Source organism: Phasianus colchicus, chromosome 3 (assembly GCF_987193195.1).
Source record: "Phasianus colchicus chromosome 3, bPhaCol1.hap1.1, whole genome shotgun sequence".
Lineage (NCBI taxonomy): Eukaryota > Metazoa > Chordata > Aves > Galliformes > Phasianidae > Phasianus > Phasianus colchicus.
The window spans coordinates 93378537-93439484 of NC_143438.1; the positions used below are offsets into that span (position 1 = coordinate 93378537).

At 41.5% G+C, this 60948-nt stretch overlaps 3 protein-coding genes across 5 annotated transcripts; 2 read left to right on the forward strand and 1 right to left on the reverse strand.

Moving 5' to 3' along the window:
- Positions 1–1362: 1362 nt before the first annotated feature.
- PSCA (prostate stem cell antigen) lies at positions 1363–4920 on the forward strand. Its single transcript, XM_031590892.2, has 3 exons — positions 1363–1679; positions 3571–3675; positions 4480–4920. Exons 1-3 carry the CDS (start codon positions 1628–1630, stop codon positions 4689–4691), a joined length of 369 nt encoding a protein of 122 aa, XP_031446752.2. The 5' UTR covers positions 1363–1627; the 3' UTR covers positions 4692–4920.
- Positions 4921–25654: 20734 nt separating this feature from the next.
- On the forward strand, positions 25655–31597 carry LOC116227530 (ly6/PLAUR domain-containing protein 2-like). The gene is made up of 3 exons (XM_031590893.2): positions 25655–25745; positions 29060–29179; positions 30064–31597. The coding sequence occupies exons 1-3, from the start codon at positions 25694–25696 to the stop codon at positions 30267–30269; spliced, it is 378 nt and encodes a 125-aa protein (XP_031446753.1). The 5' UTR covers positions 25655–25693; the 3' UTR covers positions 30270–31597.
- Positions 31598–46920: 15323 nt separating this feature from the next.
- Positions 46921–59943, reverse strand: LOC116227790 (ly6/PLAUR domain-containing protein 2-like). Of its 3 annotated transcripts, XM_090138365.1 has the most exons (5): positions 59526–59943; positions 59138–59243; positions 57019–57129; positions 48852–48971; positions 46921–48057 (listed from the first exon to the last, which is right to left on the reverse strand). In XM_090138365.1, the coding sequence occupies exons 3-5, from the start codon at positions 57068–57070 to the stop codon at positions 47846–47848; spliced, it is 384 nt and encodes a 127-aa protein (XP_089994491.1). In that variant the 5' UTR covers positions 57071–57129; positions 59138–59243; positions 59526–59943; the 3' UTR covers positions 46921–47845. The 3 variants fall into 3 exon arrangements, with proteins under 3 accessions (XP_089994491.1, XP_031447149.2, XP_031447150.1); XM_031591289.2 differs by lacking the exon at positions 59526–59943 and having other exon boundaries at positions 59138–59317; XM_031591290.2 differs by lacking the exons at positions 57019–57129; positions 59138–59243; positions 59526–59943 and adding an exon at positions 53960–54677.
- Positions 59944–60948: the final 1005 nt, after the last annotated feature.

Below are 60948 nucleotides of genomic sequence, written 5' to 3' on the forward strand. Positions count from 1 at the left end.
ACAGGGGCAACCATAAGTAGTTAAAATAAAAATTAGCCTTACATATCTCTAAGTCAGGTACACCAGAGCCTGAAAGCATATTACTCATTTGTTATCAAGTCATTCCATAGAAGTGTATGTATAAATAAATAAAAATACAATGAAACAAAAGGCAATAGGCACAAAAAGAATGTTAAGGGATCTTTTAAATGTTTGGTTGGTTGGTTGGTTGATGTTTGTTTGGTTGGCTTGTTTGGTATATTTGTTCATTTGTTTGCTTTCGAGTTCACGGAGGAGCACTCAAGATCTGCAAAATCATCCCCTGCATTGAATTCAAAACTGGTGTAACTCAGAGTGGTGCCACTAACATTAGTAGAGTTATGTTGGTTGATCTGATCTTCCATTGCAGCCTTTGATGGAGATCACATATTCACCAACACAAAAACACACCTTCTTTTCTCTTTGAAGAAGTGTCTTGTGTGCATAAGAGCTGCATTGTGTGCAATAAAGACAGGTTGGATGGGGCTTTGAGCAACTTGATCTGATTTAGAGGTTGGCAACCATGCCAGCAGCAGGGACTGGAACTAGATGATATTAGAGGTACCTTCCAACCCAAGCCACTCTATGTTTCTAAGAAGTCTCTGAAAGCTGTTGCTACAAAACCTATGCTACTGAGATTTAAAAAGTAAAGCAAGAAATGACAGAATACTGAGCTAAACAGAAGGGATTTTTTTTCTTTTATGCTCTTCTACACTGAGCAGTGGACAAAGAATATGACGGATGGAAGAGAACTCTCATCAACTCACCAAAGAAAACAGTCATGTTTCAGGTTGGAATGTGGCTGAACTCACCTTGCTCTGTGGTGGGAAATGCCATTTCTATAACAAGCCAGGATTATTTACAGTACACTTGGGTCAGCTGTACCCAACCACTACTTGACAAAGGCATGCCATAGTGCTTATGATGTCAAGATAAGTATGATACTAGAGAAAGTTATCAGAAGGTCTCTTTGATTTCAGAACACATTTGAAAAAATGAATTGGGCATTGTTCTCTTACTAGATCATAAACTGTGCACCCGAATAAATTTATGTGAGCACGCAGTTATGTGGAAGAGGCTTATGTGTTGTGATTTACCCAAATACCTTGCTACCACATGCCGATGGTGTCACATAGAGACACTAATACAAATAAATAGCTGGAGGTGTTTATTAAAAAAAACGACAATTTGTGCTTGGTTTGAACACAATGGCTCCACTCAGGGTAGTAATGGGGGTGGAGAGCCCTGTTCACAGGGCGTAACCACAGCCTTGTTCACCCCTGGGAGATGCATAAGGCCAGTCTTGTTCTAAAGAATTTGAGGGTTTTTTCCGCTCATGAACATTTTATCCAAGGGTGGGAGGGAAGGAAAGTGCATAGTAGTGGAGCGGAGCTGTTTGTTGGTAGCTAGGAAGGTTACAGTCAGATAGGAGAGGCACCTAAAGCAAATATCACCACCACAACCCAACCCCTCCCCTGGGTCCAACATATGACCTTGCTCAGGTGCCTTCACATGGTAATCTGGGCATGCACAATTGCTGCCTCCCACAGCATATAAAGTGCCCCACGAGGAAACGACTCGTATTCAGCACAAGGGAGGCAATCCCAAAATGAAGATTTTCTTCGTCCTCCTGCTGGCAGCTGTCCTGTGTACTGACCCAGGTAAGATAGATCTCTATCATCTCCAGCAGATCATCAACTGGAAGAAAAGACGTGTTATGGGTTTTGATAGTGAGGAGGAAAATACTGGTCCAGTTGTCATAAGATGTTTGCTTTTCGATGGGGTGTCTCATGTGTTGCAGGGGAAAATACAGTTCCTCCCTGGTACTGGTGTGATCCTAGTATGGGTAGATCGGCATCTAGGCAAGACACATCTTATAAAATTTGGAGTTTAACTGGAAAAAAAAAAAAAAAACTTTGAATTTAACTGGAATCAAAATTACTAAAGTTAGACCACATTGTTTGATATTGTTGTTTTATTTTGCTTTGCTCTGCTTTTGGGATTCTTCTTCCCATCCTGTTCAAATGGACCACCGCAATATTTCTGCAGTGTTTTTGTTCCCACTTGTTTTCTTACTCATTTTAAAAGTAGCTTCTGATACTACACAGGTTGTAGGTGAGAAAGGAGGAGAGAAAAGAGGAGAAAACCACAGAATGTCATTTTCTAGACTGAATGGGTGGGATATAAGCAGAGCAGATTTGACACTTTTCTGGTCTGACCTGGGAAAATATGTGATTTAAAAACAGCTCTTCCCTATTAGTAGAGAAGAGAAGAAGCAGATTGAACAGAAGCTTGTCTCAAAAAGCAAAGGGTGGTTAAGAAATAGACTGAGTACAGACCCTCTCCTCTGCCACCTTCCATAAAGTTGCTCTGAAACGTGACTTTTTGCTGCATTAACAGATAAATGTGACAGAAAATTGTAGCACTAGAATTAAGCTGGGATTTGACTACTTGCTGAATCAGACATTTGTGTCAGAACAACTTGGACATGAGACCAAGTACAACAAATCTCTTCTTGTTTCAAATCTGTTCTGCTCTGAATAGCACTCATTTCTAATTATGGCTTGTCTGCATCTTAAAAGAATATTTCAGGCATTAGGGTGTTGAAGAAATCATGAAACAAGCCTGGCAGTCAAGGAGTTAAGGTACATATAAACATTCACAGCACACATTTGCAAATCTGCAAAGCTTCAGTTGTGCCTTGGGGCATGGGTGTGTAATAGGAATGGGTAATTGCACCATGCTCTCACTCCTTGGGGGATTACTTTTCATTAGGGCTAGGCATTTGTAAACTGCAATGCTTATTCTGCCTTTGCTTGACCTCTGTCTCCACACATTAGCAATGTTGATTCAGGTCACACAGAGATGGACATGTCCATGAGGGGATGGGAACATGTGGCAATGTGGTTGTGAGATTCTGTTTCCTAAAAGGGATTATTGGATAATAAGTATCATAAATTGATCAAACTGAGCAAAAGAGCTGAAAGAAATCCTTAAAATCCCCTGCTCTGTTCCTTCCTTACCTCCTCTTTCTTTGAGCTTTCTCCATTTGTCCCAATCCTGGACACAATGCCTCACCTAAAGCTTTCGTGTACAACACTCCTGTCTATAGAGGAAGATAAACAACACTGACCAATCCTTCTGGGAACTTCATCCTTCCATCTCTGCTCAAGTTCACAAGGTGGGAGTATCACAATAATCCCATTCCTGAGAGGAACTGTGCTGGGCATCTCAAATGCTGAGGAAGGAATAGTCTCCTTCCCATTGACTGATGACTGAGTCTCCTTCCCACTGACCAACTGCTTTCTTGCACCCTCAGTGCACTACCTACATCTGAAACCACTCCACTATCTACTAGATTTTCCTCTCATCTCAAGCAAGTGTAACATCCTCAAGAAAAAATGTAAAAAATGCTGTTTTCCCAGTAACAGAGGTAGTATCTTCCTTTGAGCATCCACAGAGATGATCCTGTTTCCCAGTGCACGCATTAGATTTGGTTACCTGGAGAGCTTCAAATGGATTTGTGTTATAACCTCTCTTGGTCTTTTGCAGGTTCTTCTTTGCAGTGTTACAGCTGCAAGTCAAAACTCAGCAACAGCAACTGTCAGGAATCAGTGAACTGCAAGGAAAATGAAGTGTGCAAGACAGATGTAATCAGTAAGGCAAAGTGGGGGTCGACAACATGGGGAAGGGATTGTTGACCTGGCATGGTCTCAGTCTCAGGTGTCCATGTCAGCCCCACCAATTCTAGATACATCAGATGGTGAGGGCCAGCAAAGCTCAGCATCCATCCCCAAAAATTATCTGGTGAGAAAGGGGTGATGTAAAGCTTTCATAAAAGTTCTAGTTTAAGTAAAAATGACAGAAAAATAATCTTTGTCCCTTGGTGATAGCTACTGCTGTCATCGATTTTAAGTGCCTTAGTAGTAGTGCTGGCCTATATCCCCTTCCCACTGAAAGAAAAGTGTTATTATGCCTCTGGCTGAAACAAGTTTAGAGACACGATTTATTGGGCATGGTGTTGATGGTATGACAGTTGAACTTGATGATCTTAGTGGTCTTCCAACCTTAATGATTCTATGATCCTAAGTTCAAACCTTCTCCTCTCACTGGCTGTAAGGGTGTGATTCAAAAGGCACATGCTTGTTGTATCTCCTAAATTCCTCAGTGTTTGCCAACAGATCATGTGAAATAATAAGCACTATGTTCAGTGCAGTGCCAGAGTCTGGAAAAAATCTCAAGACAGCAAAACTGCTTTGTTTAGCACATAGCAGAGCAGGGCACTAGCCATTAAGCACATGATATTATGAATAACATATACAAATGTCCCTCTTTATTTTTCTTCCTTAATACCAAGAAGTTTTGCTTACAAGGGAAATCGTTAAGTTTATAGCTTCACAAACCTTGGCTGGGATAATATTTCTTTGAATCCTTGAAGTAATGGTCCTGTCTTCTTTTCAGGGGTCATAGGGTTCTTCAGCATCATCAGCAAGGGCTGTGAGGCATCATGTCAAGAAGACTATCAAGATTTCAAAGTGGGCAATAGGAATGTCTCCTGCTGCACCAGCAACCTCTGCAATGTCAATGCAGCAGGAAGTGTGAGGAGCAGCTATGGAATGGCAACAGGTATAACAGCCAGTGTGCTCTGGACCTTCCTGAACAACAGACTGTGACGAGGAAAGAGAGCTCCTGTGACCACAGAAAGTCTTGAAGCACCCTGTTATGATGGGAATTGTAGCCAGATGCAATTTGGTGTGTTGGGCATACAGCATCTTTGGAGCTGATGGCAGATCTTTGCCTTATGATAGCTTCTTTATTACTGTTATTGTACTGCTGTATTGCTGCTAGATGAGAAAACATGTGTAATGTGCAATCCACCTAAAATAAAATATACTAATTTCTGAATCCAGTGTGACTGCATTGCCTGTATATCATTTACCCACGTATTCCTGCACACAACAGTTGGGTGTGTTGTATATCTGGCGATTGTTCAACCTTGTTAATTGCTATGTAATGATGTATGTTGAGAGATGCCGACAGATTAGGGACATGGTTTAGTGGGCATGGCGAGGGGTTGGCAGTTGGACTAGATGATCTTCTTCTTAATCATTCTATGATTCTATTCTATGATTCCACGCCATTACACATCAGAATAGAGTTGGCAACCATAGCTCCAAATCTTGAGAGGTTCTGATTTACGACAAACTCTGAATGGTATATAACCTTAGAAAACCCACAAAGAACAGATACCTGAAGAGAAACTTGTTTCCAGCCAAGAGATCCCACAATCCTGCACCTTGTTGGTTACCACACAAGACAAAAGCAGTGTTCACCTTCCCTGCTCCATGTGCATATGCTCACTCATACACTTTCCCACAGCTGTAGGATCCTTGGGATGGTGGGTAGGACTGCACAGTCAGGTAACCAGATCATCACAGTGGGCACTAACTGTTGGAGTGAAAAATATGTCCTCAGTGCGTCTGGTCAATCCATGTGTGATCTAAGATTGCCTGCAAATTCTGCAGTTGCCTGCACATCTTCATGATGGCCAAATGTATCATGGTTGGCAGTGGCATCCTCTAAAAGCCTTCATCTCCCAACAAAAAATTCTCAAGCTTTCTTCTCTAAGTTCCACTCTGATCCATTTGAAACGCCAAAGCCTGGCACACAGGTTCTGCCACAAGGTTGAAAAAGTGCTGATTTCAAAGCCTAGCTTTGAAGGATGGGTGGAGAAATAGAACATTAGAGGTTTCCTTTTCCCCTCTAAGCATCTTGATTTTGTAATTCAGCCTAACATTTGGGTCACATAACCAGATGCACCCCTATGTTAGATATGGTTGGTTATAATGAGGAGGATACAAGTGTGGTGAAAATATGAAAATATTGGCCCATCCCTGGAGGTCTTCAAGGCCAGATTGGATGGGGTCCTGGGCAGCCTGGTCTAGTATTAAATGGGGAGGTTGGTGGCCCTGCATGTGGCAGGTGAGTTGGAGATTCACGACCCTTGAGGTCCCTTCCAACCCATTCTGTGGTTCTGTGATTCTGTGATTCTGTAATATGAAGGAAAAGAAGAGCAATGGAGATAAATAAAGGAATGAAGCTGTTTCCTCTTCTCCTGAGATACAGGGGTGCAGAAAATTAGGATAGGAATGGTGTTCCCTGAAAGTTTGTTGAGGCCGTGAGGATATCAACAGAGTCTACTTCCTTTTTTACAAAGGTGATTTTACTTCCTCACAAAAGATTCAACATGCAAGACCCAAATATATAGAAAATCATTTCAAACTCTCTCAGTCAGTGGTAGCAGTAAGGTGTCTGCATGCAAGGCAGGCTGTGCAGTTTTATCTTCACTCATATACAGTTCTAGCCTCTCTCCGTAGTTATGGATTCTAGATTATACAGCTTGCCCTCACCATGTAGTTTATTTTATAAACTCAAGTGTTCCCACCTTGCACTGGGACAACCTCTACATCATTAGGCAAAATTGTCTGCAAGAAACTCTCCAAGCAACATATATGTAGAGAGATCTGAAAAACAAGGTAGAAAGCATAGAATCATAGAATCTTTAGAGTTGGAGGGAACCTTTAAAGGTCATCTAGTCCAACTCCCTTGCAATGAACAAGGACATCTACAGCTAGATCTGGGTGTTCAGAAGCCCACCCTTCCTTACCTTGAATGAATTTTGGAGAATGTAACACATGTGCCTCTTCCCAATATACAACAAAGGAAGACAAGAATTCCTGGAACTGATGTGCAGAGCCACAGAATGAAATAAGAAAGAAACATTAACCTGGTAGAGGTGAGTCATCGGGGGTTGACCAGATCACCTATAGCCTTGGGATAAGGGTCAGCATCAAATTTTGGATGAGGTCAGAGGGATGTCAGAAGATAATGACGCTGTCTGCTGTTGTGAAAGAGAAAAACACATAAATCTTCGGGTTATAAGGTGTTGACAAACTGCTAATTGTAGGAAGCAGGGAAGGGGTTTCCCCAAAATAAACTCTGGAACGAACCATTTTCCCCCTAAGATGCCAGTCTCATTATCAGCAGAGCAAGGATATGGAGCAGGTGCTGTGTCTTGGTTTGGGTTTTTTTTTTGGTATTTTTTTGTCTTTTTCCAAACCTCCAGAGTCTAAGACTGGAAAGCAGGCTTATCCATCTATACAGACCCCAGCCAGACTGCTTTCTGTATGGACAACCAGCTCCATGATCTCTCTAGCCCAGAGGCTCATCTTCATGTAAAAGGATCCTGAACACATTACTGCCTCATGCCCACTTTCTCAAACAGGTAGTCAGAAATGTCTACATCCAAGGACTATTCCCAGGAGTCTGTATGACTATAACAGCAATTTATGAAGACTGGGATTTCAGCTCTATGGAAATGGTCAGAATACGTTAGCCAGAAGATTCTCAAGTGATGTTTGGTGAGCCTCTTGGATCAAATTGCAGTTATTGGAGAAGTCAAAAACTGAATGAATAAAATATTCTCAGGTATTTATTTTCTCTGTGTCAAAATCTATGAGGGAGTGTGGTTTATCTGCGTTATAGCATACTGAGTGGTTTGATTGGACTGGTTGGTTGGACTCGATGACCTTTAAGGGCTTTTCCAACCTGAGTGATTCTATGATCCCACGTAGCACTGATATCTACTTGTGGAGGCACAGGGAAGCTTAGGAGTTTCTTGATGGAGCCAAGAGGGAATTTTCCCCTCTTTTAGTGGTTGAAACCTAATGTCTGTATTTTACAGGCTGAGAGAACTATTCTTCCTCCCAGTTTTCTCTTTGTACATATTCTGGAAAAGAGTACACGATTGACAACTGAGTGATTTTTCTCTCTAGGGATATACCTGGAGTTTTTATATGTTAACACAGAATAACAGAACTATAGAATCATTAAGGTTGGAAAGGACCACCAAGATCATCAAGTCCAATCATCAGCCTATCCCCACCATGCCCACTAAACCACATCACTCACTGTGACACATACTCTTTTCTTGAAAACCACATGGGACAGTGACTCCACCATCTTCCCGGGCAGCCTATTCCAGTGCATTACAGTTCTTTTAGAGACAAATTTTTTCCTAATATCTAATCTAGCATAGGGGTAGGGATTAGGTAGCTTAATGTAAAGAAGGTGCAAATGCGATAGGCTGTGCCTGGGATGGATGCAGTAAACAGAAGGGGAAGCACCTACAGAAATAATGTAGTGTACTGGTAGACTTCCCTGCTGCTTGATACGTCCTGGAACAGCGCTTGCAATAACGCACTTCCTTTTCCATTCAGGTCACCAACAGACAGTCTTAAAAACAACCTGCTAAATTCTGGGAAGGACTAGGAGGTGGCACAGTAAAGTGAAAAAATGACTCACCCACAAGTCAAAAGCTGGGCTGGGTCAAGGGCAGGACCAGGAAGAGGTCTGGTTTTTTAGGTCCCATGAATGCAGGTTGGCAGAAAGGCTAGCCTCCCCTTCTTCCTTGTAAACCCCTAATAAACACAAACAGGACTTGTTCCCTCCTGCAGCCTCTTCCAGCCCTGTGCTTAGTTCATGGCATCTTACAACTCCACAAGTCTTTGGCTGAAGGTCGATTTACACTGAGAAAATGGGTTGAGAGCTGTTTGCTGGATCAAGAATAACATTTACTTGAAAAACAAGGTTATTTTTTATTTGCCCATAAAAGTTGTTTCTTGGCATTGCTGGCTAAGCAGTGCTATCAGTTTTTCTCCTATCTTTTACACACTTACCAAGAGGCCTGAAGCTGACAGTCTCTTTAAGCAACTTAATCTATCATGGATGCAGGAGATTCCTAAACTTCCAGGATCACTTGCTTAAATAACAAGCAGTTGCACAATAAACTGGATTGTTTCTTGTCTCTTAAATATAGGAAATGTCAAGCAAATCTGACCCAGAGTGACTGTTTTGGCATATCTTTTATGGTAGGAAGCATTACAAATGTGCATTTTGAGCAAAATAAAAGTGTTTCTTGGATTATTGCTATGGAGTTGTATTTCTGCTAGCAGTCTTATGTAGTCCTCATTATCTCTGTGGATAGGGATTAGAACATACAGCATTTCCTATGGCCCAGCAGCATTAACACCCAGTGTATGTACCTGATTCTAGAAGTGTCACCAAGGCCCCTTGAATTCAGTCTAATTTACAGCAGCTGCTTAAAAACATGTGATGATATTAAAAAATATCCCTGGTGAAGAGAGCTAGTGTTTAAGGACCAGTAGTTCCTTGCAATGCTCCACATTTCTTTCGTGGCCCAGGGCAAGATACACAGCTTCTCCATACCTCTATCTTCTACAGATGTTATCAGGTCCAATCTATCAAGAAATGCACAGAGAGTGATTTTAATGGGGCCAGAAGAGAGAAGTAAGCTAAAAATAAGCCAGAACAGAGTCAGCTAGCTAACAGAGCCAGAGAACTACCCGCTACCCACCCACCCTGCACAGCCACATTCCTGTTCCCAATTATGCACAAATTGTTGTGCAAGCAAGCTCTTCATGGTTTAAAAAGACTGAGGGAGAGTCTGCAGTTAACCCTGCTCTTGCAGTCATAAAAACAATCAAAAGACCAACCCTTTAATTGCAGAACATCCCTCAAGTAACTGCACCTGTCACTCACCCTGGGCAAGGCTGGCTGGGCAAGGCTGGTGGAGCCACGCTGATGCCATGCCATGCCATCTTGACTCATCCCAAATCCCACCCTGTCACATAACAACTGTGTGGCAGAAAGATCTCTCAGTAGCTCAGTTCTGATCTTACTTTCAGCTCTGCTGATGCCTTTCCAAGTTAAATAACAAAACTCTTTGCAAACTTGCTGCACTCATGCGTCCTCTCAACCCACATCTTCGCTCACTGATATTCACACAACTCCTGTTGCAGCCCTGACTTGCTCTTTATAGAATTTCTCTGATTTGCATCTACAAGCCCATATTATGTAGGCATCACATTACAAAGTTAGCAGTTCATTAAAACACCTCTTGCTATGTGGGAGGTGAGGCACTTGAACAAGTTACCTAGTGCTGTGGTTATTACCCCATCCCTGGAGACTTTCAAGGTGAGGCTGGATAAGGCCCTGGGCAACCTGATCTAGATGTGGTGTCCCTGTTCATTACAGGGGAGTTGGACTAGATGGCCTCAGAGGTCTCTTCCAACTTTAAGGATTCTATTATTTTATGATTCTGTGTAATCCAGTTTGGATGAGAACCTGGGCAACCTGATCTAGTGCTTGATTTAGAGGTTGGCATCCCTGCCCATGGTGTTGAGATGGGAACTAGATGGTCTTCAAGATTCCTTTCATCCTAAGCCATTCTGTGATTCTACGATTCTATGTGCCTGTAACAGATTCTGAATATCCCATCTGTGTTTACCACCCACACTGAAACAGCCTTAGGGGCACACGTTCACCTCTCCCAGTGTTTCTCCATGTGAATCAGAGACACCGTGGCCTGGCTCTCCATACTCAGATTAATTTGAGTGCTTCTTAGAATCAAAGAATCATTAAGATTGGAAAAGACATGCCCACTAAACGACATTACTCAGTGTAACATCCAGTCTTCTCTTGAAAACTTCATGGGACAGTGACTCCACTACTTCCCTTGACAGTCCATTCCAATACATCACCTTCCATACATCTTCTCTACAACAAAGATGACTGGTATGGGTCTGCATCAGGAAGCGAAAATATTTCACTCTGCTTGTTATTTTCATTAGAGATACTATCTGATCTTGAAGAAATTTGTGGAATGAGGGCTTCACCCAGGACAGGCAAGTAAAAGTGAAGTGATGGCCAGGAAGGGGAGTTGTTTTCATCAGGTTTCACTACATGATGAGTTATTTGCATGCAGCCATCCACCTACCTGAGTGACTGTGAAGAATTATATCCATGGTATCACACACACCTTCTGTCAATCCTAGTTGTGTCTTCTGCTCTGGATTTGTACACAGCTGCATCCTTTAAACTCACGTTCTACTGTGTAGTAAGGGGATGTGTTTGTCTGCTTCCACGGACAAATTCATGAAGAAATTGTAAAATATCTGATTGTAATCTGATCCTCTGTTTCTATCGTAAAGATAAAAGCATTCATCCCACTTGAAATACTGATGCTCACAGAGAGACTATCTTTTTTGATACCTATTCAACTACAGTGACTAAAAGCCATGCTGAAGAGAAGCAGCCTTGGCTAAGCTTCAAACACTCCACTGAGATGTGATAATTTGAATATATCTGACCTGTTCCTCTACACATTAAATGAGATTTAAGAGAAAAAAAAAAGTTAGATTAAACGTATTAATTTGACCATTTGAAGTTTAAATTGAACATTTAAAGGAAAACAATTAAGAAAACAACCTTCCCTGCTCTTTCTCTTGCTTGCCACAGAGAAGCAGAGAAGGGAAATCCTTGCCAAGAGTGTAGAGCTTATGTGCAAGCACTGCTTCTGGACCAGCTCCAGTTGCCTGGATGTAAAATGGCAGGGCATTTCACAATTGTTCTCACACCCATGTACTATTAAAGGCAGTTGTTTCCCTGCCCTTAATAATCCTGTGTAATTATTTTTTTTCTTCTTTCCTGTTTTTGCTATCAGGCACTTTTCAAACACCATGACTCTCCACTGTTTCTCCTTAGGAGTCTCCAGGAGGATGAAGAAAGGAAGTCAGCTGCAAGCATGTTCAACTTGAGAGTGCTACACAAGATACTACTCAAATCCGTTCAAGAAGTGCTGACCTAAAGAGCAGATGATAATAACATTGAGACAGAACAATGCTGGCATGAAGAAACACTCAGAAACCAAGAATCAATTATATCAAGGAGCAGTGATACCCTGAATAGAAAATTGTCCCAAATTTCCCATGCTGAAAGTTTCAGAATGACATTTTACTGACTGTGTTAATGCAGAAGACGTTAGTGTTCCAAAGCATGGGGAAGCTCTGTAGGACCAAGGTCAAGAACCCAACAGGAGCCCAAAGTTGCCAACAGAGAAACCTCATTTCTGTCCTTAATATCAGTGAAAATGGGAGTTGTAAGTAGCTCAGCTGAAGAGAAGGGTGAGCATGCGTGGACAAGAGAGATGTAGTTTGTTTTTCTGATTGGCACCACGTACTGTAATTAAAGGCAGCAGAAATGGAGGCATTTTTTTTCTAAATCTAGTTTTCATTTCTTCTCTGTGCTTAGAATTGCCTATGAAGACAGCAAAAATACTTCCTCCTCCTCCTTCCTGTCCAGCTTCACCACAAGCACTGAAATACTGTAATCAAACCAACAGCCTTCCTTCTCTCAAGCTGTACCCTGCTCATACAGCTCCCTCTCATCTCACCCATGTTCCAGTCACAGCAACTGCTTCCATGACCCAGTTTTATACAGATTTGTGTCTCCATTTCCCTTAGTGTCTATGAAAGCTGAGGTCACCATGCAGCCTTTCACAAAGATGAGTTTGTCCTCTGTTCTATCTCAACACCTTTCATAAAAATTTTAAGAATTGGACTGGTTCAAAAGTTCTTGGAGATGTTCAGATGGGCAAAAGGTGTGCTTAAATGTATGCATACTGTGTGCTTGCTGAAGAAATAGACATTAAGAAATTATCAAAAAAAATGTTTCATACACACATATCTGTGTTTACTGGGTGCTGAGATTCAGATCTCCAAAAAATCACGCAGGTTATATGCAGTTGAAGGAAAGAATAGCTACCTAAAGAAATCTTGCCTAGCTACTATGAAAACCTCTGCTGTTTCATTTATGCATAGAACTTAACAGAAAGATATAAAGTCTACATTATGAAAAAACATAAGTTCTTGCAGGGCTTTTATCAGTGATATCCGTGTCTGTAAGAGTCAAGAATTCACTGATGCAGAAGAAATTTAAATGTAAACATTATCAGAGACTCTATAAAAATACCTTTTCACTTTGTTGTGCTTTCTTAACATGGATTGTGAGGTCCAGACAGGGATAAATCAAGTTCAACAAGGAGCCATACAAACCATTAAACTACCAGCTAAGATCTAGATTAACACCTTCTGGAGGTGGGATAAACCCACATACAAGATGGATAAGGGATGAGAAAAGCAAAGTCATAGAACAAACAACTTTCTACTTTTTTAATCTTCAACAATTCCAGGCTCAGGGGTTGCAGCTATGTTTAAAAATTAAACTAGGTCAGGAGACACTTGTGGGCACAGAAGATTAACTATGTCACCAGCATGGGTCAGGCCAAAAGATCTACCAAACAACTCCTGGGGATGACAGAGGAATTAACACAAGCCAGTGACCATTTCCAGGAGGCAGTTTGGATGCCACTGCTATTTCAGCAGGAAAAAGAGTCATAGACAATATGTTGCTACTCAGCTTCAGTGCCGGAGACTGGACCTTGGCATCTTTAACTTCTCAGGTATTCTCCAATGTCAGTTTTAGTAATGTCTTTTGAAGTTGAAATATGCAGAAAAAGACTGAAAAAAAGGATGTTTGCAGAGACTGAAGGGATGTGAGTAAAAGGTGGTGTGATGCTGTTATTGAAATGTGGGATTTCTGGGACAGGAGGTAGATATAAACAGCAGTGCCGGGAGGATAACTAGCCTGACAGAACAGCTGCTGTAAAGCCCAATTACTACAGCACCAATCTGAGCAAGCCAAACTGGTTTGTCATTAACTAATAGCTGCAGCTATACTGTAAGTTTCCTGATGATTAAAAACCCTTTTCCAAATAGATCCAGAAGTTCTCAGCTTGAACTATTCTCTCCCAACCTAGACCTATCCAAATCATTGAGAAAGTGCCTTCAGTCAGTCAGCACCTCAGCCCCAGCCAAGGCTGCCAAAATAATCATGTCTTTCATTTGTCATGCAAGGTTCACAGATCCAGAGCTGTGAATTTGCGTTCTTCTTGTTCAGCAGGCATAGCTATTACCCAGACTGCATCAACTTGTTTACCTACAAAAGTTGGCTTCCAATGTTATACATCTCTTGAGTAGAGGGAAGCAGGGTGCAACCACAAGTGACACTGTATGCCCTTGATTTCCAATAACTTCTTTTTGGAGAAGTGACTCATCTCCAGAGATCATTCTGTAGCAAGCAAAAAGAAGTAAAGAACAGAAATAGATGACCTGCAGTCTGGGATGGATGTTTATCCCCTAAATGTAGAACAGAACAGCTTGCTATTTTTCTGCACACATTTCACCATTCTTTCTGCAGATAGTCCCAAAATGCAAAGGGTGTAGCAGAACTAAATGGGAAGCCAATCTACAGAACTGTGTGGGTACTTCACAGCAAATTTCCTGTCATCACCACCCTGATGATTCATCCTGAAATAAAAAACAATGGACACCTTTACATCACAGAAATTACCTTGAAACATTTGCTTCCACACTTCTGGCTTTGGGATTAAGGTGTTGATGTAAATAAGCTCAAAGTCCTAAAACTGAGGTAAAATATAGAGTTTCTTCTTTACTACTGAATGGTGGAATAAGAAGCAGGCATCATCCCCAAGATAACCAAAGTAATCATGCATACACCCTCCTAAGATGATTGTGTTTGTCTGTTTCACATAAAGGGACTGCCTGTCCAAGAAAAGCCTAAGAGAAAAGGGTCCTCATGTAGTTATCTAGTATCTAGTCAGGGTTAACATTAGGTTTGTCAATACTTTGAGCAGAAGTGAAGAGTGGGTGTCTCACATGGAATCGCTTTCAAAACTACTTAGCTGTGTCTACAACTCAACAGAGATGCTACTTGGTTGCTTCTTTCTTCATCACCACTCTACGTACCTCCAGCTTGGATTACCAAGGCACTGGCATAAATAAACAAAAGAGGCCTTGGCCTGTGGAAAATCTCACTTCACCTATGCCCAGAGCTGAGCACTGTTCCTGTCCATGCACTCTAATTTCTAGATATGAGAGCCACTTTCCCACATAGAGTAGTAAATGGTGCATCTATCCAACATCTTTGTGTGACAGGGCAGAACCATTAGGCTCACTGAACAGATAATTATTGAAGGCTATGGAGGGTAATTGTTTGCCTAGGACTCTAGAGATCCACTGCTGGAAAGGACATAGAGCCACTGTGCTCAAGTATCTGGAAAGATTATTCCTCCTTTTAGTCCACACCAGCTCTTCCGTCTGCGTCTCTACAAGAATTTGCTGGCCACATGCACATGTATTGTTGTTCTGGCCTTTCCCCATCTGCTAGTAGATGGCAGATTCACTGATAGTGAACATGCTTCTAATTTCTAGCCATGATTTTTTTCCTAGTCAGATCCCACCCACCCAGTGCCACTGTTTTTCTTATATCATAGACATAGGTCTTCCCTTCTGAATTGCCTCCTGTTGAATTTATCTGGACTTGGCAATCTTCTCTCCCTGTGATGAAAAAAAAAGTACATCTTATTTTAACCTGACGTACATTTCATTCCCGTCTTCATATGTGTTTCTGTATGGGACTCCAGCTCCCTTCCACCAAGGTGATGAGAAATGCACCCAGTGCTGCAAGTGTGGTCTTGTCAGTGCCTTTCACAATGACTGTAGCACTGTACTGTGCCCACTGGCACAGACCCTGAATGTGGCAACCTTCTTCGTGTTTCATCGGATGTGTGAATTACACACAACCTGTGACCAACAACTATTCACATCTTCCATCTGTCCAATTATTTAGGTTAGAAGGTCACCTTCTACGGTATAAATTATTAGTACAGTATGTTCTTGTTACTCTTATTATGGCTTACATCCCAATCAACTTGGTTGTTTTTGCTATCCTGATTCTTCTCTGCACAGCTGACACATCGCCAATTTATGACATCAGTAAATGTCATTAATGTTATCAAGCAGCCTTGCAGAGGACTGGGGGATGTTGGTGGATTAAAAATTGGATATGAGCTAGCAATGTGTCCTTGCATCCGAGGAAGCCAACTATACCCTGAGTTACATCAAAAGAAGTGTAGCTAGCAAGTCTAAGGGTTCTTCCCCTTTACTCTGCTCTCATGAGACATTATCTGGAGTACTGCATCGAGTCCTGGGGTCCCCATGTAAGGAAAGATATGGACTTATTATGGCTGGTCAAGAGGTGGATCGTGAAAATGATCAAAGAGCTGGAACATCTCTCCTATGAAGAAAAGTTAAGAGATCTGGGATTGTTTATCCTGGAGGAAAGAGGGTCCCAAGGGGACCTTACTGCACCCATTCAATATAAATGATATTTAAGAAAGATGACAATTTTTTGTCAGATTCTAACATGACAGGACAAGGGGTAATAATTCTAAAGTTAGAATAGATATAGATGGGATGTAAGGAAGAAATTTTTCATGACTGACGTGGTGATATGAGTTGTCCAAAAATGTGGATGCCCCATCATCGGAAGTGTTCAAAATTGGGTTAGATGCAGTTTGAGCTACCTGATATACTGAAAGATGTCAATATCCATGGCATGCGGGTTGGAAATAGATGATCTTAAAAGGTCCCTCCCAACCTAAACTATTCTATAACACTATGATTCCATGATATAGCCTCTTTCAAGAGTCTTACAGAAAATATTGAACAGGAATACTCCAAGACCACATCAAGAGGAACTGCACTACTGTTCTCCTCTAGACTCCTCTTGACTATTCTTCCAATGCATAAAAAAATTTCAACCCCTCCACTTCTAATCCTTCAAAAAGGTCTCACCCTGTTCATATTGAGCTAATTTCCACTTTTTCCATTTTAATAAATATTTTCATGTGATATTGCAATATCCTGTTGCTGAACTCTTATAAATCATACCTACTAATGTGAAATCAAGAGAGTGGTCATGTGCCCCATTTTCCTGTCTTTCCACGTTTTCCTTCTCTTTCAAAAATTGCTCTTGATCCTGGTATGTTATTGATGTCAGACAAATGACTGTGTAGTGTATTTTTCCCTTCTCTCTTTCATTTAGACAGTAAATTATGATCACGTGACACCAAGTAGTCTTGAACCTGATCAATTTATGAACAGTATTTGAGAGAGAACCTGTAACTCTTTGTCAGTATTCAGTCTAAGTGTTCCAGCGTGGGAAATATCCTGTCTCACTTTCCTTGAACTTGAACATACTAAACTCTTTCATTCTATCCTAGGCGTGATTATTTCTATTTCTGGACATGTGTATGCTGCCATTACTCCTAAAGTCAAAATCTTTCCATATTAAAGAAATGGTTTAATTTAATACTCAGTTTTCATCGTATTATATCTTCACTGCTTTCTTTTTTCTCCCAGTGTAAGGGCTAAAGAATTTTAATGTTGTAATGTCCTTCCTGACACTTAATTCATTTTAACTTCTGCAAATTTTCACTTGATATGTTTCTCACTTTCTATCATGTCATTGTGTCTGATGCTCAGTTTTTCCTTCCATTCTTTTTAGGTTTATCTCTTCTTTCCAGAATAATCTTCGTGGTTATTCACTCTTTTCAGCCCACAGTTATTTTCCTGTAGTTACTTATTCCTCACTTTTCCTCTTTGATAGGAAAACAATTTCTAGACACACCTCTGAATTTTTATTGGTAGGGAACCACTGGCTTCATGTCTCACAGGTACATCTTCCAGCTCATTGCTCACTCACCCTTCCTCTAGCCACCTTATAATAATGTTTATCTGCAGTATATGTTTAGCTTAAACTAAATTAATCCAACACTGAGCTACATTGAAGGACAATGCTGTTCCAAGTGTGCTTCAACCCCTTAGTTTAACCATCAGAGTATGCAATCTCAAAAAGCAGCTCTGCAAGGAGGGGAGGTATGGAGGAGTAATGTAAGAGATGATTGATCTGTTGTAGGTAGGTAAATGGAGCTGAAGTCAGATAAGACTGAAATAAGTTTGAACAGCTAAGCTCTGGAAACATAGGATGCCCAGAAGCAACATTTGTAGAGAAGGAAAAAGAGATACCATTGATCTTTTCCATTGGAAACCACCAGTAATTGAGGAAAGAGCCTGAGAGTTTGCTCCTACTAGGAATGATTGGCACAGTCCTGTGTGAGGATTGTAGTTCTTTCTCCTGTTTGAGTTAAAATGTCCTCTTGTTCAAGACACTCACCCAAAAACAGAGATGGCAAAGAAAAGTTTAATGACAAAGACCCATTTGAGAAATGTTGTCTTCTACAGCTGTCATTTGAAGACAAATACGAAAGGTATTCATTATGCCATCACATTAAGTGTGATGGCAGGGAAGAGAATATTAATTACTGAGAATACCTGATGTCACGCACTAGCCCCATTCTCATCCTGCTTCTCCAGGAGCACTCACGACCAAGCTGACAGATTTTAATAGCTGACCTTCTACAATAAAATCACAACAGATTTATTATGCTGCAAGTGTACTGCATCCCAGGGTGCACAAGTGCAGCTGGCCTATGCACAGTTTGTAATTGCTTTATATTCATCTTTGCATAGAAGTCTTGCTGAAGCTCCATCCAACCTACTCCATAACAATATTCAATCAAGGTTATCTAGGCAAATAAAAATACACCTCCATTTTTGACATTCTTAATTCACTTTTCTTCCAAAGTAGTTATGTAAGTAGCCCCTTCAGAAAAATATCCAAGAGATATCCAGCAGGATTCGTACAGTTATGCATTCTGTTCAGCTTAACAATGTCTCAGTGTTAGGGAGAAAGGAAGGCATATACTTAGAACACAGTCATGAAGTCCCTAATAAATAATACTGCACAAAAGAAAGTTTGTTGCTTGTGGAAAATCTTTCTAGTGGTTGAGTGAAGTACCAGTTCCAGACCTATAGCCTGAGCTATGTATGCAGAGCCTAGAACAAGCTTCTTCCATCAGTCATCAACCTAGTGCAGCCCTACCCAAGAGCAAGGCTGGGAATGTAAACAGAAAAAGTCTGGTGGAATTTTTCAACAGCATGACAAGAGCTGTTATTACTACTTTATCTGCAAAATAATCTTGAAATCCTACATAATAAGGTGCATGAGACAACAATGCTTGCAGCCAGCCACATCCTCAGGAGTAGCTCTGTTTTAGATGTCAAGATGTTGACATCTTCCAGAAAAGTACAGTCCAATGAAAGTGTCTGAGCCAATGTAGCTCCCTGTGAGTATCTTGAGTGTAATCTCATAGATGTCTGGAATAAGCTGCTGTTGTGAGATATTCTTGTCCACGTTTTTTTCAAACTCATTCTGAGGGTTTCGTACACAGCAGTTTTTGCTTCCACTGACCACTCAGCTCCAGTGATGTCTTCTGGGATATCTTACTTTGGCACTTCTAAACTCATTATCACTGGAGTTGGATGCAGCTGGTAAGATGCACACTTTCACTCCGGGTCAGCTGGTCCACAACTTCAGCAGGTGCCTTTCAGTGGCAGTGAAAGCAAGCAGGCAATCCAGAATGTCATTCATTTGTTTTGGTGAGGCAATTGTCTGGAGCAGATATAAATAATAGTGCATGTGTCTACTAGGCTGCAAAAATAAATATGTTTATGGTGATTCATTCTAGAGACATATATAGAATCATAGCATAGAATCGTTGACTGGTTGGGTTGGAAGGGACCTTTAAGATCACTCAGTTCCAACCCCCATGCTAAAGATATGGGAGGATATAGATCAGCTGTCCCCAACTCAGGATTTGTGACTTACTTCAATATGTTTGCTACCATGAACATTTCCAAAAGTTATGGTCTTCTCCAATTTTTGTTAATTGGTGCTCCCACAGCTTTGATCCCTGTGGAGATGTCTCTGATCACGTCGATCCCAATGACAGTGACAAGTTTCTTTGCAATATTATTCCAGCTATCACAGTGGATGCCTATGGTGACATGCATAGTAAGCTGTTTTCAGTATTGATCAAGGCTTATTATTTAGACTAGCTCATGATAAGGCATTTAGGCCTGTATCTGATGATAGACTTTGCTATTAACACGAGTAAAAGCAATAGCCTGAAGAACAGGCTTGCTGATAACACGGTTGTCAATTCAATCAGTGAAAGGCACTGCTACTGACAGTGAAGTGGTGACAAAGTGATGTGGACTAAGTGATCAGTCGCAGACTCATTAACAGTCCCTAGTGTTGTCAGAAGTAAATGACATCTTAAATTAAGAGGGAGAACTCAAGAGGGAAAATGTTCCTTCTAAAGGAATGGAGGTGCCAGACCCTTGATTCTGGCCAGTCATTTCATGTTGTCTGCTCCTAAACTGCTGCAGGATGTTGCTCAAAGACTGACAATGCAATCGGTGGATCAAAGAGTAAACCAAGACATTGGAGACACCAAGCCAACCACAGCCCCCAAGAGTACTCCCAGCACCTTTCAGCCTTGGCTTTAAATTACCCAACATATAGATGGAAAATCACATATTCACAAGGTCCTCTCTGTCATAAGTACCTGTCATAACATGCAGTTCTGGTTCACATCTCAAAGACTTTCACATATTCTTGGCACCAACCAACAGACAGGGGAATCCCAGCGTAACAACGATTATTGGAGACTTTCATGTGAGGTGACATACATGCTATGTCTATGTCAGTCTTTAAAAGGAGCCAAGATTCATCCTGTGATCCTGAGAACATCTGGCACAGCTCATACCACATAGCTAACCTGTCTTATCCCCACAACCAGAATGGTAGAATTATACCAGAAAATATCTTTGGCCCACAGTGTGTTTTACAGTGTGGCTGGGTACCATCTGGAACAGATCCAGTGGGTTCAGGCCATAACAGGGACAGGGAGTACAGCAAGTGATACTAGGAAGTGCTTGAGTCCATGATAGAAATGATAGAGGTTAAAGGAACTCCACAATGCCTGTCTTTCCCAAAGGATGAATACCTACAATCTGCAAAATAGGCCCATGTGTTGGGCACTTTGCATGCCCTCTGTAAATACCTGGGAGACTTCTGTTCCTAGGGCTGATGAAACGCATCTGGCAAGGTGATACCTGAAGGCATTATATTCATCCTTGAAGCTGGGAGCAGAGGGACCTGCAGGTACAGAGTCCACATTGCTAGACTCCTCATTTTCTCACAGAGGACTGAGAGACATCATTTCCTTCTCTAAAAACTCAATGGGACTGGAGGTTTTCCTTCCATCTCCACAAGTGCACCTGATTTTTAGCCTAGAGGTTAAAAACACACAACTTGGGAAATGTGACTATAATTTCCTTTTCTATTTTTGAAGAGGTACAATTTACTGTCTCACATCTCCAGATGAAGTTTTCAAATCACTAAAACAAAGTGCACATATGGGAAGAGAGAGGTTAAAGCTCCTCACACATTAACTGAGTCAGCGCTGGGACTCTGGACATCTCTTTGATACTCCCCTATGTGGAGACACCTGTGTTTTATATCAAACCATTCCAGTAAGAAAGATCTAAAGAGCTCCTAAGGGAAGGGTGCTAACTGTGTCATGCTCACACTTTCACCCTTCTCCAGCCCAATGAAATCTACATTCCTTTCCATCCAGTAGAACAGTTTCATAAGGAGGGTGGAGAGCAACTCCACCCGAACAAGCCTATAGTCTTGTTATTAGTGCACACCCTTGGGAGGTGAGAGCTTTGATTAATCAAACACATCATTGAGCATCACTGCAGACATGATCAGGGGCAGCATACTTTCCCACTGTTGAATCACAGATGATGATAGTAGAGCCCATAGACACAGTCATCCAAATGGTACCTAGCAAAAATCTGCCCTCTCTGAATAACAGAAGCTGAACTGAAGCTGACTCAATACACTGTTCACTAATCTCTATATTTTCCTACACTCCTGCCATCACCATGATATCTGGAAACCTGATGGCAAACTCCATCCTGATAAGCAGTTCCCAAAAAAGGCATTGACATCAGGCAGACCAATGTCAAGGCTACAACACTATGGAATCATAGTCATAGAATGGCTTGGGTTGGAAAAGACCTTACAGATCATCTAGTTCCAACTCCCTGCCATGAGCAGAGTTGTCACCTGACCATTCAGATCAGGCTGCCCAGGGCCCCATTCAACCTGGCCTTGAACAGCTTCTTTTGGCAACCTATTTCAGTACCATGATTTTTACCCTGTCTTTGCTTTATAAGGGATGTTATTTTTTGTAATTCTGATTTCCAGCCCAATTTCATAGAACCACAGACTTACAGAATGGTTGAGGTTGGATGGGACATCTGGGTCCATTGGATCCAACCCTTGCTTGAGCAAGAACACCCTGAGCTGCTTGACAAGGACCATGCGCTGGTAGATTGTTAAGATCTCCAAGAAGACTCCACAATCTCACTGGGCAACTTGTGCAAGTGTTGAGTCATATGTACGGTAAAGAAGTGCTTCCTGATGTTTAGATGTGTTGCAGTTGGTGCTCGTTTCCTCTTGGACACCACTGACAAGAGCCTGGCTTTGTCCTCATTACAATCTCCACTAAGATATGTAAAGACATTGATGAGATTCCTAAGAACCTTATTTTCCCTAGGAAGAAAATTCTCATTCTCTCAGCTTCTCCTCACAGGAGAGATGCTCCGAGTCACTTCAGCATTTTAGTGGCCCTCCCCTGGAGTCTATCTTGTGTCTACTAATGTCTATCCTGTACTGTGGGATCCAGAAATTGACCCAATACTCCAGGTGTTTGCCTCACAAGTGCTTAACAGAATGGAAGGATCACTTCCCTAGATCTGCTGGCTATGCCCTGCCTAACACAGTCCAGAACACAATTAGCCTTTTTTTGTGGCAAGGATATGTTCATACCTCATGTACTACCTGGTGGACTCCAGGACACAGAGGCTCTTTCCTGCAGAGTTTTAGAGTTGGGTGGCTCCCAATACTGGTGCATTTAACTCATAGTAGTCTTCACTCAGCTCTAGACCAACAGGATGTTTTATGATGAAAACCTTTCCTTCTGAAATTCTGCTATCTTCATTCAATTCACTTATGGATAAATTGTGCCTCTTTAAAACTCTGATCTCCTGGGATAAAGAGGGCCAGTATTTTCCACTGTCATCTGTCCCAGCTGTCCCAGTTATGCCATTATTTCCCATCTCCATTTTTTTTCTATCTGGAAATAGGGCAATAAAATTCCATGTAAAGTTGTCAGCACTTCAAGAATCAGCCTCTCTCGCAGACTAATCTGTGACTTGAGATTTCGGTTTGGACTCCTTTTCCTTTCTTTTTTTTTTCCGTTTTCTTTTCTTTTTCTTTTCTTTTTCCTTTCTTTCTCTTTTCTTTTTCCTTTCTTTTTCCTTTCTTTCTCTTTTCTTTTTCCTTTCTTTCTCTTTTCTCTTTTCTCTTTCCTTGCCTTGCCTTGCCTTGCCTTTTTTCTTCCCTTGCCTTCCCTTGCCTTCCCTTAGCTTGCTCAAATGTGCCTTTATACTGCCCAGTTACAAGAGAGGATCTGGATTTAAACAGGTGCAGTGGCTTTCACTGAGCAGAATCTTTTCATAGAATGATAGAATGATAGAATGATAGAATCATAGAATCATAGAATCATAGAATCATAGAATGGCCTGGGTTGAAAAGGACCACAATGACCATCTAGTTTCAACCTCCTTGCTACGTGCAGGGTTGCCAACCAGGCTGCCCAGAGCCACATCCAGCCTGGCCTTGATTGCCTCCAGGGATGGGGCATCCACAACATCCTTGGCAACCTGTTCCAGTGCCTCACCACCCTCTGTGTGAAAAACTTCCTCCTAATATCTAACCTAAACCTCCCCTGTCTCAGTTTAAATACATTCCTTTTGTCCTATCACTATCCATCCTCGTAAACAGCCGTTCTCCCTCCTATTTATGCTTTTAAATATTGGAAGGCCGCAACGAGGTCTCCCCAGAACCTTATCCAAGCTAAACAACCCCAGTTCCCTCAACCTTTCCTCATAGGAGAGGTGCTCCAGCCCTCTGATCATCTTACTGCCCTCCTCTGGACCCTCTCCAAGAGCTCCACATCCTTCCTGTGCTGGGGGCCCCAGGCCTGGATGCAGTACTGCAGATGGGGCCTCACAAGAGCCGAGTAGAGGGGGACAATCACCTCCCTCTCCCTGCTGGCCACCCCTCTTTTAATGTAGCCCAGAACACAGTTGGCCTTCCGGGCTGCAAGCGCACACTGTTGACTCAAATCCAGCTTCTCATCCACCAAACCCCCAAGTCCTTCTCTACAGTGCTGCTCTCAAGGTGATCCTCCCCCAGTTTCTATAAATTCCGTGGGATTGCCCCGACCCAAGTGCAGCACCCTGCACTTGGCCTTGTTGAAATTTTTCTACATACTCAATGAATATGTTTCCAATGGTGTTGGTATTTTTGTTGTGGTAGATATATACCTGGTCTCTGACGGCATAGCAAGATAAAATAGAGACAAATGATGGTTTTCAGTCTTAACAACTGGTAAGCAAGCATTAAGGTACATGTCCTCCTCTTCCTTTCCCATGGCACAGTACTAATCATGCTGATGCATGTTTGATCATCTTTGTGTTATCTGTGACTGTGGAAATTTTCATTAGCAGTGCTTCTCAAGTTACTGTGAACTCTTAGAGGAGCAGCGCTTCCCCCCTACTTCCTCCCTCCAAAAAAAAAAAAGAAAATCACTCTCAAATGAGGTATGGAATGGTGGGAATGCCAATGTGCATCATCACAGTGGTCCCATGGCCAAAAATCAATCTGTGTGCTCACTTTGTCTCCCACCCCTGAAGCACCTGAGTGCTTCACAGTGAATTACAAACTTTCATACTGTAACTTATTCAGCTCTTTTATGGGAAATTGCATAATGCTGGGGTTTTCCACCCTGGATCACAACAAAACCAACAAAAAGTGCATTTTTCCCACAGAACGCAAAAATGCTATTGGCATTTTCTCCCTAACCACAAACTTTTAAGCCCTTTCCACAGATACTGTGTAAGATTTGGAAAAATTATGTTTGAAAGTCTGCCTTGAAATGCATTAAAGGAAAATGTTCCTTCTGGGAAGGGATGGAAGATGGGAATACTGAACTAGTTCTCCATGTTGTGTTTATGTCTCATTTTCAGAATAGAATTTGCTAAACAGTTTATATCTTGGGCTTTGCTTTCTAATCTGCCAGGATAACTCAGGACCTGAAACAATGTGATGTATCCAAACCCCAGACTTGGAGGCTCCACCTGATGTGCTTCTCCTTCACTGCCTTTCAGTAACTCCCATGCCCAGCAACTAAGAACTATGGCTCAATTCATAACTAAGCCCCTGGGAGACAGAAACTGAGTTGTTTCTGCACAGTATTTGGGAAAATAGACATGCTTTGTGCAAATCCAACCACGCCAGATTCCTGCCTGCCAGCCCAGAGAACATGAAAACATGGCACAAATTTTGGGGATGCTGAGCCAACACAGGTGGAAGCCCAACCTGCTGCCACTTGCATCTTGCCTGATGTTGCCCAACTCAATATGCATGACACAATCTGGATCTCAGCTCACAGAGCCAGACTTGAAGGAACAAACATACCCTGTCGCATTCCCTATCCAAGCACCTTTGCAGTGCAGGCTGTTTTTTCTTTTCCATGGGACCAGCCTCAGGTCATAAACCTGAAGAGGAGATGAGGTATGGTTGGAGTCTGCTCATCGCGGTGATGTCACCTTCTCCAGGAACTCATTCCTCTGCAAATCCCAATCCAGGCTGGAGCTGGGCTTCCCCTCTGTTAAACCCAGGGGAATCCGCCCACAGGATCAAGAGGAGGTGCAGGGTGGAAAGAGATATAAAGCTACCCAGGAGCAGCTCAACTTTACTGCCCTAGTTGCACGGATCTACTCTCAGCATGAAGATGCCTCTGGTGGGGCTGCTGCTTGGCCTGGCATGCATAGAGTTGGGTAAGGCTGCTGCATTCTTGACACTATGGGGACCCTCCGAGAAATGCCTGGGAGGGGAGGAGATGGGCAGCAATGCAGAAAGACCTGGTAGGACAAATGATGTTTTAATATATTTGAGAATATTAACAGATAGAGGAAAAGGGATATTCATTCCTGTTGTGGAGAACTGTTATGCCTCTCATAGAGAGCAGAACAGACCCATGAGTGATCTTATGTCTCCCATTCCCATTCATGCTGGATCTCAGGGTGCAGAAGACTGACATTAGTTTTTGTAATGCTAAGGGGTGAAGGACACGTGGTACAGGGCGACACAAGTGCGGGTGAGGTCTTTAGGCATCAGGACAGAAATGGGTGAGAGCATGACAAATAACTCCAGGAACTTTGTGAAGGTTAATGAAACCAATAGATTTCAGTCTTCAAAGTAATTTCAAGATATTAGGCGATAGGAATAGATAGGAAATTCCTTTGGGTCTGTCTGGGTGTGGACTCTACTGGATCAGTCTTGACCAAGCTGGTCGTAGAGTCCAGTTATTGTTATGCTCTCTCCCTCTCTGTGATCTACTGCAAATATTCCATTTCTTGTTAAATGGGTCATTCTTAGAGAGACACAAACATTGTGGCTTTCATCTTCTATCCCATGGTCACCAGAAATCCTTAGGCAGCTTTGATGGGACTTTGAGAGATCTCAAAGGAAAAGCATCCTGGGTAGGAGTTGAATATTCTCAATGCCATATGGGCATTACTACATGAAGATCATCCATAGGGCTGCCAGTGAAAGATGGCTGAAAGGCATACACCTTGCAAACATTATGCACAGAAGTGTTGAGTCTTGTCCTCAAGCTGCATTGTATTGTTTTATTCCTTTTATCCTCATTCTTCCTTCCCTATATCTGTGAAGCAAACCCAAAATTCATTTCCTTACATGCTCTGTGTTGAACACACCATAGAGCTGAATCTAGAAAGGTACAGACACTTTTATACAGTTACTTCAATTTATTACATTTCAGTATATGTATGTACGGGTTTTTTTTTTAGTTTGTTTGGTTTCTCTTTTCAAGACTCTTCACAGATGGTATATTATGTTTCTGCTTCCATCCAGGCTTGTTCTAGATTTAATGGCATTGCTAAGGAGCTGGCAGGGCAGGTTTTCATCCACTGGTCTTGAAGAAGTTTACAGGAGCAGAGTAGCATCAACACCCTTTGCTTTATAGTTGAGGCTGAGGCAGATACGGCTTTTCTGGGATGATGCAGTGGGAGGCAGCTGGGTTAGACAGCACTTGCAGCTCAGGAATATACCTGTAGCAAATAGATCCATTGGACATGTGTCTATAACTGATTACTTTTCTATATTTCAAGTGTTGTACTGGTTTGATCAAAGAAATGTTCATTACATTTTAAGATTTACACAAGCTTTGAGATATAACAAGTCTTGAACCACAAGAGGCAATGCAGAAATTAGTGTTTGTTTCTATAGAATATATGAATCTATACTTTGAACATGCTTGTAGATGGCCCAAGATAAATTACTAACCTTCCAGAATTTTAAAACAAAGGGGTAGAAAGTGTCATTGGACAATGATGGACAATGGTTATTTGCCTTGGGTCAGGACATAGCACTCTCCTCAATGTTCAGTTCATCTCTTCTGCTCTTGTCCTGACAACTCTGGACTTTCCTCTTCTACTACAGTCTTCCCACAAAAGAAATGTCCCCACATATATTCATTGAAATAATAAGAGGCAGAGGGATGATGGTTTTCTCTGCTCTTAACTGGAATTAATTCCTCCAGAAAACATGATACAGTACTGTTCACACATCCAAAATGGTGAGGTTTGGAAACCAGCTCGACCCAGACCAGTTCCTCAGATGATTTGAACTGGCACTGCTCTGCCCATACATCCACACACAAGATGGTCCTTCACACCCAAAACACACATCCTTGTATTTGCAAGGTTGAAAACTTTCTGATTTTTCTCCCACATGCACAACGTATTAAGATATCAAAAATATGCATTAAAAAAAAATCTCTTGTGGATCATTCCAAAGCTATCCTCAAAAATCCTCAAATTGGATAAACTCAAGCTAAAAATTTCTTTCTACCTTTGCAAAGAGGATAGAGAAAATTTTGCATCATGAAGGTTCTGTTGCACGGCTGAGTTTTTCAAAAGTTGTGCTAAGAGAAATAGATGCCCTGGAAATCCATTTTGTCACTGGGTGTTCAAGAAACTGCCTTCAAAAATATTTATCCTTATCACATAGTCCCAGGAGTTTCTCTGTAATAGCAGAACTAGTGGCAAGAATACATCATCTTTCTGCTGTTTTATCAATAGATGGCAGTGGATACATTTGCAGTGGTTCATCAGCTGCTGCATTGCTGGAAGATGCGTAGCACAGAAAACATCGATCTGGGCTGTTTTCTGATGTAAAGTCACACCAGCATGACTCTGAAAAATATGCACACTCAGTATCTTTTGGCTGTGGATGGGCAGGTCTAGTAGCAAGACTTTTGAGCAACTGCTGCGATCAAGGCTTGCATAGGTAAAGGAGTCCCTGTGTCGACATCCACCGCCTTGTAGCATCATCTCTTTCAGAAAAAAAAAACAGCAGCAACCCCTGATGAGTTTTTAGGCCACGTTCAACCCTTAGGATCTCTGGTACAGCTCTGAAATTTAAATTCCACTCTCAGTTATTAAGCTGTTCAGAAAACCCTCTAAATAAGCAGAATGGAGTCCTGAAAATTCAACTTCAGTGACTGTCTCTGTGGAAGAAGGAACTATAGATGAATGTTGCTCAAAGCAGAAGGAGCTATTTCACTCTCTGTATTGCAGCACATCTTACACAGGATGCACAAAAGTGCCCCAGTTCAGGCCGGATCAGTTCCCTAAATCTAAAATTTGATTCATTTTAAGGAAAAGATACTATCTTTTTCTTTGAGTCTGTAGAACAACAGCAAACTACCCCGCTGTAATGCACGTGAACAGTCACAGCCATGGATTGGTCCCTAAACAGCTGATGGGCCAAACCCCTCCAAGGATTTTATTAAAGCTGCTCAAGCAGACGTTCCCTATAGATCTGCTCTTTTCAGGCTGCTGAGCCCAAAAAGCAATGATAATGCCCAACCTCATCCTTGGATCTGGGGTTTGGTCTTTGCCCTTGACATACCCAAGTTTTGCCACTGTCTCTAGCTGTGTGTAGTTTCCAGGGTCTGTGCATCTTGAGCTGGGGGATGAAGCAGTTACCATAACAAATTCTCTACAATAGACTTGCTGTCTTTGCTTCCGTGATCAACTCAAAAATGTTTTGTTCTCCTCTGCAGCCCAGTCCTTGCAGTGCTACACATGCAAGGTGCCAATGGACATTTCCAAGTGCAGAACACCCACAGAATGTCCCCCGAGAGCCAAGGTGTGCACAACAACTCTGCACTCTGTAGACTTAGGTAAGTCTCATTTCTTTCTTTGAGTGGTGCTAGAACACTAAGTTCATCAAGCCTAGTCCTATCCATCCACAATGTGTGCACTAAACCATGTCCCTCTGTGCCACATCTCCATGTTTCTTGAACACCTCCAGGAAAAGCAACTCCACCACTTTCCTGGGCAGCCTGTTCCACTACCAATATCCAATATCTTGGAGCAAGATGAATCCTTTGTGAACCAAATAATCTTCCTCCATGCTTCCCTCTCCCCAGCTTAGGTTATTCTTTACTTCTCTGCAAGAATCCACGTGGGGTTATCCAGGGTAAGAAGGAGAAAAGTTCACTGAACTCAGAGCTTCATAGTGAAGCACACAGGACTCAATCCACTTACTCTATTATGCCTTTCCTAGTTCTATGCATTACAGATCCTGAAATGTCAGATGTGTGAAAACATATTGCAGAAGCACAAGCACTCCTTGTTTGTAGACATTCTCACTTAGCACCAGTGAGAAAAAAAACCTTCAGCATGCTAGTATTATATCAGTGCTTCTTGACATTTCCATTTCCTATGCAAAACTATTGCAGGAGCAACCCACCTGAACAAAACATGCAGAAAATTGTGTTATTTGTTTGCACTAGAATAAATTTGGATGGAACAGGAAGGAGAGTGGGAGGCAACAGGGAAAAACAGGGGACTTGCTCCTTCAAAGAGCAGTTTGGATTACAGGCACAAGTAGACTAAAGATGATCCCCCCTTAATTTGTCTTTGTTGACCTATAAACACTGCACCTTCAAGTTCTGTCCGTTGGACAAAGGCAGCATTGCTAAAAGCCAGTTGTTTGCACTTCCCTTCACCATTTTGTTCTCTCTCTTCTACTTCTCCCCCTTTTCCAATGCATTCATTCCAGGTTACCCATTTTTTGGCAACATCACCGTGACAAGAAGCTGTGAAGAGGAGTGTGTCACCTATGAAGGGATAGGGTCAAATAGACCAACATCATGCTGCTATACTGACCTCTGCTCTGATGACACCAGCAAGGGGGAGAGAAGCAGCTCTGCAGTGCTGGGTGTGATGGCCATGGTTTTTGGCACGCTCCTCCAGTGTGTTCTGTGATGTTGATGGGTATCTGTGCTCCAGTCAAAGCATTCTTACTCCTCTCTCCGCCAATATACCTTGTGAACTTTGAGATACCCTGGGAAAACTTCTTCACTCAAGTGTGTCTTCACCCATCTTCAGTGCTGTGAATTCAATGGGATTCAAGCCAAAAGTTTGGGCATTCGGAACTAAAATCCTCAAATTTCCACTTTCCAGCTGATATAAACGGATGTTCTTCACCTATGGTTGCTTCTGTTCCCCAGAACCCACATCTTACCTTGCAGCTTTCTTCACTGGGGAGCAGAAGTGGATAAAGAGTGGTGGCTCTGAGCAGCACGAGGGACTGGGCAGTACCCCCAAGGCTTGAGAGTGAACCCAGCAAGAGCAAGGGCTGTACTCACATTGGACACAATGGATCTCCCACACAGTGTACATCTGTGACAGTAACCTAATGCAAAACCTCCCAAATACCTGCAACTCTTCATCAGGATCTTGCTTTATTTTCTTTCTACACTGGGTGCAATCTCCTGAGCCAGATGGATGTTGCAACCTTCCCAGTACTCAACAAAGTGCAGTGTGCAATTGTAAGGAGCTGGCTTTTAAATCTGTCCGGAATAAGTTATGGAATGGGTTCAGAAGGTCTCAGCCTTCATGCATGAAGATGGGATATATTTCTGAAAAGCTCAGAAGATGTTCAGGATGAAGAACTCGAAGCTAGTTAAACTGATAAAAGCAAATCAAGAAGTTTGGGCAGAACAAACTCCCATCAGCCCTTTGCCTGAGCTCAGATTGCAATCAGAGCCCCTGGCTTTCTCCTTCCAGATGTTTTACAGACTGTTTCTAGCAATTTCTCCTATTACTCTGCCCTTCCCCATTCCTTCACAGAGGGATGACAGGAAAGGAAAAGTAATGATTATTTCAGACTTTAGGTCTGGGAAAAGTCAGTGGCTCCACCCAGTGCTGAAGATTTGCTCCGATTCTCCCTTGGAGCAACACAACAATTTGGTTTTGATGCTTCGACTGCTGTAAAAACAGGAGTGGAAGCAGATTCAAACAAGTTAGGCATGCCCAGCTTATAGATCTTTTGGGGAAGGGAAAGCTGAGGAACATGCATTTTTCTCTAGTCTTATTCCTTGGCTCATGGGGAATGAAAGAGGCAAAGGGCAGCATGACTACATCCCATGAATTGTCTTAACACATTCATAATGTTTCTGCCATGTCCTCTGTGGCAAACTCAGTTTTCACTCTATCTCCATTAACAGACATCTAGGAAAAAATCATCATCTAGGAAAATCTAAGAGTAAGAAGGGGACTTTCCGGATGAGAACCCAGTGAATAAAGTTGGATCCTCCAGTTTTCAGCCTGCAGTGTCTTTCTTGTGTGCTCAGCATGTCTTTGGAAAATTTCCTGCACATCAAGGTCTGAATAAGGAGAGAAGTGCCAGGGAGGGAGAAAGCTACAAAAGAGGACAAACAAAGGAGGAGAGAAACACTCCTTGCAAGAGCTAGATTAAAGGCTGGTGGGAGAGGACTGGGAGGAGGGCAGTAGAAGGGTAAAAGACCATGACTGGTTACAGAATGCTTATTTAGGGCATGCACAGGGAGAAGTAGGATTTTTTTCCTTGTCTTGCATGTAACAAGGGAAAAACAGTTGAACTCAGTGCTGCAAGGTGAGTAGGTGGCTGTGAACAACGATGCTGTGGGTGGGGACCAATGCCTTCCTTGTACCACTGGTGCTGGTGGTGAGCATCCTGCATCTCACTGCACTGACAATCTCTTGCTTCCTGGGATTTCCCTGATGAAGCAGCTCTGTTGCCAAAGCATCAAGCATCTTGTGTGGAAAATAGAGCAGAAAGCTCGAAGCACTTGAAATACATTCCTATATTAGGCAAGTCTTTAGCACAATGTGTCAGAGGTGCAAAATTTCACAGCAATATTCATCTGTTCATGCTCTGCTGGTCCTAAGCCACAGGACAGACAGCTGGAAGCCCTTGCAAAGTTTAATTCACATCAAACTTCTGCTTCTGTTATTGCTGTTATTTATTCTGTCTGCTTTGTCTCTGGGAATTAAACTCAGTGAGAACCACTGCCCCAGTAAAATCAGAATACTGCCAGGAGATTCAAAGGTATTTGCAGAATTTTGCATCACTGGGTCAAGTGGACATATGGAGGTAGAAGTTTAAATATAGGCTGAATAAAATAGAACACAGAGATAAGTGTCTCTAAAGGGACATAAAAAGATGTGCGGCCCCTCGACATGAGGCTACAGCACTGCTGTAACTGGAGGATTTTACCTGCCCCTTTGCAGGCTTGTCTCCTTTGATTGTTGGACTAGATGATATTAGTGGTTTTCTCCAACCTTAATGACTCTATGATTCTCAGCAATCGCTTTGTGCAGAGACAGGGATATTATCTCTAGACTTGAGGGCATTCCTTGATGCCTTATGCTTTATTTGGACTAGCAGTTGCCTTTTCCACCACCTTCCAGCAATTCTGCAAATGTGGGGCAGCCCTACAGATGTATGATCCTTATCACTCATTTTCAAATCCGGAGGTGAAGTTTTCATCCATTCAGGAATTAAAGAACAAAGCAAAACAGAGAGTGAAATTTCATGGAGACGTTTGAATACCCAGTTGCTGGGGGTGTTCAAACTGGTATACTCAGCTGAGTCTTGTCTCCAGTCAACTGTCAGTGCTATGTTTGTCAGTGCCACCAAGGCAAACAACAGCTTTCATTGTGGTCTCTATGACTCAAAGGTGGAGTGAGCACTTCAGAGATTTCTTCATCTTACGGAAACACGGTGTACACACAAAACTGGCTTGAGCTGAATCAGCAGAGCAGATCCATGGCTACCTGTGGGTCTTAGTCTCAGAATCACAAGGGGAGGACAGCACAGTCATTGATGTCGTTTAGTTGGAATTCAGTAAGGGCTTTGACACAGTTCCATCCTTCTCTCCAAATTGGAAAGATTGGATCAGATGGGTGGACTGTTCAATGCATGATGAACCGCCTGCAGGTTCAAACCCAGAGAGTGGTGGCCAATGGCTCAGTGCCTGGATGGAGATCAGTGACAAGTGGTGTCCCACAGGGGTCAGTACTGAGACTGATGCTCTTTAACATCTTCATCGGTGACAACAATGGGATTGAGTGCACCCTCAGAAAGTTTGCAGATGACACCAAGCTGTGGGGTCCAGTCAACCTGTCCAAGCGATGAGATGCCATCCAGAGAGATCTAGACAGGCTGAGCAGTGGGCCCAGGAAAACCTCATGAGATTCAACAAAGCCAAATGCCAAAGTCTTGCACTTGGGTCATGGCAATCCCAGCTGTTTGTACAAGCTGGGGGACAAAAGAATAGAGCACAGCTCTGCCAAAAAAGACCTGAGGGTACTGGTGGATGGGAAGCTAGATGTGAACCAGTAATGTGCCCTTGCAGCCAAGAAAGCTAGTCTTATTCTGGGCTGCATCAAAAGGAATGTGGCCAGCACAGTGAGGGATTTGATCCTGCCCCTCTACTCTGCATTTTTGAGACCTCACCTGGAGGTTTCCTTCTGCCTCCATATATGGAGTCCTCAGTACAGGAAAGATATTCACCTGTTGGAGAAAGCCCAGAGGGGGCCACAAAAATGATCCCAGGGATGGAAAACCTTGCCTACAAGGACAGGCTGAGAGAGCTGGGGCTGTTCAGCCTGGAGAAGGCACTGGAGAGACCTGATATTAGCCTTCCAGTATGTAAAGGGGGACTAGAAGAAAGAAGGAGTCAAACTTCAGCAGGGTCTGCTGTGATAGGACAAGGGGAAACCATTTCAAACTAAAGGAGGAGAGATTTTGATGAGATTTAAGGAAAAAGTTTTTTAGGATAAAGTTGGTGAGGCACTGGAATGGGTTGCCCAGAGATGTGGTGCATGCCCTGTCTGTGGAAATATTCAAGGTCAGGCTGGATGAGTCTCTGAGGAGAGTAGGGATCTAAATGTAGGTGTCTCTGTTCATTACAGGGGAGTTGGACTAGGAGGCCTTTAGGGATCTATTTCAACTCGAATGATTCAATACTACTTCCTATCCAAACTATGTGATATAGGCTAGAAAATGATATTAACTGTGCACTGCTGGAAAAAACTACTGGAGAGAATGATTCCAGTGTCTCAGTAAGCTAAAATTTGATCTTGCATTGAGTCCTGAAGCTTTGAATCCCACGAAGGCACCAGTGGTGCTGCACAAACACTGTGATTAATACTTAGAGAGCCGTGGTTTCCAGCAGCGATCATTTGCAGTTCCTTTCCACAAGTCACAGCAGGACACTGTTCACATCATGCATAGATGTGAGAGGTGGTAGTTATCCTGGCATGCCCTGATTGCAGCCTGGCTCAAGCTGCAAGGTGGGAAACACCAGGAGATGTTTTGCTGCTTGATCTCTTTTAATTTGATATATTTTTTCTTCCCAGGGAAGAAGGGAAAGAGAGAAAAATAAACCCATATAGCTCTTATGGAAGGTGCGTTAATCCTATTGGGTCTGAAAGTAATAGAGAAGAGACAAGGGGAGAAATTATTGCAAAACTCCAAGAAAAGGGGGGAAAAGAGGGGGTATTTGCACAGTCCAGACATTTAAAATAAAATAAATCTTTGATGTAATCTAATAAAGAAGGAACTTGTAGTTCTTGCTAAAAATACCTATCTAGAACATAAATATACATTAGCAAGTAGCTGCAAGGCTTCTGGAGTTATCTGCCATAGTCTTATATTTACAGATAGGGATTTAAATGTTTAATACTGCACATTCAAAAGAAAGACACTTCATCTGAAGTAGCTATTAATTATAGAAGGCACTTGGCAGGACTGAAAGAACAGCAGGAGAAATATCATTTTCAGTATCATTTCCAAATTATTTCTTATCTAAAATCTATCATGTGCTTTTTTTTTCCTGTCTTTCTTAAAATAGATCAGTTTTTCCATATTAGGCCACGGGTGACTTGAAATGGCTGCCTCTTACACATCAGCACGTCCTTTCTTTTTTCAGTACAGCCCCAGGTCTAAGAATAAAGCAAACCCCACCAAAACGAGGTTAAAAAGTCCTGAATTGGATATGTTGAGGAAGTAGAGAGGCAAGCATTGTGGCTGGTATCTCAATTCAGCAAAGTCATTTAGGGTCACTTCAAATTCATTAATTCAAGAGGGATGGTCTGGAGTATTGCAGAAGGATGAGGCAGGTAGACCTTATTGGCAGAGACTGCCTTCCTTATTTCCTAGCTTTATAAGCCCAAGTTTGCCATGAGGTTTTTAAAAAAATATAAGGATACAACCATTCTGTGCCCTATCTGAGGCTGGTATGGACCAGTGAGAATGTAGTCCTAAACTCTTTTTGCCACTTAGCTTCTATTATACATGCATGGATGGTATGGGGTATGACCCATGTCATACATGGGTACCTCCAAACAAGTACTGCAATGATCCTTCAGTGAGGACTTAGATTTAAGCAAATTCCTCTTGACCATTTTGATGAAATCCCTGCAAATCCATGAAATTAAAGCAAATTGAATGTCCTGGTATATTAAACTCACAGCTTTCAGAACCCAGTCTTCTGAAACACTCCAGGCTCCTTTTGGCCAGCATGTCTCTCAGTCCAAAGGGTGACAATAACCTTCACAATGAACTTCTTCCCATTGCAAGAGCAATTTGATATGCCCACCAACACCACAACAGAGAGCATTACCCAACTCTTGTTTTAAGCCACAGCCTTGCCTTGGAGTCATTGGTGTGTGGAGAAGGAGCCCTCACTTCTACCTTGTTGACACTTGTGACACCTGTGGCATGAAAATCCCTTCATCTCCTTGCAAAACAAACTGTTTTTTGTCCAGAAGTCTGGGAATGGAAGACTGCTTGGAATGGAGGAGAGATATCAAGGTGCTTTGGTTTTTGCATTTGCTTCTTCAGTGCCTTTGAACTTGCAGCAAGATGAGTAAGGAGCAACCTTGAACATCTGGGAGAAGTTTTCCAGTTTCTTTGAGCCCAGCTGCTATGCATGCACCTTCACTACTTAACTGGTGTCCTTATAAACCTGGGATAAAAGCAAGCCAGAATTTGTTTTCCAGCTTTTCTGACTACTGCCCATCTCCTGGTTCTGAGGAAAGAGGACACAGGGGAAGGGATGTTTTCAGTGTAAAGATATTTGTATGGTGTTCCTCATGCATAGGAAGCCAGTCTAGGTGTTTTTACTGCTAACATCAAGGAGCGCATCCAAAGGCTCTCAAGCTAATAAGAATCAGCCCCTCTACTTATTTATTGTTATCACTTCTTTCCAGAAAAAAATTATTCTAAAATATATTCGTGTTTGTTACACTGCTGACAGAAGCCATTCCAAATCCTCCCTTTCCTGTTGGAAAACACGTTTGTAATGAACCATTTCTCTTGCTTCTTGTTTTAACAAGGGGTTTTTATGGGCTCTCTGAGATGTTCTTTTAAGCTAAACAAATCACCATGTGTGGGTCTCATTTTGGAAAATGCACTCTCCAATCACAACACTTTTCATTCATTATGACAATGCTATCTTCAAGTCATGACTTTCTCAGATCCAAGCTACATGCAAGATCTCATGAGCTAGAAGGCCTTCACTAAGAAGATCCTTAGGGGATTTGTTGTTTCACCAGTCTTCCAAGGCAGACTTGTTTTGAATAAAGGAGATGAGTGATGTTTGATTTAGGCAGTCTCTGAGAGACAGTTCATGAATCATAATCTAGTGGAAAAACCCAGACAACCATCTCAGCGTAGTCCCTTGCTGTACTAGTTCTGCTGAATGGGGCAGGGAAAGAGAATAGTATGCAACAATTGAGAAATGAAGATGCATGCACAAGGCTGAGAATCAGTTTTCAGGATACCTCAGAAAAATCCTTCCAAACTCCTTGGAAAAAGGTTGGCAGGCATAGGACATTTTTCACATACAATAAAGTGCAATTGCTGCCAGGCTGCTGTTCTAACAAGCTGCAAGATCTAGAAAAGAAATATCAAGTGTGTGCAGTCAAGCACTAACTTTCTGGTAAAGGAATGATCGTTTGTTCACACAAGTGCATCTAGTCCCTATAGAAAAATCTGTGCCATGAGATAAACTTCAATGAAGTGTAAATGGATTTCTGTGTCATTTCTACATTACCCTTCCACTTTCCTTTCCTTTCCTTTCCTTTCCTTTCCTTTCCTTTCCTTTCCTTTCCTTTCCTTTCCTTTCCTTTCCTTTCCTTTCCTTTCCTTTCCTTTCCTTTCCTTTCCTTTCCTTTCCTTTCCTTTCCTTTCCTTTCCTTTCCTTTCCTTTCCTTTCCTTTCCTTTCCTTTCCTTTCCTTTCCTTTCCTTTCCTTTCCTATGTACAGCACTGCCTGTGTATTTTGGAAAGTCCAGGGCAGCAGGAGAACAGTCAGGTCAGTCTTTATGTATAGTGTGTGGGTATTCCTCTACTATTGTTTCTTCTTAGATGCTCAGTAATTTCATTTGTTTACTTTGCCATGACCTGAATAGCCCTGGACTCCAAGGTAGATTTAATGAGTTTTATGATATTCTGTAATCACACAAATTTTGAAGTAACATGTGACAATAAGGAGTAGGTGCATGCTTGTCTCCAGAATCCCCCCCAACATTCATTTTTGGGAAGATGGAGTGACACTGAATCACTAGTGACAAAAAATCATTAAGGTTGGAAAAGACCTCCAAGATCATCAAGTCAAACATTGATCCATCCCACTGTGCCCACTACACTGCATCCCTCAGTGCCACATCTCCATGGTTTTTGAACACCTCCAGGGATGGTAACTCTGCCACTTCCATGAGCAGCCTGTTCTAATGCCTTGCCTTGCTCTTTCTAAGAAGAAATTTTTTCATGCTATCTGACCTGAGAGATGCAACAGGGTGAGCCAACACCTGAGAAAACAGCTTATAAGAAAACCAGGTCCATGGGATGTCTGCAGCTCCTGAAATGCAGCACTGTTAATTCTGATGTGTTTCTTCTTTATTATTATTATTCCTCAGGAGGCATTATTCCCCTTTATTTTTGGTTCCAAGATGTAGGTTTCCATTATATATAGCCGCATATTCTAATTCAGTCTGATAACTAGGACAAAGATGTGCTGGGCTTCCAGACTTAGGCTTCAGGAGATCAAGAATACTTTTCCAGCCAAGCTTCACACTTCCTGAGAACTCTTTGTATTGGGAAAAACTTGTTGCTCTGTATCTGGAAAGCTTCCCAAGCTCCTTGGATGTAATTACAGTGCAATCACTCATTGCCAGGCTGACAAATCATAGAAACAACACTTTGAAGCTCTATGGCAGCTTTCCCTCAGAGGTTGAATTGAGGCACAAGGTTTCCACATCAAAGCTGGGTGATAAATATTCTTCTCATTTTACAGCCATGACATAAGTCTGTGTGTTTTTGTATGTGGCAATGAAACAAAACCTCCTGTGAAAATTAAAAATAAAATACTGTTGTTTGTGAACACTTTTAAATGATTAATTACTTCAAAGAAAATCAGAAGCAGCTTGCAAACTTGTTCCAACAAACAGAAACACTTCTATTTGTAAAAATATTATTTATCCATGAATAAGGGAGGGCCAATGGTTCAGGGCAACTATGAGATTAATTACAGAATCATAGAACTGCAGAGCTTGGAAGGGATCTCTTAGGACCATCAAGTGCACCCCCAAAATAAAAAATAGCTCCGTTCCCATCCCACCCCCAAATAACTATAGCCTGGGGAGTCTCTCAAATTATATAATTTACTGTGGGCTTTGGATCAGGAGTTCAATCTACATGCTTCCCAGCTGCTTGTTTGTGCAAAGAAACACTTCTGATCATGCTGCTGCAATGGGGCTGGTGAAGGGAAGGGCACATGGGATCTGTTCACTTGCAAAATGACAGCAACCAGTAAGGAGATCATCAGGATCAGCAGATACCACTGAGGCACTGAGCACAGGAGGTTCCATCTGAACATCAGGAAACACTTTTGTGCTATGTCAGTGATGGAGTACTGGCACTGGAACCCAGAGAGGTGCTGGAGTCTCCTTGGAGATCTTCCAAAACTCACCTGGACGTTGTGCTGGATAGGTGTCCCTGCTTGAAAAGGAGTTGGACCAGATGGACTCAGACATCCTTTCTAACATCAATCTTTCTGTGATTCTCTGATATGATCTGGATCCACAGTAGGGATAATTCCTTGTTCTCTGTCTCAAAATATCTTTCACTATACTCCAGTATAAGGCTTTCCTTGCAGCTGGATGTCTTAAATATCATCACTAGTCTACATTCCCTTTTAGAGGATTACAATCTAGTGGCTATGCTGTACCCAAACCCTTCACAGTTTGTTTGCAAAGGGAAAGGTAAAGTAAACACAGAGAGCACAGATTTGTAAGTGCATAACCATTGACTGATGACAACAAGGGCATGAGTCATCTTTACATGTGCATTAAGTGAAAGATAATCTCCTTGTTACATAACTACGGATATTCTTCTCTGATTGAAATAAGTCATCTAGGTTTGTTTTAAAAATAATTTTTAAAAGCTTTTCCTAGTTTTCACAGGTGTACACAAATGCTTCCCCGCTTATGCAAACATGTAACTCTGCTTACAAACAGTGACTTTCATACTGGGTACAACTATCCACTTTTTATCCAGGAGGGTGACATAGGCTCGATCAGAAAGGTGCATGGAGAAATATAGCAAACAAGAACTGGCAGGAATGGGAAATAAGCAATAGAGCAGATGAGGTTCTTGCTGTGCAACTTTTCCTGAGGTGACAACACCAGTATGGCTTGCAGATAACACTGTCAGAAATAACAAAGTCTGTGTTAATATGGGGGACATAAAAAGAAAAAGCCTCCATGCTCCCGTTCCATATTACTGAATATCTCTGCAGTCTCAGAAAGAGGATAAAAATGCTCCCCAAAATGCCTCCTCTCAAGAAAAAAAAAAAAATAGCAAACACAATATATTCCAACTGCTCTTTGAGAATCATAGAAGCATAGAATGACTCAAGTTGGAAGTGACCCATAAGGATTATTGTGTCTAACTCAAGAACTGGTAGCACAAGATAGTTCCTTGTTTTTCATGGCTTTCATGGGCAGCCATACAAATAGAGCATTTTTGTCATGGTGCTTCCCAAGTTCCTTGCCTATATCCTGCAGTCACAGAATTATAGATGCATAGAATGTTGGAGGCTAGAAGGGATCTCTGCTCCAAACCCTCTCCACTCCAACAGGGACATCTAGAACTGGTTATCTACAAAGCTGGATTTCACCTGGAAGGCTTCCAAGCATTCTTCCCAATACATCCCCTTTGCTATGGCACTGGAGAGGGGGAGAAATTCTGAATCTATTCAGAGAAATATGCTTCTATCTGGTAGATAGTTCAGCTCTGCAAATGGTGATACTGCATTTATCGAGAACCCTGGTTCTCACCACGGGAAGCCAGTCTCAGATGTACCTAAAGCCCTGGAAATGGGCTTGTGGGCTGATAGCTGATGCAGTGAGCTACAACCAGACTGATCTGCCAAAATTCAAAGCAGTGCTGAGATAGGGAAAGAATGCAAGTCACTTTGGAAAAGATACACACCTCCAAAAACTTAGAAACTCATTTCAATCCAATGCCTGTATCACTGAAGGTCTCTTGGTCTGTCCAGAGACCAAGGAAAATCCTACCTGATTTCATCAGGCAGCTTTTGGATATCTGCCTCACCATGAAGTTCCCCATGTCTTGCATCTGTGATAGGAACTATTGTCTCTCCCATCATTTCAAAACATTTGCTGAAATACTTTACATAACTTTTTTCGTTTTTAAAATAAAACACCCACTTTCCAATTCTGCTGTAAAAAATTGGCAAAGAAGTTCCATGTAGTGTTTATATATAGTTCAAACATGAGGTATGGAAAGCTGTTCTTCACTGTTTTCAGAATTGCATGTTCCCAGTCTTTTTTTATTCTCAAAGTCTTTCTAAACAAGAGCAAACCATTTTCATTTTTCTCTAGGTTGAGCAAGGTTGGAAAAATTCCCTTCTTCTATGCAAAAATATGAATCAAAGACCAAATTCAGTTCTAGGAAAACATTACCCAAAATATTGGGAGGTTCAGGATATTTTTTGGTGGAATGGAAAAAAATATATATCAGACTAGTAGGAAATTTCATGAAACAAAACTTCTTTCTGTTTATCTCCATCTATCACCCATTGTGGAGGACTGTCTAAATAGGGTCATGACATAGACTGGTTGTTGTTGTCTCATTTTGGGTTAACCTAGATCTTCACTGTAAAGTACAGGGTATTGCATTCCTGCTCTGACAGTTTTTCTTTCCCAGTTCTAGTGCAAATTGGGTCAGCTCACATGGATCTTGATGCCACCATGTTTCTTGTCTCTAGAAATGGCCACTGTAATGCAAAGAGTGCGTTGTTGAATGGCATGGATGGGTGCTGTGGTAGGGAAAAAACAGTCCATTCATGCTCAGGTACATTCCTAACTTAAAGAAGAGAAGAAGAAAATCAGGAGACAGATGTGTTTTAGCTTTTGGGCTGAGGAGCTGAGATATTAAGAAGAACAAAATAAAAGCTTCTATTTTGGGACACCAACTTTAGAAAGACATCAAGAAAACAAAGCAACCTTGTCAAAAGTTCAGGGGGCTGGAGCCCAGCAGATGGAAGGAAAGGCAGAGGGTCTGGGTTACTTCATCCTGAAGAAGAGAAGGAAAAGGGGAAACTTTACTGCTGTTTGCAACAACCCAGTGGGAGGGTATAGGGGCAAGACTTTTGGACTAGATGATCTCTGTGCTCTTTTCCAACTTCAATGATTCTTGAAGATGTACAGTGATGGAAAAAAAGGAAACAGACACAAGACACTGGGAAAGCTTAGGAGCAGAGGTCATAAATGAGTAAAAGAATACAAACCTTCAAGAAGAATATACAAATTTAACAGCCTCTGGGAGTGAGAAGAACCAGAAAAAAAAAAACAAAAAACATGCATCTGAGGGAGACCTGAATGAGGAAGGAAATACACTTCAGCAAAATCAGCAAAACTGAACACAAGGCCCTGTTGTGTCTTTTGTGGGGGGAAATAAATACACTGAGTCAGCAATTCCAGAAGTAGTCTAGGTATAGACAACTTTTATACCAAGTGGGAAAAGAACTATATGCTAGATTTGCATGCTACATTACTTGCTCTTTGCACAAGAGGCTCAGGTTTGTGTTTGTCCAGAAAACACTGCCCTGTGGTTTCAGAACTCTGCTTTGTTCTTGCGTACAACTGTGAAACAGAAGGCCTCACCCACAAAGATTTTATGCTTTTCATAGCAGATCTGAAAAAGGAGCTGTGATACATGCTATAATAGCTGAAATGAAGGAAACACACTGAGAAACTGGCTGGAGATCAAAGAGGTGAAGCATCCGTGGCCAATGAAGGGAGGGGACGATTAGCATCCTCTGCATGTGGCTTGTCAAACCAATGACAGCTATGTGGACACAGAATTTAAAGCCATAAAGCAAGAGCACTGAGAATCAGCTGTGTCTAATGTATTTTTAACTGACGAGGATCTCAAATAATCTCCTTGGTTCAAGAGGCATCATTAAAAGGGAAGGCTGGAGCACACAGCTGTGAAATAAATTCTCATCGCTTGCCTCTAGATGTACACGTCCTGTTCACTGCAGGGGAGTTGGACAAGATGACCATTAAGGGACCCTTCCAACTCAGACAATTCTATGATTCTACAACCCTCTAATGAAATTGTAGAAGAGTTGAGGACTTTGTTGGGACCTTCTGATTTTCTCTCAAGTGCCACATCTTGTGTCATTGAAATATACCAAATGTATGTCCCATGCCACTAGATCTTGAATGTTACTAACATGCAGATGTCCACCAGAATTAGGCACTCAAGCTCCTCTTAGGAATAGTCATTTCTAGCCTATTCTGTCCTAAAGTAGATGTTAACAGGTTGTTCAGTTTAAAATGTACACCTTATTTCCAGTCTGAATTTGTCCATCTTCAGCTTGCAACATCTTCTTACACCACTGACTGTTACAATGAAGAGTCCTGTGTTACCAGACCTCCTTTTCTCATAGAAATTCTTGTGCTGCTCGTCTTCAGACTTGCTGTACAAGCAATTGCAAGAAATGGCAAAAGAAAGGATAAAAATTCTGTCCATTCCTCCTTTTCCCAACTAGCCTAGATCAGAGAGATGACTTAACCTCCTCATCCTTTTGGTGTTATGCCCCAGTGAAAACATAGTAATGATCCAAGGGGTTTTAGTATCTCTCTAGGATCTATTCTTCCTTTGCCCATCTCCAATGCTACACTTACTTCCCAAATCTCTGACCCCCAGAATAACATATCCCTGACTGTGAAATTTTCAGATACCACAAAAATGCCTTCAGTGCCAAGAGCTGGACTGACCGTATCCCATAGAGATACTGATGTACACCACAACAAAATAAGCAGCACAGGAAATTAGACCTACTTAAGCAGTTGCACATATCACCATCTCTCCATGGCCTGATGGGAATATCTTTATTTTTATTATGCTCGAAATCTTGTTAGATACAAAAAAGAAATGCACTTTATACATAAAACCAATAATTGGCCATTAACCTAAATGAAATCTTAACAATCTAATCAAAGCATTATAATTAGTGAAGGTCGAAATCTTCATCAACCAAGGATCCACAGGGAGTCCTCTGATGATGTTTGCTATAACACTTTTAATCCTTCCTCTTCTTTCCTTAGTCTACAGATTTTACACTGTATGGTGCGTTTTAAGTAGGTTTGATTTTTTTTTCTTGCTTTCCTTCAAGGTAGTTTTGTCCACATCCAGGTCTTCATTTCTTTATTGAACCACCATTGAGTTGATTATTACAGAATCACAGAAGTTGGAAAGGACACTTAAAAGTCACCTAGTCCAACTCTTCTGCAATGAACAGAGACATCTACAGCTAGATGAAGGTGCTCAGAGCCCTGTCCAACCTGACCTTGAATGTCTCCAAGGATGGGATGTCCGCCACCTCTCTGGGCAACCTGTTCCAGTTTCTCATCACTTTTACTGTAAAAAACTTCTTCTTTATATCCAGTCTAAACCTTTCCTCAAGGGAGATTGCTGAAATGGCTGAAGGATTTCTGGTGCAAGCCTAGGGCCCTTCTCTTGTCCCTCCATCCATGCACTCCTCTTTTTCATGTCCTACACCTCCACTTCTCAACACATTGCCGCTGAATCAAGTCTGTGATTATTTACACCCCGTCACTACACTGGAGTCATAATTTCTGAAGAACTCTTTTTTATGGTTGCCTACGTAAACCTACAGTTGCACCATATGAAAACAAAACTAAAGCAAATTAACATAACCACCAGTTCAAATAGAAAAAAAACTGTAGGTAGAGCTGAACAAATGAAAAACAAAGCTCCAGGCAGGCCAAGACAGAGTCAGCCAAACAAGCCCAACATGCCTCAGCCTTGCGGGTGTCCAAATTCAAGAAAAAACTTGTTGCCTGTTACTAGCCATGACAATACAGTGTTTACTGTGCTACAGGGCTCTAACAACGTAATCTCTGAAACTGAGACCTTGCTCCTCCAAACTGTTAGGCTCAGCTCACTTCTTCAAGCTCAGCAGTAGATTGGTTTCAACCACTTTCAGTAAGCTTTGCCAATGGTTTATACTCTCAGTGTGCACAACTGCACGGGTATTTTTAGTAGTGTTCACTAAAATAACAGTATACCACAATAATCTGGCTGCTGATGTATTTTTTCTTAAATGTTCTTTGAGGTGACAGTTTCACGATGCTCTGGGCCATGACTCCAGTGAGTACCAACAAACATGGGTAAGGACAAGGTAATCCAAGCTCAGTAACTCATGCCCAAAAAAGAGCAGTGCTATGCAGTGAAAATCTGGTGAAGTTGTTGGTTTCATGTGTAGGAGTGCTGACCTACACTTCCAGCCAATAGTTTTTCCATTCCTGACAAGTGACCAAGTAATTCAGTGTTCTGGTCACATCCAAATAAACCCTCCATTTACAAAGATGCAAAATATATGGGCTCCTTTATGCTTTGTCTGCAGAGAGAAAGTAAAGTAGTGCTTTTCGCAAGTGCTTATAGACTGAAATGAGAAAGTCCTTATCCACCTGGGCTCCAGCCTTGTTATCAGTGATATCTTGGTTTCTTTAGACTGTAGAAGAAAGTTATGAGGTCTTATTCCTTTGGTAAAGTGCTCTGGAGTGAAAATTCAGTGAACAGATGAAGAGCAGAGATGTGGTCTTGAGGAATGTAATAGTCATGGCACATTACCACTGCATTTATCCAGCACATGAAAAATCACTTGCACTAGATCTTAGCAATAGCACAGCAAGATCAACAAGTGCCCAGTTCACAGAATCATGCCAACTCACAGAATCATAGAATAATAGAATCATTAAGGTTGAAAAAGACCACCAAGATCACCTAGTCCAAGATCATCTAGTCCAACTGTTGACCCATCCCCAAAGAGCCCACTAACCATGTCTCTCTGTGCTGTATTTCCACATTTCTTGAAAACCTCCAGGGACAGTGCTTCCATCATCCCCCTGAGCAGCCTGTGCCAGTGCCCAACCACTCTTTCTGTGAATAATCTTTTCCTAATACCAACCTGAACTTCCTCTGGCAAAACTGAAGGCCATTACCTCTCATCCTATAATGGAATCTTGAGGGATACCTGGATTTAGGCACAATATCTTTGGTTAGGAGAACTACCAGGGTAGCTATTGGGCTATATAATATTAATTATATAGGAAAGGCAGACAGGAAGCAATTTGATTATTGCTCATCTGTAAGAACAAGGGATTTGAATGAAACAGTGAGGTAAAGGATTTAGAAAAGAAACAAATTAGTCTTAATGAAATAGTGGCACTGATCCTAAAAGGGTGCTTTGAAGTCTGGGGAGTGTGAATAAACTCAACGTGAAATAATGCATACTGATAGTCCTGAGAAGTCCTGATGCAGCCCCTGGGATAGCAAAACCTGAGGCTGCTGGTTACCAAAGCTGTCAAGTAAAAAGGAAACCCCCATATACCACATTTGTACAGCAGCAAGACATGAATATCTCACACATCTCTGGGGACCAAGCTTTGGACATGGCTCACAAGCAGAGGATACTGAAAAACACACATTGTCAGCGAGGACAAACCTGTAGGTGGTTTCTATTGACAGAAATGTGGCTCCTCTTGTCACCTCTATGCAGCATCTTGGCCACTGTTGTTCCAAAAAAGAACCACATTTGACCCAGCTAAGAACTATGTATGAATCCAGAAATTGGAGTTCATCCAACATTCATCCCATTTTTGGCAATGAGAAGCAACGTGGGGCAGGTGAAAATAGCTGCAAAAGCAACTACCAAACTTTGCAATGCACTTGGAAATAATGATGCTTATGCTCTGGTGTTGTCAGTAGGTGCATTATAGCATCACAAGAAACTCAGGTTGGAAGGAGAACCCCAGGTGGTCTCTAGTTCAAGTACTTTATCAAAGCTCTCAACCATGAAATCAGACTAAGTTCCTCAGGGTTTCACCCAGCTGAACTGTGAAAATTCCCAGGGATGGAAAATGCACTGTCTCGCTTCAAAACCTGCTACGTGGAAGGCTTCAAATAGCATCTTTATTGATAATTTCAAATATCATAAACAAAGTGATAAATAGAGGAGGAGTAATTCGCTGGTAAATCCTGAAAAAAGATTTTATAGGAAAAGGAAAAATCAGATCAGAATTCCAAATTCAGGCAAGAATTTAACAAAATTAAATCACCCAATAAAGATAGTTCCTTACATGTGGAGTTTGTGAAAGAAATATTGAAGAAAGGCCTCTGTCAGTAGGGAATAATGAGAAATGTCTTATTACTGCAGGACTGATAACAAAACCCAACTCATTCCACTGTACAAAACAATACTGGAAGGGGGAAATGGAGTTTGAAAATCAGTGGAAGTAAAAATTAAAACAAATTTTATTAGAATGCAGGTACATTATAAATAACTTCAGCAACCATTACAGTTTTAACACAACATTGTTTTTATTTTGCTCAAAAGGGTACAGACAACAAAAGGTGTTTCAGCTTTCTTGGATCAGGTCACCGATCTCCTGTCTCATATTCTGGAAGCATAGAAATGTCTTTCTAACTTCTTATGCACTAAGAAGGAAATCTAGGCAGCAAAAAGGGCCAGCACAAAAATGTGGGCTGGAGAGGATATGCTACATAAAAGTGAATTTCATATGAGAAGATCGGTCAGTTCAGCTATGAACGTGTGGGGAAGAGAATGCTCTAAGGAACACCTAGCTCTGTGCCTTTTGCTTTAAATATACTATACAAACCATAAATTTTAGTTCAAAATCAACCAGACTAGCAAAAGAAAGAAAGTTATTTCTGTGGGAAATGTCGGAGAATCAACCTCAAAAATGTTGTTGAGAATTCCTGAATTTTTGCTTCCCTCCTGATTATGGAAGGAGTGTGGGAACTAGAAACACCATTTGTGGAAGACGTTGAAGGTAGTTCATGAGCCATCTAAATGGAAAGCTGGGCTGCCAGGGTTTCATTCTCTTCTCTGTTGGGTTCTTTGGAAGAAACATGCCTTCCTCAGCTCCTCACAGTCTAGACCAGAAGAGACAACATACGACGCTTGCTAACATCCCAACTGGCACAAAGCTGATTCTCAAACTAGCTGCACCATCAATGTTGCACAAGTTGGAGTAACAGCAGGAGACGGGGCGCGTCATGCCAATCCCATCCACATCAGATGGGCTGCAGACTGAAGAGCACATCTTGGTGACAGTTGAGAGTCCCACAAAAGGATAAACTGCAACAAAGCAAGAAAGAAGGAACAGGAAGGAATGGGAAGTGTGAACAGCAATCTCTTTGTCCCTAGCTGTAACATTAACTAACTTCAACACTTAAGTCTTGGCATCAGTGCAAACATAACTGTACCACTTCCTGCCAGAAATATAAGAAACAGTTCTTGACCAGTGGTTCTAAGCTGAACAGCACATTGCATCCTCTGTGACCTGTCGGGATCAGCTTACTCCTGCAGAAGTCCCATCAAACACTTAATCTATCAATCTATCTCCACTTTGACTCTACTCAATATCTCCTTTCTCTGCCACATGCAAACAAAGACTTCCCAGGTGAGCCAGAAAAAAAGACAGAACCTCCATCCTAGCAGTACGTTTCTTTATTTGGACAGATCAAGGCCTTTAAGGTCACTTGCAGGCTGATGATACCTTCCTAAAGGCTCCTGAGAACTCAGTTCTATTTATGGTTTACCTCTGGTTAGCCATCAGTTGGCCTTCCTACCTTACTGAGCTTGATGTACCTATATCAGCTCTCTACTCCACCCACCCATTGTGGTCACACAGATAAGTGTGACAAAAGTCTCCATTTCCACGTCTCAGACTCAAGTCAACACATTTTCTCTGACTGTGACCAGTGTTGAACATCAGCTACGAACTTACATTCACTAAGTGCTGACACGTGAAAAGAGCAGGAGACTTCCAGTTTTAAATATGTCAGAAAAGGTACTTCTCCCCATACCAGCAGACTGCACTGGAAGTCTGATTTTCACTAATTATATAGATAAAGAAGACTTGCTCTTACCTTCCTCCAAGGAATACATGGTTGTCTTGCACATGGTTTCATTCTTACCACACTTCTGGATCTTCATGCACTTCTCAGATGCTGTAGGTTCATGGCAGGTGTAACACTTCAAGGTTTGGGCTGTAAGGAGAAAAAATAAGGGATTGGCCTTAATGTAGAAAATCAGGTTCTGTCCACACTCCCCCCCCAGGTACATCTGAGTAGTGTCACTCTCCAGAATATTCATACACTGCAGAGAAATTGAATGGTAGAACATATTTGCATTACAGGGAATGAGAAATACATTAGTCTGGTCAGCCAGACACAGTCTCAGATGTAGGTTCAACTCCCTCAGTAACAAGGCAGGAAAGACAGAGCCATATGCAGGAGGCCCTATAATACAGGCAAGTCCTGTCAGCTTCAGGCTACTGAATATTTAGGGAACAAGGATGATTCTTCTGGTCTTGTTTTGTTATCAAGGTAGTTGGCAAGTTGTTGGGTTTTTTTGTTGTTGTTTTATTCCCTCCCCCCATGAATGTTTATATGCTTTTTTAAGCTCCAGATAGTTCTTAAGTAAACAAAAGAATTTAAGGATAATTTTACTTAATTGTTGATTCTACACCCTAAGGAATGCACTAAATATGTGCTGAATGTGTTGGAACATCCCAATGCTAAATAAAAATAGAGAAAAAATGATCAAAAAAAACCCAACAGTAAGTTCACAGATGTAGGAAATAAGATCATTTCGACTTACCTACTCCTCCCTTATTTCCAATCACTATGGGTAATCGTGTTGCCTAAGACAGGGCTGACTACTCTGCATGGTGACTGTCTAGATGTCAGCAAGACAGGCTTTGTAAAACACAAAATCTCATTGCTTGAATTCTTCAAAGATCTTATCCCAGAAGCCAGAGCCAGCTAGGACATGCAAAAAGCCAAGAAACCTCCAACCATTCAATTATGCAATTTGCAAGATGTTTTTCTTTTAATCATCATCACAATTAGCTAACAGACCCTGCTTCACATGTTTATGACAAGCAACTAATCATTCTGCTTGCCAACTAACCACTTCCCCAACTGGTTTTCATCTGTTATTCCCACAGGACAATAAGCACGCTTCTAGTTAATTTAGCCCCAACAACTCTTACTCTGCATCTACTTTTCTCCTTGTCTTTATGTTACTGAAGTGTCAGAAAAAGGTTTGGATACACAGAAGTCAGACTTGAGTGTGAACTGCAGCAGGGAGAATTTCATCTGATGTTAGTCACTCTCCAGATATTGAGCTCTTGGATAGGAGATCATCCCAGACAGGAGGAACTGTCTCCATTCAATTTACTGAGCCGTAGCAGCAAGTTAAGCACAATCTTTCTCTTCTACTGAGGAATATGTAAAAAATTATTTTAAAAAAGATGACTATGGGTACAATAATAGACTGCATGGGGAGATGTTCTTGACTCCTGTGCTCTAGAAAGAAGCCATGAAAAGACACTCTGGCACCAAAGGCTCCAAATCCAGTCCAAGCTATCTCACTCTGCCTCAACTCTCACCATCTCCTAGATTCCTTCATCACTTTCCTGTTGGGCTGCAGAATGGCTCCTAGATGTACAGAAGAACCAAGCTCAAGTCAGTGTCTGAAGCCTTTTGGATGGAGAAATTTCTCCAGGAAACACCCAGTGCACTTTGGTGCAGTGTTTCCTGAGCACTCCAAGATAAAAACATCAAGCCAAAATAGTTGATTGGTATTTCCAATCAAAGGTTCCCAGGCAGCACAAACCATCATTGGACAAGCTGTCCAGAATGCTTTATTCCCCAGTCTTGATGAAGAACCCAAAATTTGATCTAAGTTTTCTCTTCAGTGCCTTGAAGTCATAGAAATGCATTTTGTCACTATCAAAGGCTGGTAGCTCCTCCTCAGGCATTTCCATGTCTGGAAAACCTTTCTCATTCTATCTGTGTGACAACCATGATGACAGTGCTTTAAACCTCACTGAGAAAGAGAAACAGTTAGCACACCTAAAATGGACTTTCATAAGAGCAGGCTGAGGCAAGTAAAACACCTTATGAAAATAGCTATTACCTGCAGCTTCACCCTAATTAGCAACCCAGAAAGAGCCCTTTCATAAATGGCTTCAGCAATTGTACTGTTTGTATTCAAAGCTCACTTTATTATCCAGCTTTGCTTACTGTGGACTGATGCTTTGTTTGCATTAATTCTATGTCTGGCAGATGTCAAACACACCTTCAGGGAGGAAGCTTTGTCTTTATTCTCAGATTTCGGGAAACTCATCATCTGACAAGCCAAAGCTACAGGACTGGTATTTATATTTGGAAAATAAAAAAGCACAAAGGGAGTCAAATTAAGAGATCTTAGTACTCAACATGTGCAAACTCGGTATTTTCATTATCATTCAAACTAGTGGGTTCAAACATGGCTAAATACATTAAATAGTAGCTATTTTTTGAAGATGGAAAAAATAGCAGATCAAGAAGTGTTTAACACAGCTAAATGACCAAAAGCTAGAATTAAACAGCCTCACATTTGAAAATAAGGCAGTGCTTCAGTAGTCATGGTGAGCTGGCATCGCACAAAGCAGGGCAAAACACCAAGATTTTAACATTTAGGATATAAAAGCTCTGTTTGAAACGAGCTCTGAAATATCTGTGAAGCTTATTTGTGAAGAGCACATATTTGTGAAGACAGCAGAACTGCAGTGGTGCCTTTTTTGTTTTAAGAACTTACGAACTTACACGCTGACAAGCAGACATGCAGTAGCTTAAAAATGAAACCACAGCATGAAGAGGAATGGAGACAGATGGCAAGCCTTCTTTAAAAGAAGAGAAAAATTAAAATGTTAAAATATTTCAATATTAGCAGTTATAGCACTTTTGTGTGTGTATGTGTTTGAGCTGAAAGCAAAAGAGAAGATAAGATAAAGAGCTTGGAATTTCTTAGAGAAGATTTTGCTAGTTTCACTTAGATATGGGCAGATCTTCCATACTTCACCTCTGACTGAATTTCTAGGAAATTAAAAAAATTCAGATTTCATTCATGTTGAGAAAAAGTTACAGAGGATCTATAAATATATCACAGTTTTACCCCAGTTTTGCAGAGGAGAAAAGAAGAAAATTATTTTCTTCCACTAGGAGAAAAATTTTGCTTCCGAATTCTCTATGAAGTTTTCAAGATTTGCCCATCTTTGCCTCCTACTTAAAGCATCCATCCTGACCATGACTACCTCACTGAGACATGGAAGTGGAAGAAAATGAAGGAGAAATGTAGCAGCCCTGGACCAAAGCAGGAGCCTCTATTAATCAGCTGCCCAACTCTTGATAAAATTGAGCAGGATGGTAAAATTATGATTGTGAGTCAATCTTCAACCAAATTTATATCCCACTCCATTATTTTCCTACTCTAGGATTCCATCCCTTCCCTTCAGGACACCTGACCACATAGGTCATTTATCTCCAAGTTATCCTCTGTCAGTTAAATATATTCCTCTCTGAACTACTGTCTTTCCATTGATGAGCAGAAAAGAAACACCAGAAAGAAAAGAGTATAATGGTGAAAAAAAAGATACATCTTCTCCTGAGACCAGTAAGGACAGAATCTCTTCAGTAACAGCTGTGGCAAGCACAAGATAACCATTGATTTTGGCACAAGAACCCCAAAGGCTTTGGACTACAAGTGACCAGAGCCATGCCTTGAAAGAAAGCAGGATATTAAAAAAAAATAAAAATAAAAGAGAACTGCTGTGCCAACCCTTGGTTGGATCTGCCTCCCTAGAGACCATCTTGCAAAAAATCTCCACAGAACCCTTCTTTCCCCATCCACTTGGCCCTCCCTGGAAGAATCCAATCTTCAGACCCAAAGGTGGAGGAAGGAAGGCATCTTATTATATAAACTGGAAATAAACACAAAGGAAAAAGGCAAAAAAACCTAATTAGGTACTGATTAAATCATTCTCTGCACTGGCTGCATCCAGAGAAATCCAGGGCATGTGAACATCCCAAAAGCAACTACAGCCCCTGATTTGTCCTGCATAGGACTTGCTTCAAACCCCAACTAACAGCCTGACACCAGCAATGTAAAATCACGTTGTGAAGCAAGAAACCATTCTGGCGGCAGCATCAAAGGATGAGGGGCCTATATCAAGATCAATATCTTGATATCAATGCACCATGTGGTCACATTCCACCATTTGAGGCTGTGGCATTGCTGCTCATGTGGGACTGTCTGCAATAAGAGGATTTCCTACTCCCTCAGGAATGCAAACAGCCATATGTCATACACCTCTCCACATTTGACTTCATGAGCTGGTTATGCAGGAGAAACATTTCTGAATTTCACAGCTGGACATGTAAAGGTTTACATGGCATCCCAAAAGATACAGAACTCATGGGGCTTGCTCTCTACCTCCACATCCCAGACTGATCACATCCAATATTAAGTTGCTGTTGTATGACCAGCAAAGGTGGACAGAAATGAAGCAGGAAGGATTGTAGGGGTGATACTTCTAGCCATGACAAACTCTCTAATCCTCTGTCAAGGAGGAAAATCCCCCAAACTCTACACCCTTGGTTATTTCCCAAGCTGGACTCCCAGAATTGTCCTTGGCTTCATTCAGACAACAATGCGTTTCTAAATGGAACTCGAAAAATCAGCCCTGCAGTACTTTGGGTCAGGAGCTTTGAATCCCAGCCTGTCTTACCCAATTCTGACAGCAGAAGTTTAATAAACTATAAATGCAACGTATAATTAGAGAGAGCCGCTACACGGCATTAAATACGCTGGCTGGCTTCAGGATTAAATATTAAAAGAGGAACTAAAATTAAGACACACACACAAAAAAAAAAAAAAAAAAAAAAGAGAGTCAGACTGAGCAAGAACACATAGAAAGTGAAAGTTGAAATTTGTATCAGAGAAATAGCACTGTAGAATCACATTTTATCTTTAACACATCCTACAGAGCCTAGCCTACAGAACAACCTCAATCAGAACATAATGGTCCTGGACATCTGAAAGGATGGAAATATTTCATAGACAGATTTTTGCTGAAAATTCCCCAAAGTGGGAGGTTTTCACCTTGCATCTCCCTCAGCAGTTTGGACAAGGCGGAGTGGGAACTTACCAAACTCCATGCCAGCGATGGCAACCAACAGAAGAGGCAGAAAGAGCTTCATCTTTCGTGGATCCTTGTCACCTAGTCACTAAGCTGCTACCTGTTTTCAGCACAGGATTTAATGCTACACCTCCTGGTGCCTTGCCATATAGTGATTCCAGCCTGAGATTCAATTCTACCGGAAAAAAACTAGTCTAATTGAGCTATAAATGTATTTAACCATCCACAAAGTAAACCACACCTTCTGCTATACAGTCATTTCTTTTCATGTTCCTTGGAGAAGAAAATCAGGGTTTAGCTGATGGACAATAGCTGAGGTTATTTAAGCTGGATCCTTTGTGTCTAAGCATGATGTGCAAGCCTAGGGGTATTAAATCATTCCAGTATCTCTGCTTTGCAGCTTGTTGATGTTTCTTCTTTCATTCTTTCTTTTTTTAATTGTGGATAGAGAAATGTTGGTGGTTTCCATGCACTTTGGGTAAAAAATATCTGTATCTGTGAACAGCAAGGCACTAAATCCCATGTACTGGAGATTTGGGAAGACAGGAACCTGATGAGGTTCAACAAGAGCAAATGCAGAGTCCTACACCTGGGGAGGAATAAACACGTGCATCAGTACAGGCTGGGGACCAGCCTGATGGAAAGGACCTGAGTATTCTAGTGGACAGTAGGTTGGCCATGAGCCAACTCAGGAGGAAAGAAGGGAAAGCTGAAGCATTGTTGGAGACATTTCCATCATTTTTGTTACCTACCAAATCATCGGAGGAAGCTTACCCAGGTTTAGTATCACTTGAGCTCCTGAAATGCAAAAAATAAACGGTCCTTCTGGGTCTTCTTTTCCAGATAAACAACCCAGTCCTTGTCAGAACAAACCTAAAGTTCCAATTACTCTCCTGTACTGGTGGAAGGTGGATGGTTGGACTAGATGATTATATGATCCTATGAAAACTTTCACTTAAAAGCAACACTTCTGAGTTATCTACACCCTCATGAATTCAGAACAATTGTTTTCTCAGTGGCACCATAATAAAGTCATTATGTTGATTATGGAAGCCTAGTAGCTCATTCCAGCCCTAAATTATCTAGGGAAAGATATTTTGTTCTTGGTATGACGTACATCAAGTTCAGCTGAGAGAATTCTATAATCCTATTAAGAAGGGGGAAATATTCTGATTGTGTTTGCTTTGTTCTTAAGAAAAAAACTAAACAGGGAAAGGGGTGTGGATTCTAGTTTCTGGTATCAAGTGGCCTCAAAAAAATGTGCAGTAGATGAATGGTTTCACTTGCACATCTGAAATGTGATCTTCATTACGTTCTACGTTTTTTGGACAGAAGAATTTTTACAGTACTGACACCTTTCTTAAAGCCTTTCTTCAGTTTGGAGGGTTGCTTAGGGGGATGACAACATAACTCACTTGTTTATAGTTTCAGTTGATCTTATCTGAGTTTCCTGAAATGTTTCTTCTTTTACATCCAACTTATGCAATTGCTTTGCAGTTTTGGCAAGCCACAAAATAAGTAACAAGAACTAATGGGAAAGTCCAAACAGCATTTTGTTGAACTCATTTTTACTTTTGTGGGTATTCAAATCCTGTTGTGCTGGGGTTTTCCATTAATTACAGAGAAGAAAAAGAATTTAAAAGGGCATAAGGCATATAAACCTGACTCAATCACAAGATAGATTTGAAGAAAAAAATAAATTTTCTTCTGTATGAGTTCAAATGCAAATAAATGCAAGAATGTGCTGCATTTCAGAGGCATTTTTATTATAAATAAAAGGGAAAGTTCCATTTAATTTTTATTTCCAACCTGACAAATCTGGACCAAGCCATTTTCCTGTCCTGGAAAACAAGATAGGATGAGAGGTAATGACCTTAAGTTGCACCAGGAGAGGTTCAGGTTGGATATTAGGAAAAATTTATTCTCAGAAAGAGTGGCAAGGCATTGGAACAGGCTGCCCAGGGAAGTGATGGAGTCACCATCTCTGGAGGTGTTCAAAAAACATGGAGATGTGACAGTGAGGGACACGGTTTAGTGGGCATGGTGGTGATGGGTTAATAGTTGGACTTAATGATCTCAGTGATCTTTTCCAACCTTTATGATTCTATCATTCTAATAAGGCATTGTCAATTGTCATCTGGTGGAATAGTCCTTCAACTGTTGGATCATGTTGGAAATATGCTATCACTTAGATTCCAAATGCAATATACTCCAAAACCCAGAAGACCTACTTTCTCCAGTTATCAGACTGATTGGGACTTGCCAAGAAGTCCTAAGAGATGTCCATACACCTTTGTGGTAAAGCTTCAGCATCCATGGGTTGAATGCGTGCTTGTGCAGGCACTGGTTTCAATGCAGAGCCTTTTTGACTTAATCATTTTAAATGCTCCATTCTCTTGACTCTATTCATTATTTTGTATATTTGCTAGAAATCCCACATGTTTCCAGAAAGGAAATGCTTTGATAGGATTTAAAGGTAGATGTGCAGGGATGCTGAAATAATTGTGTCATATGCTAGCACTAGGCTTTTGCTGCACACCTACAAGTAGGTTAAACCTGAGAATACCCCTGCAACACGAGTAAATATTATTATATCAAGATCAGACATAAGAAGCTGAGATGCAGAGAGGTTAATTAGGCTTATGCAGTAAGGTAGTAGCAACTCCAGAAATAGAGACAGCATTGTATTCCACGTGGTTTAACCACCAGTTAATTCTTCTTTTTCATGAATACTCTACTGCTATTTTTGTGTAACCCTGATAATAAGTGCATGAGTTACTGGAAGCAACAGGAGCAGGCACTGACCTTAAAAGCAGATGCTTAGAGGTATATTTTTAGCCCTACCAATGAATTACCAGATGACCTTGAAAAATTAACCTCAGTTACCCAACCTTTGATATTAAGTTAGGGCATGTTTTAATGTTAATTATACCTACAATATAAGCTATGTATTAGAAAGGTTAAAAAGGAGATTTGTCAAACAGTTCATTGTTTTCTCCTAGTAACTACAAAATAATGTCAATGATGAAAGCCACTTAAGGAAGGATGGGTTTATCTAATGAGCAAACCTGCTGGTGTGGAGAGATTAAATGACATAAACTTCACTTCTTCATGCATCATCTCCCCCTTTCATCTCTTGTGGACACCATGATTCTGCAGAGATTAGAGCCACTTTGCACCTAGAAAGAGAAGAATTAAACATCCATCTTTTCCCTCCTCTGTTCCTTGCTCTGCTGAAGAGTCTTTAGAAGTTAAAGAGAAATCTGGAAAAGCGAGGTAAAAGCCAGACATTACCAAGGCTAAATCTGGTATATCCCTATGACTGCATGTATCAGGAATCCAATCCTGCAGTTCTCATGAAGCCATTTCCATTACTCATTAACTTATTAGTCACAGCAGCCTTATTCCTACTAATTGATTTTACTACGATGCCCTACAACGAATGGCCAAGACCTAACACGTCTGGGGCTGGATTAAAAACTGTTATATCAGAATAGCTTTGCAAAACACTTCAGCCATTTCTTAATCCCATAAATGTCAGGTAATTCTTGGAACTGAGTTGTTGGAAGATGCCCTTGGGGAAGGGGCTTTTATCTCCCTGATCTGACTAGCCAGAGGCCCAAAGCACTGTACTGAGCACAGATTTGTGGCTTTTATATCTGATAGAAGGTCAGTCTTTCTATAGCCTGGAGATGCAAATAGAAAGCTTGGCAGCTCTCCCAACACTTTTTCGTCTTGATGCTGGACTGGAGTGCAGGGGATGTCAACTAGTGCAGGACATGGGACAAACTGATCAGAGCAAGCCCCAAGTCTGAGAAGTTTCCTTAATTTTGCTTCTCTTCCCAAATTCCTACTGGACTCTATGAAATTTATCCTCTCTGCCCCAGGCATTCAAAGTGTACTGAGCATCTCTGTGTAATTACCAGGATGGAGAGGTAGGGAACAAGATGATTTTATAGGGAGACATGTTCCTTGTATGTAATAATTCATTAGATTTGGGTTTTTTTAAGCCATCATTTTTGGTTTGGTTTTTTTTTTTTTTTTCCTTTGAACTTGATGCAGGTACTTCTTACCCTTAGGTAATTTAGACTGATCTACACATAGCACTTACAGGGGATTTTCCAGGAGTTAATAACTACCTAGGTGTGTTCCCCCACCTGTTTATAATATGCAGTAAAAAGATGAGTCACATCTTTATAATTGGTGGGAATTCATATTCCTTCCATATCAAATTTTTCTAGTCCCTCTTTGTCTGTTTTTTTTTTTCCTTGTTGATTGGATTTTTTGTTGTTTGTTTGTTTGCTCGCTTTGCTTATAACCCATTATTTTTTCCCTTCTCATCAGCCCTAACTGACTTAGGAAGTAGTCACTTGCTTCAAGATTATTTACTCAGCTTTCCTGTTACTGTTGAGGGAACGTAAATCAGTTGCTCAGCTTTTTCATCACCTGGCTTAATTATTCCCTATGTTCTTCAAGTCTTAATCCAATGAACAGGAGATACTTTCATATCTGAGTCACTTCCATTGACCCAGAAGGGAAGAACAAGGACAACACATGTTAAACACAAAATGGCCTGGCTGAAAGGAGGTGGCTCTGTCTCCAGGCCCTCGCTGTCTTCCTATAATGCTGCACTGCTTGGCGTTGAAGCTGGAAACTTCTGTTTATTTTTGGACTGGTAGGAGTATATCCTCAGGTTCAGTCTGCTCAAGCCAGTAGAAAGTCTATGTGTCTTGAAGCTACCCACACAACCCACATGATAGAATGTGAGAAACATTATCAAAAAGCCTTACAGAAATCCAAAAAATAACATCAACTGGCTTCCCTTGGTCAACTAGATGAGTGACCTTGTCATAAAAAGAAATTAAGTTAGTAAAATAAACCTTCCCCTCATGAACCCACGTTGGCTGTGACCTATGACCACATTGTCCTTCAGGTGTTTTTCGATAACTGCCAGCATAATTTTCCCTGTAATTTCAACAGGCACTGAAGTGAGACTGACAGGCCTATAATTACCAGGGACTTCTTTCTTGCCCTTCTTGAAAACTGGAACGTTTGCCAGGTTCCAGTCAACTGGGACGTCTTCAGATTCCAAAGACCATTGAAAAGCAATTGACAGAAGTCTTGTGATGACATCAGCCAGCTCTCTGAGTACCCCAGGATGAATCCCGTTGGGTCCCATAGACTTACATGCATCCGGATGGAGCAGCAAACTGCACACCAGTCAGGGCTTGGATGAGAGTTGATCATTACTGCAGTCACGGTCCTCCAACTCAGGTCTCAGAGCTCATCATTGCTGTTGAAGGCAGAGGCAAAGAAGGAATTCTGCTTTGTCTATGCCCCTGTTCATAAGCCGACCATTCTCATCAAGTAATGAACCACTGTTCTCACTGGTTCTCTTTTTGTGGTTAAAATATATTTAAAATCAAAACCAAAAACAATAACAAAAAAAAAACCCACATCTTTTTGTTGTCCGCCACAGATTTGGCCAGTTTCCATTCTAACTGATCTCTGGCCACACAAATTTTCTCTCTAAAAAAGAAAACAACATCCCTGTAGTCTTCCCATGTTGCCTGACCTTGCTTCCAATGTCCATACACTCTTTTTTGGCATAAGCTGATGAAGAAGATCCCTGTACAGCCAAGCCAGCCTTCTGTTCAATCTATTCAACTTTAAAAACTTTGGAATTTCCTGTTCCTCTGTAGTATTTAAAAAGTGACCAGCACTGAAGAAAGGAACCCTGCAGCTATGGAGATGTGATTTTTTTCCCAGCTATTTCACCAGCTCAGCCTGTCTGATGTTCCTGGCAAATGGGCAAAGAAAAGTCTGAGTGCAACTGTCATCTTCCACCAAGCTAGTCTCTTCAAGAAGGTAGGGCATGATTTCCCCTTTGTGAATCCATGCTGATGACTCCTGATCACCATCTTGCCCTTCTTACATCCAGAAACAATTTTCAGAATAAGTTTCCCAGAGGCTGAGATGAGGCTGACTAGCCTGCAGTTCCCCAAATTCTCCTTGATCTTATTTAATAGAGTACTGATGTTTGTTTCCTTCCAGTCGTCAGGAATCTCTCCCATCTGCCATAATTTTTTAAAGACATTAGGAAGAGGCTCTTCACCAAGGGGTTGGTTGGGAAGTGGAACTGGCTGCCCAGGGCAGAGATCATGGAACCATACTGCTGGAGTCCAAGGAACATTTGGACAACTCTCTCACAAATACAGTTTGAATTCTTGGTGGTTCTCCGTGGAGCCAGGAGTTGGACTAATTGATTCACCCTCAATAAGTTTACCAATGACATCAACCTTAGGGCTGCAGTTGATACAACAGAAGGAAGGGGTGCCATCTAGAGGCACCTGGACATACTCGAGAAATGGTTTCATGGAAACCTAATGAGGTTCAGTAAGGCCGAATACAAGGTTTTGCACTTGGGTCAGGGCAGTCACAGATATATGTACAACGTGGAAGAAGAACTCATTGAGAACAGTCTCTTCCAACTTCGGGTATTCAGCTATTCTATGATTCTCAGACTTGTTTCAGTTTCTGAAGAAAGCCTCACGTACTCCCTCCTGGTCTGTACCAGACATTCACTGCATCATCACCCATATTGATCTGCCTGCTAATCCCATCAGCTTTCAGCCAACTCATCACTCATCCCGAGGTAGAACTTCAGGCATTTCAGCTTTTCTCACATAAAAGGTTACTTTGCATCTTCACTTTCCCAGCCTGTCCTTCCCAAACAGCCTGTATCCATCCATGACAAAACCTTGAGTTGTTCAGCATGGAAAAGAGGGCTCAGGGAATTTAAGAACATGTGAGCTAAAAGAAGGGCAGAGAGAAGATTATCTTGGGCTGTCCTTGAGGATGCCTATGGAAAGGACAAACAGCACTACCCACAGACTGGAGGAATAGAAATTCTGATCCAATATAAGGACAAGTATTTCTCCACGTGAGTGTTCAAAAAAAAAAAAAAGAAGCAGATACCCAGAGAGGCCATGGTGTCT

Excerpts from the sequence above, each read along its gene's own strand:
- PSCA (XM_031590892.2), top strand. The coding sequence starts at position 1,628 with ATGAAGATTTTCTTCGTCCTCCTGCTGGCAGCTGTCCTGTGTACTGAC. Across the intron at positions 1,680-3,570 it reads TGTCCTGTGTACTGACCCAG|GTTCTTCTTTGCAGTGTTAC; the intron begins GTAAGATAGATC and ends GGTCTTTTGCAG. Across the intron at positions 3,676-4,479 it reads GTGCAAGACAGATGTAATCA|GGGTCATAGGGTTCTTCAGC; the intron begins GTAAGGCAAAGT and ends TCTTCTTTTCAG.
- LOC116227790 (XM_090138365.1), bottom strand. The coding sequence starts at position 57,070 with ATGATGCATGAAGAAGTGAAGTTTATGTCATTTAATCTCTCCACACCA. Across the intron at positions 48,972-57,018 it reads TAATCTCTCCACACCAGCAG|CCCAAACCTTGAAGTGTTAC; the intron begins GTTTGCTCATTA and ends TTCTCCTTACAG. Across the intron at positions 48,058-48,851 it reads CATGTATTCCTTGGAGGAAG|TTTATCCTTTTGTGGGACTC; the intron begins GTAAGAGCAAGT and ends GCTTTGTTGCAG.
- LOC116227530 (XM_031590893.2), top strand. The coding sequence starts at position 25,694 with ATGAAGATGCCTCTGGTGGGGCTGCTGCTTGGCCTGGCATGCATAGAG. Across the intron at positions 25,746-29,059 it reads CCTGGCATGCATAGAGTTGG|CCCAGTCCTTGCAGTGCTAC; the intron begins GTAAGGCTGCTG and ends TCTCCTCTGCAG. Across the intron at positions 29,180-30,063 it reads TCTGCACTCTGTAGACTTAG|GTTACCCATTTTTTGGCAAC; the intron begins GTAAGTCTCATT and ends CATTCATTCCAG.